General features: G+C 37.1%; 1 protein-coding gene across 4 annotated transcripts; it reads right to left on the bottom strand.

Moving 5' to 3' along the window:
- Nucleotides 1-23,932: 23,932 nt before the first annotated feature.
- LOC134848170 (uncharacterized) lies at nt 23,933-62,309 on the bottom strand. 4 transcript variants are annotated; one of them, XM_063865534.1, is made up of 8 exons: nt 62,222-62,309; nt 50,939-51,397; nt 50,545-50,711; nt 43,294-43,506; nt 42,472-42,671; nt 27,872-28,050; nt 24,702-24,873; nt 23,933-24,475 (listed from the first exon to the last, which is right to left on the bottom strand). In XM_063865534.1, exons 4-6 carry the CDS (start codon nt 43,454-43,456, stop codon nt 28,039-28,041), a joined length of 375 nt encoding a protein of 124 aa, XP_063721604.1. In that variant the 5' UTR covers nt 43,457-43,506; nt 50,545-50,711; nt 50,939-51,397; nt 62,222-62,309; the 3' UTR covers nt 23,933-24,475; nt 24,702-24,873; nt 27,872-28,038. The 4 variants fall into 4 exon arrangements, 3 of the variants coding, with proteins under 3 accessions (XP_063721604.1, XP_063721602.1, XP_063721603.1); XM_063865532.1 differs by lacking the exon at nt 62,222-62,309 and adding an exon at nt 53,633-54,763; XM_063865533.1 differs by lacking the exon at nt 62,222-62,309 and adding an exon at nt 51,631-53,000.
- Nucleotides 62,310-72,089: the final 9,780 nt, after the last annotated feature.

The raw sequence follows: 72,089 nt of genomic DNA, 5'->3' as shown, positions 1-72,089 counted from the left end.
TAGCCAACTTCGTCAATACATTTGGTTTCGATTTCTTCTTTATTGTGGAAATATTGCTGACAGATAATTTTGAAGACGAAGAACTATTTCTTGCCAATTTCAGATTTTTCTGTTTGGCAAGACCCACACGTGACTTTTCTTTATATAGGAGTGTTCTAATTGGAGTCAAGTCTACGTTCCTAACCGCAAAATTATCGATCGTACGCATTCCTGGTATAATTGAAGGATACCTGTTTCTAATAAAAGGGAAAAAATATTACTGATTTTAGTTCATAACCCTCCGGACGATTGTCCTTATTACCAAACTTGGGAACGACTCACTCCTGTTATTTATGATATAGGGATAAGGTGCACTGTGTTGACATCTCATCAAACGATGCCTCACAGCAAAGTTTCATAGATTTGATTATAGAAAAAGACATGGAACAAATAGTTGACTTTAACACGCGTGCAATCGGTACCCTAGACAATGTTTTCATTAGTAAATATATTGAAAAACAATCTTATTAAAAACAACTGGTAAACTTAATACTATGTCAATTCATTTAGGAGTTATTTAAAAATTTAGCATCGGAATCATATGTCAATTCATGTAAGAGTTATTTGTCTATAAAGCATCGGTATACATCAAGTTTTACAAGACCAAATAGAAGAATTGCAAAATTCAGCTGCTGTAGTGGAGATTAAAATCGGTTAAACGAGCTTGTAATAGATAAGCGTTTCCAAGGTATTTGTTGGAGCATTTCCAATATTCTCTTAGACCAAAGGTATGCATGGGTATTCGAAGTAGTTTATTTGTAAATCAGTACTGCGTAGAGCAAGTGGCAAGTGGTGCGTGCGAAGCTCTGTTACGTTGAAAACGTTTTGAACTAATACTTAACTAGTCTTTCATCTGAGTTTTTGTGTTTATAATTACAATAGTTTTAAATTACTAAGAGTAAACGACTAAAAACAAGACCAAACAAGGATATCCGGTTGCTGTGCAAATAGCTCAATGTTGCGTTGCGACAACAATTCTAGAAATTTTTTTTCAAGTCAGTGTCTGAATTTAAACGTCGTGTGATTGTGCAACTATACGAACGCGTAGAAATTTAGCGAATTAAGCTTAAACTGCTTCAACTGTCTTCTAAGAAGAAACAAATAAAAATATAGAAAAATGTTAGAATTTTTTAAAATATTTTGCACTAAAAATTTAAAATCTTTTTTTTTGCCCGTGTTTTTTTTCAAACGATGCTTTCAAAACTAGTTATGGAAAACACAAAAAGTTGAAAAACTAAAACACCCGAATACAAAGTTCTTCCCCATTGTCAATGGTCGGAACATTGACAAAATTGCCATATCTGAGTTGAAAATATTCTGTTTGCTTTCAGCCTTGCCTCCATTTGAAACTAAATTTTGGTGCGCACAATGCAAGAAGCCCTACAAATTGGAAAGGAATTTAAAAAATCATGTAATTGCTAAACACCCAGAGTTCTCAAGACTCGAGCGTAGCGATTTAAATCTCTCTACGCAGCAAGCTTCTCCCAGCGACATAAATACTTCAGGGAGATCTGACCCGTCAGAAGACAGTGAGCATGAGCATGTCGAATTAATTACCATTTTTGGCCAGAAATCCATTTTTGGCCGACCGACCCTATAATTTTTCTAAAGGCGCCTTGGGCGCCAATATATACTAACTTTGAAGGGGAGCGCGCGCCTAAAAAAACCCGATTTTTTTGTCAAAATTTTTCAAAAAGTGCCCAAAAACGGCTTTTTGACGGTTTTTTCAAAAATTTGCCTCCGGCGCAGAAAATTTGGCCAAAATAGGGGCAAAACAGTGCTTTGGGAGAGCTCGAAAAATCAATTTAAGCCGTAAAAACTTAGTTTACTCAAGTAAAGGTAGTTTTTGGAAATTTTTATCGCAAATTTAGAAATCAAAAATTTGAATTAAAAAAAAAAAATTTTTTTTTCGTTTTTCCTATTAATTTTTTTTCAAAAACTGTTTTCCTATTGACCTACTTTACTATGATTCTCAATTCTGCATAAATTCTACTTTTTCGTTCAGATCTTTATATCACAACATGCAATAAAATGACACCAATTTGAAAAAATATATATTTTTTATAAGACTGGTCGGACCATTCTGTGCTACTTGCACAGTAACCGGCTGGTTTCATCTATCTGAAATGGATCAAAGTTCCACTGTCTAATAAAAAGTGACTTTACGGATTGTTCCGACCTGTTTTTAACGGCGTTCGTGTATTTTGGGTATTTTGAGACCTAAGTTTGGGGACGTTCTTATTTTCTAGAGTGGTAGGGGGTATTTTGGTACTGAGCTTTAAGCTGTAACGGGTTTTAGTCTCATGTTGCAAGTGAACCGAATTGGCTCCGACCGTTTTGAGGTAGAAAAACAAGAGATAGTGTCCCTGACTCTTGAGCCAATGGTTATAGGGCCAATTTTTTTAAGCCTCATGTGACCGAAGTAGGCGACTGTTACACGCAAGACAGATTTGGCTCCCAATGGTTAAGTTCGCCCACTCGTTTTAGTCTTTCAGTTTGCGCGTTAACTGCAATATCAGAGCACATTTTCTCGATAGTTGAAAATTTTGAAAATTTGTGTTAGCAAAAATTACGAAACGTTTGAAACACGAAATATTTTGGATCGAAATGTCTTGCATGAATTCTTCATAATTTTCTTTTTTTTTCCGCAATGTTTTCATCACAAAGAATGCTGAGTTTCTACCTGTTTTCTGGAAATTGATCAATACCAATACCGGGAACCTGGTATTGATCAATAACAGTACCAATACCAATACCTTATTGTGTCAATACCAATACCAATTTTTCACGGTTTCGAATTTCCTGGATAATTTGGCAGAAAAAAATGGTAATTTCTTTTTGTTGTATTGGTTCAGTTTCTTTTGTTTCCTTTTTTTTATTGCAGAAGCAGCGCAGAGACCACATAGAAAGGTGCGTTTTAAGAAACCTGTTTGTATTTTCTTTGGTAACTAAACTTTCTTTTTTAAACTTTACTCCGTGAAACGTGAAACAGCAGACGAAACATACTTGTTTTTTTTCTCGAAACAAATCATTTCTTTTAACAATGATTAGTTTAGACGAGACATGCCTGATTTTTTCGCAACAACTGAAAAGTATGAATTTAAAACTGATAAGCTGGTGGCCAGCGAATAAGCAGAGTGGTCAAAGATTAGAAAGGGTCTAAAGTCAGAAAAACAGACAATAATTGGTTTATACGGGGTAATTAGTAAAAGATTGACAACTGCCAAAAACTAACCAGTAAATGTAGAAATTTAACATCAATTGAGAAATTGATTATTCGAAATATCTTGATCAAATTACTCAAATCAAGTATAATAACTTCTATGTTTCTTTGGTAATATTGACATTTCTTCAAACTTTTTTTTACCAAATAGCTTATAAATGTTAAAATTTTCAATTTTTCTGCATCATGTTTGAGATTTCTTACCGAATAGCCAGAGCAGGCAGCTTTTTAAAACAGAGAATATCCCTGGCAATACAGATTGCGAACGCCGCTTGCGTACTCGGAACAATAAATGACAAAATAACTTTCGACGAAATTTTTTATTTGTAACACTTGTATATTATATTTTCTCGTGTCGCGTTGCGTTTTCTTATTAGAGAAACGTAACCCGTATCGACTTTAATTGAAAAGGACTTAAACACTTGTCATCTTCTTTTATCATTATCACTTTCATAACTAGAAAATTCCAAGGATTTTGACTGGAATACGTGATGCAAGCTTCTCCCAGCGACATAAATACTTCAGGGAGATCTGACCCGTCAGAAGACAGTGAGCATGAGCATGTCGAATTAATTACCATTTTTGGCCAGAAATCCATTTTTGGCCGACCGACCCTATAATTTTTCTAAAGGCGCCTTGGGCGCCAATATATACTAACTTTGAAGGGGAGCGCGCGCCTAAAAAAACCCGATTTTTTTGTCAAAATTTTTCAAAAAGTGCTCAAAAACGGCTTTTTGACGGTTTTTTCAAAAATTTGCCGCCGGCGCAGAAAATTTGGCCAAAATAGGGGCAAAACAGTGCTTTGGGAGAGCTCGAAAAATCAATTTAAGCCGTAAAAACTTAGTTTACTCAAGTAAAGGTAGTTTTTGGAAATTTTTATCGCAAATTTAGAAATAAAAAATTTGAATTTTAAAAAAAAAATTTTTTTTCGTTTTTCCTATTAATTTTTTTTCAAAAACTGTTTTCCTATTGACCTAATTTACTATGATTCTCAATTCTGCATAAATTCTACTTTTTCGTTCAGATCTTTATATCACAACATGCAATAAAATGACACCAATTTGAAAAAAATATATATTTTTTATAAGACTGGTCGGACCATTCTGTGCTACTTGCACAGTAACCGGCTGGTTTCATCTATCTGAAATGGATCAAAGTTCCACTGTCTAATAAAAAGTGACTTTACGGATTGTTCCGACCTGTTTTTAACGGCGTTCGTGTATTTTGGGTATTTTGAGACCTAAGTTTGGGGACGTTCTTATTTTCTAGAGTGGTAGGGGGTATTTTGGTACTGAGCTTTAAGCTGTAACGGATTTTAGTCTCATGTTGCAAGTGAACCGAATTGGCTCCGACCGTTTTGAGGTAGAAAAACAAGAGATAGTGTCCCTGACTCTTGAGCCAATGGTTATAGGGCCAATTTTTTTAAGCCTCATATGTGACCGAAGTAGGCGACTGTTACACGCAAGATAGATTTGGCTCCCAATGGTTGAGTTCGCCCACTCGTTTTAGTCTTTCAGTTTGCGCGTTAACTGCAATATCAGAGCACATTTTCTCGATAGTTGAAAATTTTGAAAATTTGTGTTAGCAAAAATTACGAAACGTTTGAAACACGAAATATTTTGGATCGAAATGTCTTGCATGAATTCTTCATAATTTTCTTTTTTTTTCCGCAATGTTTTCATCACAAAGAATGCTGAGTTTCTACCTGTTTTCTGGAAATTGATCAATACCAATACCGGGAACCTGGTATTGATCAATAACAGTACCAATACCAATACCTTATTGTGTCAATACCAATACCAATTTTTCACGGTTTCGAATTTCCTGGATAATTTGGCAGAAAAAAATGGTAATTTCTTTTTGTTGTATTGGTTCAGTTTCTTTTGTTTCCTTTTTTTATTGCAGAAGCAGCGCAGAGACCACATAGAAAGGTGCGTTTTAAGAAACCTGTTTGTATTTTTTTTGGTAACTAAACTTTCTTTTTTAAACTTTACTTCGTGAAACGTGAAACAGCAGACGAAACATACTTGTTTTTTTTTCTCGAAACAAATCATTTCTTTTAACAATGATTAGTTTAGACGAGACATGCCTGATTTTTTCGCAACAACTGAAAAGTATGAATTTAAAACTGATAAGCTGGTGGCCAGCGAATGAGCAGAGTGGTCAAAGATTAGAAAAGGGTCTAAAGTCAGAAAAACAGACAATAATTGGTTTATACGGGGTAATTAGTAAAAGATTATGACAACTGCCAAAAACTAACCAGTAAATGTAGAAATTTAACATCAATTGAGAAATTGATTATTCGAAATATCTTGATCAAATTACTCAAATCAAGTATAATAACTTCTATGTTTCTTTGGTAATATTGACATTTCTTCAAACTTTTTTTACCAAATAGCTTATAAATGTTAAAATTTTCAATTTTTCTGCATCATGGTTTAGATTTCTTACCGAATAGCCAGAGCAGGCAGCTTTTTAAAACAGAGAATATCCCTGGCAATACAGATTGCGAACGCCGCTTGCGTACTCGGAACAATAAATGACAAAATAACTTTCGACGAAATTTTTTATTTGTAACACTTGTATATTATATTTTCTCGTGTCGGGTTGCGTTTTCTTATTAGAGAAACGTAACCGGTATCGACTTTAATTGAAAAGGACTTAAACACTTGTCATCTTCTTTTATCATTATCACTTTCATAACTAGAAAATTCCAAGGATTTTGACTGGAATACGTGATGCAAGCTTCTCCCAGCGATATAAATACTTCAGGGAGATCTGACCCGTCAGAAGACAGTGAGCATGAGCATGTCGAATTAATTACCATTTTTGGCCAGAAATCCATTTTTGGCCGACCGACCCTATAATTTTTCTAAAGGCGCCTTGGGCGCCAATATATACTAACTTTGAAGGGGAGCGCGCGCCTAAAAAAACCCGATTTTTTTTGTCAAAATTTTTCAAAAAGTGCCCAAAAACGGCTTTTTGACGGTTTTTTCAAAAATTTGCCTCCGGCGCAGAAAATTTGGCCAAAATAGGGGCAAAACAGTGCTTTGGGAGAGCTCGAAAAATCAATTTAAGCCGTAAAAACTTAGTTTACTCAAGTAAAGGTAGTTTTTGGAAATTTTTATCGCAAATTTAGAATCAAAAATTTGAATTTAAAAAAAAAAAAAAATTATTTCGTTTTTCCTATTAATTTTTTTTCAAAAACTGTTTTCCTATTGACCTACTTTACTATGATTCTCAATTCTTCATAAATTCTACTTTTTCGTTCAGATCTTTATATCACAACATGCAATAAAATGACACCAATTTGAAAAAAAATATATTTTTTATAAGACTGGTCGGACCGTTCTGTGCTACTTGCACAGTAACCGGCTGGTTTCATCTATCTGAAATGGATCAAAGTTCCACTGTCTAATAAAAAGTGACTTTACGGATTGTTCCGACCTGTTTTTAACGGCGTTCGTGTATTTTGGGTATTTTGAGACCTAAGTTTGGGGACGTTCTTATTTTCTAGAGTGGTAGGGGGTATTTTGGTACTGAGCTTTAAGCTGTAACGGGTTTTAGTCTCATGTTGCAAGTGAACCGAATTGGCTCCGACCGTTTTGAGTTCGAAAAACAAGAGATAGTGTCCCTGAATCTTGAGCCAATGGTTATAGGGCCTATTTTTTTAAGCCTCATATGTGACCGAAGTAGGCGACTGTTACACGCAAGATAGATTTGGCTCCCAATGGTTGAGTTCGCCCACTCGTTTCAGTCTTTCAATTTGCGCGTTAACTGCAATATCAGAGCACATTTTCTCGATATTTGAAAATTTTGAAAATTTGTGTTAGCAAAAATTACGAAACGTTTGAAACACGAAATATGTTTCTACCTGTTTTCTGGAAATTGATCAATACCAATACCGGGAACCTGGTATTGATCAATAACAGTACCAATACCAATACCTTATTGTGTCAATACCAATACCAATTTTTCACGGTTTCGAATTTCCTGGATAATATGGCAGAAAAAAATGGTAATTTCTTTTTGTTGTATTGGTTCAGTTTCTTTTGTTTCCTTTTTTTTATTGCAGAAGCAGCGCAGAGACCACATAGAAAGGTGCGTTTTAAGAAACCTGTTTGTATTTTCTTTGGTAACTAAACTTTCTTTTTTAAACTTTACTTCGTGAAACGTGAAACAGCAGACGAAACATACTTGTTTTTTTTTCTCGAAACAAATCATTTCTTTTAACAATGATTAACAATAGCAGTTCAGACTAGAAATGGAAGATGAATGCAACTCCAAGGTGACCAATAAAAGGCGCTACTGTAAATGATAGGCGGTTTTTGTTTAAGAATTTAAAAAAAAACAGGATCAAATCTGAAATCAAAGTTTTTGATTAAATTGCAAATTTTTTTATGTTGTTGTAATTGATAAATTTGTGTTAGTTTTGATCAATCGCTCAAGCTAAAAATGAAAACTGGTGTTCTTGTTTTCCAGCTATTGATGAACGTCAAAGAAGTGATAAAGCTTCATATCAGAAAAATTTTAGAAATTAAATAATTGGAATTTTTCATGTCAAACTTCTAAAACTCAAAAAAACCAAACAGGTCAATTTTTTCTTTTTTGATTTTTTCTTGTTTTTATTAAATTCATTCGGCGTATGTGATCACTGATTCAGGTATCTGTTGGGTCCTTTGCAGTGTTTCAGCTTTTACTTTAAGATGGTTTCCACTGCAGGGTTGTGAGGAGCATTGGCTCAGTGGATATGCAGTCCTTTCAAAAACCACCAAATATCTTTTGAAACGTGGCCGCCCAGACTCGAAAACGGCGGCTAAGCCTTGTTTACGATCCCGCTGAGTCTAAAAAAATTGGTTTCATCCATTTCTGAGCACGCCTTCATAGTGAACGACACTTATCCAACGATGAATTTAAACGAATTTCGATTTTCTCAAAAATTACATTTCAAAAAGCGTCGTATCAAGGCACTGCGGGTTTCATCAGCTGTAATACCATTATAGCAACAGTATGAGATAAAGTTGCAGTTCACGAAATCAATTTTTGACAATTTTTGGACAAAAAAAACACGAAATTTTGCAAACTTTTTCTGGTTTCGGTTTTGAACAGAAATAACATGTTAAGTGTTGCATATACAGGCAAACAATCATTAGCTAAGTTGATCAACTACTAATGGTCGAACCCAGAGGATAATTTTTGATACCAGTATTTGTTTTCAACAAAGTTTTGAAACTCTTAATTTTTTTTTCAAAAACAAAAAAAATTTTAAAGTTGTTTCTTTTTGTTTAGTTTTATTCTTTCAAAGATTTCTGAAAAAAAAAATTACAGAGCAAACATTAAATTAGAAAAATCAAAAACAAAACAGAAACAAAGATTCAGCCACAATATTTAAAACTAATCAAACTAAATAATAAACCCCCAAACTGGTGCAATCTCGGTGGAAACAAAGTTTTTTTTGAGTTTTCAGAGATCTCTAAATTGCAGTTTGCGTTTTTTCGGCGAATAGCAAGCATTGATAGGCGGTGTCTCAGTTACTAAGGTTGGTGCAGTGGGACTTTGACTGGTGGAAGAAGCAGAAGTTTGCTGCTGCTGTTTTTGAGTGATTGGAAAAATATCCGGTTTAATGGGGGTTTTGGGCGTCTGCTGGTCCTCATTTGTTTTTTGTTGGATCTGGTGATTCAATCGACTCAATATTCCAGTAAGTTTCTCGCTCTGCTAAACCTCTAATGGATCCTTCCTGATTTTCGTAGAAGGGGATCGATTGGCAATCGTAGTTAAACAGTATTTTTCTCGGTGAACGATCAAGGCAAGTAGGGTCTTGAATAGCTGTGCGCTTCAGAGCAGGATACGATTCAGTCACACAACAACTCTCGTAGACCTGTTTTCTGCTTTGTATGAGGATACCAATTTGATCCAGCAAATAATTCGGTAACATCATATGGTTTTTAGTGACCCATTCATCGAATTCTCTGCTTCCTGGATCAAGATCGTTCAAAGGACTTGCTTTTCGATGACGCATTTTCCGTTCCTGTTGAACCACTACGATAGAATCTCTGGTATAAGTTTGGTATAATATAGCTCTTTCAAGAGAATCAATTGAAATGATTTGCAGTGGAGTTGCCATCGTTGAAAATTTTGTTTTGTTTGATTTTGAGAGATTGAATAAAAATAGTGAGTAGATTTAGTTTGACGTACCACTTTTAGTTTTTTATTGCTGGTGGTCTAAGATTTAGCCAATTACCATAAATCTGGGTTTATAAAAATTTTAATGTTTTCAGGGTTTTTGCAATTAAAGTCGAAATGTGAACGCTTTGAAAATCTATACTTCAAAGAAACAGCATGGGGCCTTTTTATGATACCCTAAGCCCAAAATGACAGAAGTTTACACTTCAAAGAGATAACATGCATGCCACCAGGGTAAAAACGTTGAGATTTTTGAGCTAAAACGGGAATTTGCCAGACAGATTTGACATGTATAACCATTTTTGGTATTAATTTATTGTTGTACTAAGCTAGTTTTCATATTTGAGAACCCGCTGTACACATTCAACCAATTAAGTGGTACCATCTGTTATTTTGTAACAGAACTGCTATGGAAATAGACGCTGGATACTACTCGCGAATGATGACTGCTCGCCCGATGCCAGAAAGTTAGCAGACGGGTGCTGCCTACCAGTGTTGCGCCGGGAGTCGCTATTCGATTCAATTAGCCGAAGCGAGTTGCTTTCACGCAAGGAGTATTGCATTTATAGTGAGAAAAAAAGCCAATCAGATCAATTTTTTCTTTTTTGATTTTTTCATGTTTTTATTAAATCCATTCGGCGTATGTGATCACTGATTCAGGTATCTGTTGGGTCCTTTGCAGTGTTTCAGCTTTTACTTTAAGATGGTTTCCACTGCAGGGTTGTGAGGAGCATTGGCTCAGTGGATATGCAGTCCTTTCAAAAACCACCAAATATCTTTTGAAACGTGGCCGCCGAGACTCGGATCCCGCTGAGTCTAAAAAAATTGGTTTCATCCATTTCTGAGCACGCCTTCATAGTGAACGACACTTAGCCAACGATGAATTTTAACGAATTTCGATTTTCTCAAAAATTACATTTCAAAAAGCGTTGTATCAAGGCACTGCGGGTTTCATCAGCTGTAATACCATTATAGCAACAGTATGGGATAAAGTTGCAGTTCACGAAATCAATTTTCGACAATTTTTGGACAAAAAAAAACACGAAATTTTGTAAACTTTTTCTGGTTTCGGTTTTGAACAGAAATAACATGTTAAGTGTTGCATATACAGGCAAACATTCATTAGCTAAGTTGATCACCTACTAATGGTCGAAACCAGAGGATAATTTTTGATACCAGTATTTGTTTTCAACAAAGTTTTGAAACTCTTAATTTTTTTTTCAAAAACAAAAAAAATTTTAAAGTTGTTTCTTTTTGTTTAGTTTTATTCTTTCAAAGATTTCTGAAAAAAAAAATTACAGAGCAAACATTAAATTAGAAAAATCAAAAACAAAACAGAAACAAAGATTCAGCCACAATATTTAAAACTAATCAAACTAAATAATAAACCCCCAAACTGGTGCAATCTCGGTGGAAACAAAGTTTTTTTTGAGTTTTCAGAGATCTCTAAATTGCAGTTTGCGTTTTTTCGGCGAATAGCAAGCATTGATAGGCGGTGTCTCAGTTACTAAGGTTGGTGCAGTGGGACTTTGACTGGTGGAAGAAGCAGAAGTTTGCTGCTGCTGTTTTTGAGTGATTGGAAAAATATCCGGTTTAATGGGGGTTTTGGGCGTCTGCTGGTCCTCATTTGTTTTTTGTTGGATCTGGTGATTCAATCGACTCAATATTCCAGTAAGTTTCTCGCTCTGCTAAACCTCTAATGGATCCTTCCTGATTTTCGTAGAAGGGGATCGATTGGCAATCGTAGTTAAACAGTATTTTTCTCGGTGAACGATCAAGGCAAGTAGGGTCTTGAATAGCTGTGCGCTTCAGAGCAGGATACGATTCAGTCACACAACAACTCTCGTAGACCTGTTTTCTGCTTTGTATGAGGATACCAATTTGATCCAGCAAATAATTCGGTAACATCATATGGTTTTTAGTGACCCATTCATCGAATTCTCTGCTTCCTGGATCAAGATCGTTCAAAGGACTTGCTTTTCGATGACGCATTTTCCGTTCCTGTTGAACCACTACGATAGAATCTCTGGTATAAGTTTGGTATAATATAGCTCTTTCAAGAGAATTAATTGAAATGATTTGCAGTGGAGTTGCCATAGTTGAAAATTTTGTTTTGTTTGATTTTGAGAGATTGAATAAAAATAGTGAGTAGATTTAGTTTGACGTACCACTTTTAGTTTTTTATTGCTGGTGGTCTAAGATTTAGCCAATTACCATAAATCTGGGTTTATAAAAATTTTAATGTTTTCAGGGTTTTTGCAATTAAAGTCGAAATGTGAACGCTTTGAAAATCTATACTTCAAAGAAACAGCATGGGGCCTTTTTATGATACCCTAAGCCCAAAATGACAGAAGTTTACACTTCAAAGAGATAACATGCATGCCACCAGGGTAAAAACGTTGAGATTTTTGAGCTAAAACGGGAATTTGCCAGACAGATTTGACATGTATAACCATTTTTGGTATTAATTTATTGTTGTACTAAGCTAGTTTTCATATTTGAGAACCCGCTGTACACATTCAACCAATTAAGTGGTACCATCTGTTATTTTGTAACAGGACTGCTATGGAAATAGACGCTGGATACTACTCGCGAATGATGACTGCTCGCCCGATGCCAGAAAGTTAGCAGACGGGTGCTGCCTACCAGTGTTGCGCCGGGAGTGGCTATTCGATTCAATTAGCCGAAGCGAGTTGCTTTCACGCAAGGAGTATTGCATTTATAGTGAGAAAAAAAGCCAATCAGATCAATTTTTTCTTTTTTGATTTTTTCATGTTTTTATTAAATCCATTCGGCGTATGTGATCACTGATTCAGGTATCTGTTGGGTCCTTTGCAGTGTTTCAGCTTTTACTTTAAGATGGTTTCCACTGCAGGGTTGTGAGGAGCATTGGCTCAGTGGATATGCAGTCCTTTCAAAAACCACCAAATATCTTTTGAAACGTGGCCGCCGAGACTCGGATCCCGCTGAGTCTAAAAAAATTGGTTTCATCCATTTCTGAGCACGCCTTCATAGTGAACGACACTTAGCCAACGATGAATTTTAACGAATTTCGATTTTCTCAAAAATTACATTTCAAAAAGCGTTGTATCAAGGCACTGCGGGTTTCATCAGCTGTAATACCATTATAGCAACAGTATGGGATAAAGTTGCAGTTCACGAAATCAATTTTCGACAATTTTTGGACAAAAAAAAACACGAAATTTTGTAAACTTTTTCTGGTTTCGGTTTTGAACAGAAATAACATGTTAAGTGTTGCATATACAGGCAAACATTCATTAGCTAAGTTGATCACCTACTAATGGTCGAAACCAGAGGATAACTTTTGATACCAGTATTTGTTTTCAACAAAGTTTTGAAACTCTTAATTTTTTTTTCAAAAACAAAAAAAAATTTTAAAGTTATTTCTTTTTGCTTAGTTTTATTCTTTCAAAGATTTCTGAAAAAAAAGTTAAACATTAAATTAGAAAAATCAAAAACAAAACATAAACAAATATTCAGCCACAATATTTAAAACTAATCGAACTAAATAATAAACCCCCAAACTGGTGCAATCTCGGTGGAAACAAAGTTTTTTTTTTGAGTTTTCAGAGATCTCTAAATTGCAGTTTGCGTTTTTTCGGCGAATAGCAAGCATTGATAGGCGGTGTCTCAGTTACTAAGGTTGGTGCAGTGGGACTTTGACTGCTGGAAGAAGAAGCAGAAGTTTGCTGCTGCTGTTGTTGAGTGATTGGAAAAATATACGGTTTAATGGGGGTTTTGGGCGTCTGCTGGTCCTCATCTTTTTTTCTGTTGGATCTGCTGATTCAATCGACTCAATGTTCCAGTAAGTTTCTCGCTCTGCTAAACCTCTAATGGATCCTTCCTGATTTTCGTAGAAGGGGATCGTTTGGCAATCGTAGTTTAACAGTATTTTTCTCGGTGAACGATCAAGGCAAGTAGGGTCTTGAATAGCTGTGCGCTTCAGAGCAGGACACGATTCAGTCACACAACAACTCTCGAAGACCTGTTTTCTGCTTTGTATGAGGATACCAATTTGATCCAGCAAATAATTCGGTAACATCATATGGTTTTTAGTGACCCATTCATCGAATTCTCTGCTTCCTGGATCAAGATCGTTCAAAGGACTTGCTTTTCGAAGACGCATTTTCCGTTCCTGTTGAACCACTACGATAGAATCTCTGGTATAGGTTTGGTATAATATAGCTGTTTCAAGAGAATTAATTGAAATGATTTGCAGTGGAGTTGACATCGTTGAAAATTTTGTTTTGTTTGCTTTTGAGAGATTGAATAAAAATAGTGAGTAGATTTAGTTTGACGTACCACTTTTAGTTTTTTATTGCTGGTGGTCTAAGATTTAGCCAATTACCATAAATCTGGGTTTATAAAAATTTTAATGTTTTCAGGGTTTTTGCAATTAAAGTCGAAATGTGAACGCTTTGAAAATCTATACTTCAAAGAAACAGCATGGGGCCTTTTTATGATACCCTAAGCCCAAAATGACAGAAGTTTACACTTCAAAGAGATAACATGCATGCCACCAGGTTAAAAACGTTGAGATTTTTGAGCTAAAACGGGAATTTGCCAGACAGATTTGACATGTATAACCATTTTTGGTATTAATTTATTGTTGTACTAAGCTAGTTTTCATATTTGAGAACCCGCTGTACACATTCAACCAATTAAGTGGTACCATCTGTTATTTTGTAACAGGACTGCTATGGAAATAGACGCTGGATACTACTCGCGAATGATGACTGCTCGCCCGATGCCAGAAAGTTAGCAGACGGGTGCTGCCTACCAGTGTTGCGCCGGGAGTGGCTATTCGATTCAATTAGCCGAAGCGAGTTGCTTTCACGCAAGGAGTATTGCATTTATAGTGAGAAAAAAAGCCAATCAGATCAATTTTTTCTTTTTTGATTTTTTCATGTTTTTATTAAATCCATTCGGCGTATGTGATCACTGATTCAGGTATCTGTTGGGTCCTTTGCAGTGTTTCAGCTTTTACTTTAAGATGGTTTCCACTGCAGGGTTGTGAGGAGCATTGGCTCAGTGGATATGCAGTCCTTTCAAAAACCACCAAATATCTTTTGAAACGTGGCCGCCCAGACTCGAAAACGGCGGCTAAGCCTTGTTTACGATCCCGCTGAGTCTAAAAAAATTGGTTTCATCCATTTCTGAGCACGCCTTCATAGTGAACGACACTTATCCAACGATGAATTTAAACGAATTTCGATTTTCTCAAAAATTACATTTCAAAAAGCGTCGTATCAAGGCACTGCGGGTTTCATCAGCTGTAATACCATTATAGCAACAGTATGAGATAAAGTTGCAGTTCACGAAATCAATTTTTGACAATTTTTGGACAAAAAAAAACACGAAATTTTGCAAACTTTTTCTGGTTTCGGTTTTGAACAGAAATAACATGTTAAGTGTTGCATATACAGGCAAACAAGCATTAGCTAAGTTGATCAACTACTAATGGTCGAACCCAGAGGATAATTTTTGATACCAGTATTTGTTTTCAACAAAGTTTTGAAACTCTTAATTTTTTTTTCAAAAACAAAAAAAATTTTAAAGTTGTTTCTTTTTGTTTAGTTTTATTCTTTCAAAGATTTCTGAAAAAAAAAATTACAGAGCAAACATTAAATTAGAAAAATCAAAAACAAAACAGAAACAAAGATTCAGCCACAATATTTAAAACTAATCAAACTAAATAATAAACCCCCAAACTGGTGCAATCTCGGTGGAAACAAAGTTTTTTTTGAGTTTTCAGAGATCTCTAAATTGCAGTTTGCGTTTTTTCGGCGAATAGCAAGCATTGATAGGCGGTGTCTCAGTTACTAAGGTTGGTGCAGTGGGACTTTGACTGGTGGAAGAAGCAGAAGTTTGCTGCTGCTGTTTTTGAGTGATTGGAAAAATATCCGGTTTAATGGGGGTTTTGGGCGTCTGCTGGTCCTCATTTGTTTTTTGTTGGATCTGGTGATTCAATCGACTCAATGTTCCAGTAAGTTTCTCGCTCTGCTAAACCTCTAATGGATCCTTCCTGATTTTCGTAGAAGGGGATCGATTGGCAATCGTAGTTAAACAGTATTTTTCTCGGTGAACGATCAAGGCAAGTAGGGTCTTGAATAGCTGTGCGCTTCAGAGCAGGATACGATTCAGTCACACAACAACTCTCGTAGACCTGTTTTCTGCTTTGTATGAGGATACCAATTTGATCCAGCAAATAATTCGGTAACATCATATGGTTTTTAGTGACCCATTCATCGAATTCTCTGCTTCCTGGATCAAGATCGTTCAAAGGACTTGCTTTTCGATGACGCATTTTCCGTTCCTGTTCAACCACTACGATAGAATCTCTGGTATAAGTTTGGTATAATATAGCTCTTTCAAGAGAATTAATTGAAATGATTTGCAGTGGAGTTGCCATAGTTGAAAATTTTGTTTTGTTTGATTTTGAGAGATTGAATAAAAATAGTGAGTAGATTTAGTTTGACGTACCACTTTTAGTTTTTTATTGCTGGTGGTCTAAGATTTAGCCAATTACCATAAATCTGGGTTTATAAAAATTTTAATGTTTTCAGGGTTTTTGCAATTAAAGTCGAAATGTGAACGCTTTGAAAATCTATACTTCAAAGAAACAGCATGGGGCCTTTTTATGATACCCTAAGCCCAAAATGACAGAAGTTTACACTTCAAAGAGATAACATGCATGCCACCAGGGTAAAAACGTTGAGATTTTTGAGCTAAAACGGGAATTTGCCAGACAGATTTGACATGTATAACCATTTTTGGTATTAATTTATTGTTGTACTAAGCTAGTTTTCATATTTGAGAACCCGCTGTACACATTCAACCAATTAAGTGGTACCATCTGTTATTTTGTAACAGGACTGCTATGGAAATAGACGCTGGATACTACTCGCGAATGATGACTGCTCGCCCGATGCCAGAAAGTTAGCAGACGGGTGCTGCCTACCAGTGTTGCGCCGGGAGTGGCTATTCGATTCAATTAGCCGAAGCGAGTTGCTTTCACGCAAGGAGTATTGCATTTATAGTGAGAAAAAAAGCCAATCAGATCAATTTTTTCTTTTTTGATTTTTTCATGTTTTTATTAAATCCATTCGGCGTATGTGATCACTGATTCAGGTATCTGTTGGGTCCTTTGCAGTGTTTCAGCTTTTACTTTAAGATGGTTTCCACTGCAGGGTTGTGAGGAGCATTGGCTCAGTGGATATGCAGTCCTTTCAAAAACCACCAAATATCTTTTGAAACGTGGCCGCCGAGACTCGGATCCCGCTGAGTCTAAAAAAATTGGTTTCATCCATTTCTGAGCACGCCTTCATAGTGAACGACACTTAGCCAACGATGAATTTTAACGAATTTCGATTTTCTCAAAAATTACATTTCAAGAAGCGTTGTATCAAGGCACTGCGGGTTCCATCAGCTGTAATACCATTATAGCAACAGTATGGGATAAAGTTGCAGTTCACGAAATCAATTTTCGACAATTTTTGGACAAAAAAAAACACGAAATTTTGTAAACTTTTTCTGGTTTCGGTTTTGAACAGAAATAACATGTTAAGTGTTGCATATACAGGCAAACATTCATTAGCTAAGTTGATCACCTACTAATGGTCGAAACCAGAGGATAATTTTTGATACCAGTATTTGTTTTCAACAAAGTTTTGAAACTCTTAATTTTTTTTTCAAAAACAAAAAAAATTTTAAAGTTGTTTCTTTTTGTTTAGTTTTATTCTTTCAAAGATTTCTGAAAAAAAAAATTACAGAGCAAACATTAAATTAGAAAAATCAAAAACAAAACATAAACAAATTTTCAGCCACAATATTTAAAACTAATCGAACTAAATAATAAACCCCCAAACTGGTGCAATCTCGGTGGAAACAAAGTTTTTTTTTTGAGTTTTCAGAGATCTCTAAATTGCAGTTTGCGTTTTTTCGGCGAATAGCAAGCATTGATAGGCGGTGTCTCAGTTACTAAGGTTGGTGCAGTGGGACTTTGACTGCTGGAAGAAGCAGAAGTTTGCTGCTGCTGTTGTTGAGTGATTGGAAAAATATACGGTTTAATGGGGGTTTTGGGCGTCTGCTGGTCCTCATCTTTTTTTCTGTTGGATCTGCTGATTCAATCGACTCAATGTTCCAGTAAGTTTCTCGCTCTGCTAAACCTCTAATGGATCCTTCCTGATTTTCGTAGAAGGGGATCGTTTGGCAATCGTAGTTTAACAGTATTTTTCTCGGTGAACGATCAAGGCAAGTAGGGTCTTGAATAGCTGTGCGCTTCAGAGCAGGACACGATTCAGTCACACAACAACTCTCGAAGACCTGTTTTCTGCTTTGTATGAGGATACCAATTTGATCCAGCAAATAATTCGGTAACATCATATGGTTTTTAGTGACCCATTCATCGAATTCTCTGCTTCCTGGATCAAGATCGTTCAAAGGACTTGCTTTTCGAAGACGCATTTTCCGTTCCTGTTGAACCACTACGATAGAATCTCTGGTATAGGTTTGGTATAATATAGCTGTTTCAAGAGAATTAATTGAAATGATTTGCAGTGGAGTTGACATCGTTGAAAATTTTGTTTTGTTTGATTTTGAGAGATTGAATAAAAATAGTGAGTAGATTTAGTTTGACGTACCACTTTTAGTTTTTTATTGCTGGTGGTCTAAGATTTAGCCAATTACCATAAATCTGGGTTTATAAAAATTTTAATGTTTTCAGGGTTTTTGCAATTAAAGTCGAAATGTGAACGCTTTGAAAATCTATACTTCAAAGAAACAGCATGGGGCCTTTTTATGATACCCTAAGCCCAAAATGACAGAAGTTTTACACTTCAAAGAGATAACATGCATGCCACCAGGGTAAAAACGTTGAGATTTTTGAGCTAAAACGGGAATTTGCCAGACAGATTTGACATGTATAACCATTTTTGGTATTAATTTATTGTTGTACTAAGCTAGTTTTCATATTTGAGAACCCGCTGTACACATTCAACCAATTAAGTGGTACCATCTGTTATTTTGTAACAGGACTGCTATGGAAATAGACGCCGGATACTACTCGCGAATGATGACCTCTCGCCCGATGCCAGAAAGTTAGCAGACGGGTGCTGCCTTCCATTGTTGCGCCGGGAGTGGCTATTCGATTCAATTAGCCGAAGCGAGTTGCTTTCACGCAAGGAGTATTGCATTTATAGTGAAAAAAAGCCAATCAGATCAATTTTTTCTTTTTTGATTTTTTCTTGTTTTTATTAAATTCATTCGGCGTATGTGATCACTGATTCAGGTATCTGTTGGGTCCTTTGCAGTGTTTCAGCTTTTACTTTAAGATGGTTTCCACTGCAGGGTTGTGAGGAGCATTGGCTCAGTGGATATGCAGTCCTTTCAAAAACCACCAAATATCTTTTGAAACGTGGCCGCCCAGACTCGAAAACGGCGGCTAAGCCTTGTTTACGATCCCGCTGAGTCTAAAAAAAATTGGTTTCATCCATTTCTGAGCACGCCTTCATAGTGAACGACACTTATCCAACGATGAATTTAAACGAATTTCGATTTTCTCAAAAATTACATTTCAAAAAGCGTCGTATCAAGGCACTGCGGGTTTCATCAGCTGTAATATCATTATAGCAACAGTATGGGATAAAGTTGCAGTTCACAAAATCAATTTTCGACAATTTTTGGACAAAAAAAACACGAAATTTTGCAAACTTTTTCTGGTTTCGGTTTTGAACAGAAATAACATGTTAAGTGTTGCATATACAGGCAAACATTCATTAGCTACGTTGATCACCTACTAATGGTCGAAACCAGAGGATAATTTTTGATACCAGTATTTGTTTTCAACAAAGTTTTGAAACTTAATTTTTTTTTCAAACAAAAAAAAATTTTAAAGTTGTTTCTTTTTGTTTAGTTTTATTCTTTCAAAGATTTCTGAAAAAAAAAGTTACAGAGCAAACATTAAATTAGAAAAATCAAAAACAAAACATAAACAAAGATTCAGCCACAATATTTAAAACTAATCAAACTAAATAATAAACCCCCAAACTGGTGCAATCTCGGTGGAAACAAAGTTTTTTTTGAGTTTTCAGAGATCTCTAAATTGCAGTTTGCGTTTTTTCGGCGAATAGCAAGCATTGATAGGCGGTGTCTCAGTTACTAAGGTTGGTGCAGTGGGACTTTGACTGCTGGAAGAAGAAGCAGAAGTTTGCTGCTGCTGTTGTTGAGTGATTGGAAAAATATCCGGTTTAATGGGGGTTTTGGGCGTCTGCTGGTCCTCATCTTTTTTTCTGTTGAATCTGGTGATTCAATCGACTCAATGTTCCAGTAAGTTTCTCGCTCTGCTAAACCTCTAATGGATCCTTCCTGATTTTCGTAGAAGGGGATCGATTGGCAATCGTAGTTAAACAGTATTTTTCTCGGTGAACGATCAAGGCAAGTAGGGTCTTGAATAGCTGTGCGCTTCAGAGCAGGATACGATTCAGTCACACAACAACTCTCGTAGACCTGTTTTCTGCTTTGTATGAGGATACCAATTTGATCCAGCAAATAATTCGGTAACATCATATGGTTTTTAGTGACCCATTCATCGAATTCTCTGCTTCCTGGATCAAGATCGTTCAAAGGACTTGCTTTTCGATGACGCATTTTCCGTTCCTGTTGAACCAGACCTTTTTTTATTCTTCACATTGGTACCTAAATTTGGGCTTAAAAATGTCCGACTCCAATGTTCCTCCACAACTTCAGTGCTCCAAACAGTATTGGCGTTAAATTTTAGAGCCATATGAATATTAATTTCCAGTGTTTAGTAGTTATATGATGGATGAAGGGTGTATACATTAATTAAGTTTCGTGTCATTCTCATTGCGGTTTGCAATTTTATTAGATTTTTTTGATTAATGTTCTCTGTATTGGTTTCAGTACGACGACGGAGATTTGTTCACCCCTGCGAACTTGCCCTCCTAATTTCAAAATACACCTGGTTCCTTATAATTCTCGCATTGAGAAACGAACCCAAATAGTTCGACCCTATCAGGTATAAACAGCTAACTCGCCGGTACCAGGTTCCACACAGTAATGACAGTTAGGTGACAGCTCTTGCATCCTACTTAACTAAATAGACAATTGCATATTCAGTTGGACAAAGAGCACCATATTTCCTCAACACCAACCCAGGATTTGACATGGTTTTGAATTATGCGTTGAATCCTCTGATAAATTACTTCAAATTGGAAGCTTACCATCCAATACGGAAACTGTACTTCATAACAAATTCACTCTTTGATCACCAAAAACTATGATCCCGCGAAGTGTTTAAAAGCAAAAATGCAAACCCCCCAGATGGATGAATATACCGAACAGATACAACGGAGTCACATTAATGAGACCCATCAGATCCGGGAACTTAAAAAAAAAACATACACAAAGTCATCGAAACATAGAATAGACAGAAATATAGAGTTTATTGTGTTCACAAAGCGTGACGCCGCCGCCACAATATAATCAGTCTGTTTACATCCCTTTGCAAAATAAATTGAAGACTTAAAGTATTTGAGATAACTCGTATAACGGTTAAAGTATTGGTAAATAAGACTCTTCTCATGAAAAACGAATAGTAACGACTCTACTAGTAAAATACGAACGTACGAACGACTCTACTCGTAAAAAACTAATGTAAGAATGACTATCAAGAGAGATAACGAAGTTGAAAAGTAACTTCCTATTTGCTATAACAAATTGGGAAATTTCGCAATGAAGTATAAATAGAAGCTGAAAACTACTGAGACTCATTCCAACATATTTTCTTAAACCACTCCAACCCTTCTCTTGGAAACAACCAACCATTTTCAACCAAAAACATCCCAAAACCAACCCTTAAAACATTCATCGAGTCTAAAGGCAACTTGTAGTAAAATCGTACTAAATTCTTTTCTAATAAAATATTTTCTAGCAAATTTTAGATTTACTTTCTAAGATAGAAAGTAGACAGGACCCTATATTACTACCCAACGTTTTGTCCGAATTACACAAGTATTGCTAACGTAATGAAACCTGTTGTACTGTTTTTGACCTCAGCTCAAAAAGACAGAATTGTCGACAATTGCAGCATTCTCTAAGAAATTAAAAAAAACATCAACTGACTCCATCTGCGATAATCGTGTTTCTTCTCAGACGTTATTGAAGAGTCTCGAAACTTTTAAATTAGCGCACAACCATACTGAGCGATTTGTAATTACCGCGCAAAGCATCGATCGAAAGCTGTGAAGGTTGTCCGACTGCATTGAAATTACTGCTGGATTGTGAGACCTCCCAAAGATTCAAGTGTGGATGACCTAAACGATCACTTAAAACTACCCAAAAAAAAATTTGGGGAACTGAAGTAAAATGATGGCAGGAAATGCAGAGGCTGCAGATTATCGTTTAATCCAGCATAATCTTATTCAATTGCTAATTCTTATGAGCTGGTGCGCAAACAAGTACGATAGCTGAACTATGGGCATCATCATCATATGACAATGCTAAAATTACACGGTCCAAACGACAAGACCTTTTTGTTCTGTCCATTCAATCTACAAAATCTCGACATCAAGTTAGTAGAGTTAGAAAACAGGCTCAAAACAGCAACAAAAACGTCCACAGTCAGAACCATTGCGCTAGTTGCTTCCAAGAAAAAGCTAAAACAATTAACTTTCATTGGACGGAAACCATTGCAGATCCAAAGCAAATAAGAGCGATTGATGTCCAAAAAGAGCATTCGAGGTCAGTTGTCGCAACTCATTTTGCGGTAGAGCCGAGCAAGACACGGAACAGCGCCCACAACGAAAAAACTCGAAAATTCTCTGAGTAACAAACTTAGCACCATTGACTGCAGAATCCCTGCGATACTATCCGATGAAGACCCCATGGATGCAACTGGTGAAGCCATCGAAATAATCGACCCAGATGACGACGAAAAAGATGAGAGCTTCGTTATTGGAGACGATAATGACTACCATTTAGAATCTATCGAAATAATCAACAAAGATGACGACGAAAGAGAGGAGAGCTCAGTTAATGACAACCATTTGGAATTAGGCTGTGTCATCCCATCTATTGCTTTTTTAAGCTTTGTCACTGTATATGACCCCAGAAACAAAGTTAAAAATCTAAACAAAAGCAATTGATGGGATCATACATACTACCTCCATGACTCATCGAAATTAATCTTACTTTCTACCCACTAAGTGAAAAAACTAAGTCAGCCCAATGGTAAGAAGACATGGGGAGGCGAAGAGGTAATTTTACCAGATTTTGGTATGGAGGGTATTGACATACCTCGTTTAAAGAGAGTATTGACATGACAAGGGTATTGACATACCTCATGAGACCCGAAGAATTAATGACAAAAGAAAAGGCGCTGGGCACGATTTGTTAAAGTCGAATGGACAATTTAAACTTCTGGAACCTGATCTAAACTACATTTTATTATTTATAAATTAGATATTTTACCACTGTAAAATATTTAATATTAACCAATCACAATCCATCCAACTAACAACCCACTTATTTGTAAGTGCTGAAATTACTTGTAATTTCAGCACCAGAGAGATTTGAATTTAACTTAGAGATTAGTTACCTCTCCTCGAGAACTTCAGCAGCCGCAATAATACCAGTATACTCTAGATCTATTTGAGCCTAGCAGAGACTAGTTAAACACCCTGAGACTAGTAGATATAAGAGTAAGATTAGGATCGGTATTAGACTAAGAAGTTGCACGAATCTATCCGGCCGAAAATAAGATAGCGTGACGAGCACACGGTGTACCCTATCCGAAATTACTCTATCAGTTATACGCCTCATACCTAACTCACTTCCGTTTTTGTCATGATTTTATGACATGTATAGAAACAGCGATGAAAAGAGCCGTAATTTTGATTAGTTAACCGAGGAAATTTAAATTGAACAGACCTTATCAGTTGGTCGCCAATATCTTGAATAAAAGCTTGCAGCTAACTTATCTAATTTCGTGAAATAAACACAAAACCTTGTTACTGCTACAAAACGTATGATCAACGAATGACAATCCTTGATTAAACAAAAATTCTTGATTCCGATACAACGGTTAGCGCCGTATCATAAATCAATGATTATTGAAAAAAAATGATTCCGATAAGGTAGTTAGCGCAAAAACTTAGTCTTTATGAGTGTTATACTATGCAAAAGACCCAAAAACGAGGTGCTAAAGGCAGAAGAACATTCTTTGAAACAAGTTGAAAAAAGAAAGCCGTGCAACGATTTCAACGACAAGGTTTTGCTTTAATAGCCAACAAATATAATGAGAGTGGTCCCGATCTTTTATCGAAATTTTGACTTGAAGTCTGTTGCTCCTGAAACCCCAGCCTAATTTTATTCAGAAAAAATTTCACCCTCTATAAGTGTCATCACTACGTTGATTGACATTTAATTACCACAATGGACATGCTGCAATTTCAGTTCACTCTATTAGACAAAGAGCAAACTGCGTGAACTTAATGAAGGTTGATAAGTTCTATACATTTGTTCTAAACTATCTCGCTCAGATTTAAAATGATTACTGCGCTACATATTAAATCTATAGCACTGAAAATATCCCTATGAATGCAAAAGCTCAACTTCTAATCGACCCCTGCCTCGTAGCTCACACCAAAAGAAAATCTGGCACTTGCAGTCCAGAAGAAATTGTGACGTCATTTGGTCAGACTGAAAATGCTGGAAAAACTGGATCTGTGAAGTTGACCTTAAATGTGTGAATGTGCTGGTGAAACTCTGTTATGAAGAACGCCACAAAGTTCTCATTTAGATCCAAAGGTGTTCCGACTGTGACCGATTTCAGAGGAGGCGAAGATGATGGAAGCTCGATATTGAGTTGTTTTTTCTTCTTGTTGTGGTAGCAGAAGAGTCGTCCCTCTTCGTTTGCGAGGAACCCAATCGCCCAGGACTTGTCTGAGTCCCCGATTAGACTATCGCGAGGAGTGTTCAGGTAAGCCACACCTGAACAAAACATCAACCATGACTGATACTTTTCATATATGCAGTAACTGTTTTAAACTAAAAATAATCTGAACACAGTTTGAAGTCTAATTCCGAAGTGAACTGAAACACAGTGAATCAAGTTTCGCTAGCTCAGAAGATGAATTAAACGAGTTTAAATTTAACTTGCGCAGAGCTCTACGATGATTAAGGAGAATAGAGCGCCAAATTGAAAGAACAAACTGACCTATTCTGTCTGTTGATTTGACCTTCACCTTCACTTCCCAGTAGTGCTTGCCCTTGTTCACGCTCTTGTCTCCCAAAACAGAGAAGGAGGCCCCCAGGAAGCAGTCCTCCCCTAACTGTCCCAGTCTACTCTTAGCACCCCCTCTGTCTTACTGCGCTGTGTTGCCAGTAATCTGAAATTTAAAAAAAGAATTCTAACTGCTTCCTCTCTAAAAAAAAACACTACAATTCTTTTTCCGTGGAGTATAAAACAGCAATCAAATTCGCACTTTAGTTCACCTCATTTTCTTTTTGATCTGATTTTAAAACACAGCGGCAAAGCGTAGCTTCACATTACTTGCGATGCTACAAAATAGCATTACACGCTAGCAGACAGGAAAGAAAAGGAGAGCCACTAAGTCCAAATAAAACGGCCTTAATAGCTCTCGAAAAAACCACATCTAAAAAAACTTCGAAATGTTGTCTGGAATGATACTCTATTTGCCGAAAACATGTCCAAAAACACATTCGACGGCGTTTGATGAAAATTCCGAAACAATTACCGAGCAAAAATGAAACTATTGTCATGAAAAACTGAACTACAAATTCTACTAGCGTTTAACGAAACTCGGTGCTTCGAAACTTTTCAACAAATCATGAAAAACCGCATATATTGGAAACAACATCTGCAAACTTTTAGTGTACTCTGACTGCACCCAATTACAGAGTTGGTAATTTCAGATTTTGCGAAAAAACATTAACTTAAGTTTCCTGAAAATTTTGAAAAAATCAAAAAAAACGTCATATCTCGAGAACTACAAAGAATTGAGCAGTCATACTTGGAGGCAAGATTCGCAGTCTTTGAGAGTACTCTGACAGGACCTAACTACAGGGTTGGGAATTTTAGACTTTGCGAGAAAAAAAAAATGATAAATTTTCTGAAAGTTTTTTGAAAAAATCACAAAAAACGTCATATCTGGAAACATACAGGGATTTGAACAGTCATATTTGGAGGCAAGATTATTAACTCCATAGAGTGTTCTGACAGCACCCAATTACAACGTTGGGTTTTTTCAAATTTTGAGAAATATTTGATTAAAACTTTCTGAACATTTGTTAAAAAAATTACAAAAAACATCATATCTCGAAAACTACAAGGATTTGAGCAATCAAATTTGGAGGCAAGGCTCGCAATCCTTGATAGTACTCTGACAGTACCCAACTACAGGGTTGGGAAACTCAAATTTTAAAAAATAATAATTCAAGTTTTCTGAAAATATTTGAAAAAAATCAAAAATGTCATATCTCCAAAACTACAAAGATTTGAGCAGTCATATTTGGAGGCAAAATTTGTAACTCTATAGAGTATTCTGACAGCACCCAACTATAAGGTTGGGAATTTCAAACTTTGAGAAATATTTAATTAAAATTTTCTGAACACTTTTTTAAAAAAATTACAAAAAACATCGTATCTCGAAAACTACAAAGAATTGAGCAGTCATATTGCAAGACAAAATTCGCAATCTTTGAGAGTAATCCGACAGGACCCAATTACAGGGTTGGGAATTTCAGATTTGGAAAAAAAACTAATATAAGTTTTCTGGAATTTTTTTTGACAAAATCACAAAAAACGTCATATCTCGAAAACTACAAGGATTTGAACAGTCATATTTGGAAGCAAGATTTGTAATTCCTTAGAATACTCTGACAGTACCCAACTATAGGGTTGGGAACTTCAAGTTTTGTAAATTATTTGTTATTTAAAATGTTCTAAAATTTCTGAAAAAAATCTCAAAAATCTTCTTATCTCGTTAAGTAAAATGATTCGGGCATTCAAAATTGGAGGCCAAATTCGCAACCCCTAATTCGATATTGGGCTGCTTAATTTAAACTCCGTAAAGTAACCACTAAAATCAAATTGGAAAATCGAAAAAAAAAATTCTTAACCATTGCAATATACGATATAGCTGAAACATGCAAAAATAATACGTTGAAAAAGCTTAAACATCGCGAGATAGAGAAGCCCGCATTTAAATATACAATAGAATAGATTCTGAGACTTTTAGCGTCTTGTGCGATCCGGAAGAAAGCATATAAACAATGTTTCCTTCGAAAGACCCAAATTAGACCCACGGACGCTTAATTAATCGCAATCACTAGACTCAGATAAAACAGAACAGATGCTATGAAAGTTCCAATGCTACAGATTGTGATTCTAGCAAAAGTGCCACCAAGTAATGAAAACTTATATTTGCGAGTTAGTTTAGAAAAAAAGAAGGTTCGTGCTAGCTCGAAGGTGTAAGCAGCCGTTTCATTTTATACCAGTGTGGGGAACTAGGATATAAATTCAGAATTTTTTCCGCAGAGTTTTATGAGGTTAATTGAAAACTGCAGGTCGTTGATGTTGACAATTTGACACTACATAACAACTTCCTTGACCTTGACAAAGCTGAGGTTGACTGATTGCATTGAAACACTGAAAAGGCGAAAAGTCACGGCCACTGTATATGACAGCAATGTTTAATGCGGGCAAAATTATTACACATCTCACAATAAATTGACCAAATAATTTGAAGGATCGATCGGTAATGTCGGCGAGTTGCTTTAGGTTCCGATATAGTAAGAATTTGGGATGTCCTGACAGCTAGAGCAACGTCAGGCAATAAATTTGTCACTAATCCAAAGTTGAAACAGGCAAAACGCTGTTTTTTTTCTCCACAATAACATATATCCTCTAACAACGGTGACAGTGCTTCAATAGAAGGACTGCCCCCAATAGTTTTCTTATATCCGAAATATCGCCTTTTTAATGAAAATATCAAAAAATCAAAAATATATTTTATTTTTATCATTATTTTGTTTAAATAACCTGAATTGTTGATGTAAACCGGGTAGACTATAAGTGGGCGCTCAATGTACCTTTTGTCTATCCTCTCCGAGTTAATTATTTTGATGCTGTGTCTATTTTGATGTTTTATTATAACTTTGGAGAAATAAATTCTTTCTTTCCATCTTTCTAAAATGAAGAGGAACTTTGCGTGCAAATTTGAAATTCCAGGCGACCTCAAAACAAATTCTGTCAGAATGAGCTTTTGGACGCATTTCTTAAAATAGATATTTGATATTCGCAATTAATTCATTCTGTTCCACTTGTTTACAGCTCTCTCTACAGTAACTAGAATTCAAATTTACCTTCAAACTGACATGAGCAGTGTTGTTGTCCAGTGCAAACTGGATGGGCGGAGTGCCAGTGCGTAGTATGATTGAGTCGCTGTAGTCACTGTGGCCACTGCTGTTTACAGCCCTCACCCGCACTGTATAATCTGTGTCATACAGGAGGTCCCTCAAGTGACAATGAGTCATCTCCACACCTGACGACACATGAACAACTCACATACACAACTTCAATCATGTTATTTCAAAATGAGTCGCTGTCTGGAAAAAATCCAAAAAGTCCAACGCATACCCTGGGTCAACATTAACCTGCAAATCTCAATGTAATTTAATTGTGTTTTTCTGATATGTTGAGTGAAGTCAATTTTTATCATTCTTCTTCTAGTCGATCTTCACTTGCTTGAATAAGATGAATAGATTAAAAAAAGTTGATTTAGCTGATAATTTAATTGCTGATACTTTATTATTATTTCTTTTTTTAAACTACCAAGGATTTATCTGGTTTATCTGAAATTTTTTTCTGATTGCAATACACCATGCTCAATTGCTAGAGAATATATTTTTCTCGTTTTTGGCACATTTTGCTAGTTGAACATTCTGCGAATAAATCTTTTGAACTTTCAATCAACTCCTCCCAAATTTACATCAAAATCAAAGAACTTGACTTGATTTCTCATTGATTACATACAAAAAATTCAATTAACTTGATGAAAAAAATTGTTTCCGATTGGACTCGACTTTTATCCAAGAATCGCATAAAAAGAAATTGAAATCTGATTGGACACGACTTCAATCCAACTAAGGAAAATCAAGTCTGATTGGTCAAACCCACACATTCGAGTTGAAGGTACCCCTAACTCCCTACTAAAAATCATTTTATTTTCAACTTAACTACCGTCAACTACCTCCTCTCTCAGCTCTAAATACCTTAATTTCAACTTATCTTCCGTCAGCTACCCTTCTATCAGCTCTTTCTTGTTTTTACTCTTTAACTCAGTTTATAGCTCAAAATGATCTTCTCAGTGCAAAACAGCAACCTCATGTACTCTGTAGAATTTTCGCCTGATCTAGTACAAATTCAAATGCGAGAAACAGTATCTGGAGTTTTTCTGGCACGAATGGACATCCCAATCCTAGTCTGGCACATGGTGGAAGTGATGCAAAGGGATTTCAACCAACATCATATGATGCAAGTTCCCATCACAGAGAACCAACTTGCAACAATGCAAATGATGGAGGAAGTTTCTGATCATGTGGGAATGAACTATCCCGAGATTCCGGACTCAAGATTTGTAGCTCAACCAGTCGACGACTTCCTCTTTCCTTGGAAGGAGACAGGATCAGTCGAAAACCCAATCACAATAGATGAAGATGAGGGTTTCTCAAAAACAATGACACCTCAAAACACTCTTCCACAACAACCACTAGCAATGGAACCTCGTCCAGCTCTGCGTTCTATAGAGAACCTCCAGAACTCTTCTGCTGCACGACAGCTCTTTGATTAAATGTTTTTGTAAATAAATGTTGTTTGGTATTGACTTCGTTTTCTGTAATTAACTATTTTCTTCAATTTCATATTAATTATGTGAATAGATGAGAGGTTCAGGGTAAACCACTGAAAAACAACAGAACTTAATTTAGTGCTCCGAACTGGCACATATTTTAAGAAACTCGAATAATTTTTGCACACATATTCGGAAAAAACACTAGAAAAGCTGTACACAAGTAAAAAGTTACCTAATGGTTTTTGCATCTTGTACACACTTTTAGCCCTTTGTAGAAAAAATTGAAACACTTAACAGTTTTCACATTTTATTGAAAAAAGTAAAACACTTTTTGCATTTTGTCGAAAAAATTGAAACACTTTTCGCATTTAGTCGAAATAATTGAAACAATTTTCGCATTTAGTCGAAAAAATTGAAACACTTTTCGCATTTTATCGAAAAAAGTAAAACACTTTTCACAATTTGTCGAAAAAAGTCAAACATTTTTCGCATTTGTAGTGAAAAAGTGAAGCACTTTTCGCATCTTGTTAAAAAAGTAAAACCTTTTTCGCATTTGTAGGAAAAAATTGAAACACTTAACACTTTTCACATTTTATTGAAAAAAGTAAAACATTTTTCGCATTTTATCGAAAAAAGTAAAACACTTTTCGCATTTTGTCGAAAAAAGTCAAACATTTTTCGCATTTGTAGTGAAAAAGTGAAGCACTTTCCGCATCTTGTTAAAAAAGTAAAACCTTTTTCGCATTTGTAGGAAAAAAGTGAAACACTTTTCGCATCTTGTTAAAAAAAGTAAAACACTTTTCGCATCTTCTCAAAAAAGTTGAAACACTTTTCGCATTTTGTCAAAAAAATTGAAACACTTTTTACAACTTGTTAAAAAAATTGAAATGTTTTTTTGCAACTTCTTGAAAATCAAAAGAAATATTACATCTTTCTTACATGTTTGAAAAACTTTTTGCAAATGTTTCTGACAACAGTGATTTTTTTTCGGTAATTAATGGTAATTTCGTAAACATATGAGAGAAAATATATGGATTATCAGAAGTTTTTTATTGAAAAATTGACATGATCATTATTTACAAATCCATAACCATCAATAAAACAGTCAATTTTTTTTAACAAATCATTTTCATATTTTGAGTTTTGTACTTTACGAACTCTTTCTAGAAAAGCTGAACCAATTGTTTGTGTGGAAGCTAGTTTCTGGTTAGAACATAAATAGTGACCTTTGCATTTTTTGCGTAACAGTCTTTTCTTTGCAACACTTGGCATTTTTTCTGCTCCTTTCCATTTCAAATTGTGAGGAACAGCACGATCAAGTTGATTGAAAACTTCGCCAGTTGATGAAATAACATTCGAATAAAATCTGTATTTGTACAGAGTGTAAAGACAATCGATAATTTGGTATGTGAAATGAAAATTACCCAATCGTTGTAAAATTTGATCGAAAGATGAACCAATCAGAAGTATGTGGAACTTACAATTTTCCAAAGAACAGTAAGAAATGTGGGTAGAGACAGAAAAATTATTGGCTACTATATATTTTTCGTAAAAATCACTGGAAACGGAAATAAATAGCGATTTTTGACAATACTCTGAATAAAAGCTGGGAAGAGCTTGACACATTGCTGCAGCCATCTGGAACAATGAATTTTGCTGAGAATTGTGGATTTATATAGGAACACTAACACCTACACAATTCCATATTTGGAAATTTCTCTCAAAAATTCCAATTATAGTTCTATTTCCTTTTATGGTTCAGTGAATGACTCATATTGTTTACTTCCAATTTCATTTAATCTCAAAATCATTTCTCTCATTTCTCTTCATCTGATCAGTCTGTTCTTCAAAAATATACAAGAAAAGACACTATTACATTGAATTCTCAAAAAATCAAACAAGAATTGGGAGATTTGCTTGGTCCCAAAAATCCTACAAAGGGAAAACTTATTTTGAACCCTGCTTTCAACTATTCAAGAAAAATGAGTTGGGACAACTCGAAAAAAGACAGCAAGTCTATCTTGGTGAAAAAGAAGAAGCAATCTCAGCAATTAGAAATACTGTTATTCACGATGCTCAAAACCTTGGACTCGTTCCTATATTGGAACTCACTTCTGACAAAGAGTCAACTATGGATCAGGAGCTTGCCAACTGCAACAAAGTGTATGACATAGCAACATACAATAGAAGACAAGTTTGTGTCACGATCAAGAAGTACAATATTAACAAACCTCCCTATATTCAGATTCGACTGTTCACCGCAAAAGAGAATGAAGCAATGAAACAAGTTGCCTATGTCAACTATACTTTGAACGAATTCAAAAAACTGTCCCAAATTTAGGGAGACTTTATGTTTGTTGAGAACTGTAATGTACAATAATTTGTGTTATTTATGTTTTTTGTCTTGTAATTTAACTATTTATCCTCAAAATCATTTTTCATTTAGTTTTGATGTTGAACAGTATGAGTTGGAATATTGGTTTTTCAAGAAATTGGGACTTTTTCATATTCTTCTAGAAGAGAAGTCCCAAAAAGTTCACTAACAATTATGAAATCACAAAATTTACCAAACTTGCAGAATTTGGACGTAGACTCACAAATATCTCACTTTGGGTGGACTCTGCATAATGGTAGAAAAAAAAATTCACATAGGATACCGATCTGATACCAAAAAAATAGATCTTGTAGAATATCGTAGAAATGGAAATCAATGGAAAAATAATCAATCTTTACAACTATAAAGTGAAGAATATGATAAATTACTTGATATGCTTCCTTCATTACTAGGTTATCTAGAGACCTTCAAAAAATCTTGTATCATTATTGACGAACGCACTGTAGAAAATGAACGTACAGAAAATGAATGAAATTCTAAGAACTTTTGAGATTATTAGGCAAGATTTCTCATCAAATACAAAAAGAAAAAATTTATTTCTTTGTGCCTGTATTGTTTTGGACCCGGACATGAATTTAAAAGAAATGGACTAAAAATTTCCTTTTGGAGGACTAATTGAATACGGAAATTCCTGAATGGATTACTTTTTTGCTAACTCCAAAATTTTTAGACTACATGCAATTCTACATGACTGTGCTGGATCTGCGAAATCTACTAGACAAAAATGTCCTGGGTATTGTTATGTTGCACCTAGTCTCCCCAGTTCATGCTTTCTTGGTCACGTGACTGGATTATTTAAATGTTAAAATATTTGCTTCATCAGTATATGCATTGTTTGATTGTTAATCATTTTAAACAAAAAACTCCAGAGAAAACAGTTAACAGAATGAGTCTAGTTGTTTTGGATATTGAATGTATCGAAAGCAATATAGCGAAAGAATTAGGAGTTTATAAGGATGGACAAACAGAAGGATATTCCTTCCTTCCTCCCAAAAAATTCAAATCAACATCCCAATCTTTTTGGCGTACACAGCATCTTCATGGAATCAATATTGAAAAAATATTGAAAAATCTAGAAGCCACAGAAACGGAATTTTTTGCAAAAGGTTATGAAAAATAAAAGATTCTGTCAGAATTTTTGGAAACAAAGATTATTAATTTGGATGACTACGCTTGCCCTAAAGTTCAGTTTTTGATATTCAAAGATGAAGAGTATGATTGGAGGTGTAGCAACTACCCATTTCGTCATGCAAAAACTCTTCACTGTGCAGAAAGAAAAGCAATTGCATACGGAACATGGACTCGATGATTTTTTAACAAACTGTAAATTATATTATTCTTAATGTACTACCATTTTCAAACTTTAATTAAATTTCATTGTCAACTTTTTCTTTTTAGAGTTAAGATGGTCGATCAATGTGACAAGCCCGTAAATTTAGGAAATTTTGTTTTTGATGAAGAAAATCATGAACGAAAATCATGGAAATTGTTTGGACGTACATGTAATAGATCTCTTTTAGTTTTTTTGTGCCAATTTTTTGATGCTAGTATGTGCAATCGTTCGAATTATGTTATCCACAACATGTGAGGAAACAACAGTTTGGGTAGCTATCTTATCAAGTACAGTCGGTTATATTCTACCTTCTCCAAAGCTATGAATAAAATAAAATCTACCAAAGAACGAATTTTTATTTCCCTAGTTGGACCAAGTGGATTTGGAAAATCTCCTCTTATTTTTGATTGGTTGAAAATTGGTACTTTTCAACCAGCATTCGACAAAATTTTTCATTTTTATCAACATTATCAACCTCTTTATAGTCAAATGCAAAGAAAAAACCTCAAATTTATCCAAGGAGTAGATTTTGACTTGATTGAAAATCTTCCCAATAACGATCAAGAAACACAAAAATTCAAGGCAAGGCAAAATCGAGTTGGAACATTTGAAAATATGGTCATGTCATACTTTCAAGCAACCAGACCTGAATGTAAAATTGAGAGTTACTACACTACAGGAAAATAGAAAAAAAATTGATTGCTTTAGTGTTGATGGTTATTGCAACCATTGTAAGACTGTCTTTGAAGCAATGGGTTGTTATTTCCATTTTTGTCCTTGTCGAGAGGCTAGACCGAGCCTAACTGATGATGATATCAAACGCGGAACCAAGAAAAGAGAAATGGAAGAGCTTCGAAAAATCTACATTGGAGAAAAAGGATACTCTATAGAAGAAATGTGGGAGTGTAGCTGGTGGGATCAATTTAAAAACAATGTAGACGTGAAAAATCACGTTAGAACTCACTTTCCCTTCAAAAGACCTCTTTCTGCCAACTCATTAGTGCAAAACATTAGAAATGAAAAAATGTTCGGCTATGTGCAATGCGATCTGAGTGTTCCAGATGAGCTTAAAGCAAAATTTTCCAATTTCCCACCTATTTTCAAAAATATTGATGTTTCCAGAAACGATATTGGTGAATATATGAAGACATATGCGGAAGAAAACGATTTGTTAAAACAACCGCAAAGAATGCTGAATTCATCGTTTTGTACAATACACACCGCATAAAGTATTCAACAGTTTTGTTCAGTATGTTGTTGATGCGAGGCGAGCCGGCGATAAAAATCCATTATCTGCTGTAGTAGTTGAAACAATGAAACTTCTAGGAAACAGTTCCTACGGCTATCAAAAAATAGACAGATCAAAACATACAATGACAAAATATCTTGGAGACGAAAAAACCCACAAAGCTATCAATAACCAATTCTTCAAGTGACTTAATATCGTAGCTAAAGATTTGTATGAAGTGGAACTTGCTAAATCTACTATAGAGCATCGTGAACCAATTATAGTAGGATTCTTTATACTACAGTATGCCAAGTTGAGAATGTTGGAGCTGTATTATAACTTTTTCGATGAATTTTGCGATGTCAACAAATTCGAAGAACTCGAAATGGATACAGATTCCCTCTATTTGGCTTTGGCAGAAGAAGATTTAGACGATTGTATCCTTCCCAGCAAGCGAGCAGAATGGACAGAAAGGCAAAGCAGGGACTGTCGAGACGACTTCAGAGCAGATGCAAAAAAAAACAATTTTTTCCCCGTACTTGCTGTTCTAAACATATGAAATATGACAAGAGAGAACCAAGATTGCTCAAAGAGGAGTTCAGATGCACCGAAATGTTATGCCTATGTAGTAAAACCTATTGCTGTTACGATAGTAAAAGTCAAAAGTATAAGTTTAGCAGTAAAGGTCTGAGCAAACGTGCATTAGAAGACTTTGGAGATGGACCAATGGCAAAGTATCGACAAGAACTGCATGAGGCAGTTAATTTGAAGTCAACGAATAGAGGATTTAAAACGATTAACCATGCAGTCGCAACTTATGAACAAATTAAAAAAGGACTGAGCTATTTTTACCCTAAACGGGAAGTTGAATGTGATGGAATACATACTAAACCTCTAAATTTGTAAGAGATTATGTAGTAAAATTGTATACGATGCTGTGAACCTATACATTTTCTCTGTAATTAACCTTTTTTAAAAAAAAACTCCTTTTAAACGCTACGTTTGGGTTAACAGTATGTTGTTTTCTGATTAGGAAAACTTTTGCAATCTGGAAAATTGGCTAAATCGAGCTCCAAAAATCTCGGGTGCCAAAATTTTTTTGAAACTTATCATCTGAAACTTTACCATCTTACCATCTGAAACCTACCATCGTAATACATTAGGAATCCTACTCCCTAATGAGTTCTTAATTCCCTACAAAGGATTTCTTAGACAGGGAAATCTATACATGGGAAATTCGGTCGCCGAAAAAAACTTACCATCTGAAACTTACCATCTGAAACCTCGTATCTTAATACATTGGGAAACCTATTCCCTATCTTAAAACATTGGGAAATCTATAGCCTATGTTAATACATAGGGTGACGACCGGATAGTCTATAGCCTATGTTAATACATGGGGGTCGTCACCCCCCCCCCCCCCCCCCCCCTTCGAACTGCCCCGACATATACTACTCATATGTTCTTCCAAAAAATTAGGGAATGGCCGCTTCTACAGAAAATATTCTCGCAATCAATTCTTTAGATTGAACTTTCAAGAATCCAATATTGTTTTTCAGCTAAAAGTAGGCCGTGGCCGGTTCAGCAAAAAAATTAGCCCAAAATCGGGTTTCTCGACTGAATTTTTAACCACAGAATTGACAAGGTAGTTTTCGAGAAAAGCCAAAAAGCTTCAAAAAACCGGTCAGAAATCAATAATTTGACACTTCCGGAACATCATTATATCTTGCATAAAAAAGTAAACCATTTTTGCAGACATACACATCCCGTTATTTCGATTGAGACCAAAGTTTAAGCTTTGGGAAAGTAGATTTTAAGAAAAATTCTAAAAACAAATGGGTCAAATCCCCCCCAACAGATTTTTAGAAGGCTGAGGCTGTAGAGTGGAGCAAAGAAAAAACAGACCAGTGGATTATTCAATCACTCAATTGAATAGGCCCTGTATGACTTAATTAATAGTCTTTTTAAAAATTGGTGGAGTAGTTGCTGAGAAAATCCAAAAACTTTGCAAATGAATAAATTTTCCAAAGCGTCTCAAAATAAAACATTCAATTTTAATCAGTCCCATACATTTATTAAAAACTATAAGCAAAACATGTGAATTTTAAATTAGCAACCGTAACTTACGAAGCGGAAACAAAGTCGGCAATGTTTAGCAGACACCAGTTGAGCCAAAAAAAATCAATTCTATGAAAAACTTCAAAAAGCTTCCAGTCCCCCCAGAAACCACAATGAACAACACTTGGAACTACCATGATACTTACATACAGCACAAAAAAAATCTGTTATGTCGCACATAAGCCTACAAGACTTAGCAGAAATACGGAAGTCCGACAATTCATTTTTAAGCGGAAAAACATTTCCATTTTAAAAATACTGAAATAACAAGGTCCTGCCATACAGTGCAAAAGCATTCCCGATATCTCCAGACAAAATGGGAAGAAATCTTTTAGTTGTTTACGCTCACTAACAAAGCAAGTTCAATTTCTAGTAAGAAATGTGGTTTACGGGAAAAGTCAGGTTCCGGATTACAAGACATTTGCTTTCGCAGGTGTAATTATCGTTTGGAAGATTAAAAAAGCCAAAACATGGTTAGAAGAAAATAGTCAAACCAAAAAAAATATATAAAATTCTCAAATATTGTTCAAGTTTTGAAGAAAAAAATATATCATGTTAAAGCTCTGAATTTCACGAATTGTTTGAATGGCATTTTACTATTAAAGTTATCTCAAATTGGATCAGTACAATTGGAAATCTTCATTCCCGAAAAACACTGGATACTTCGCAAACATGCCGATACAGAGCTAGGCACAAAAAGCTCAAGCTACAATGCCAAAGAAAAGCTAATTTGTCAAAGAAAAAAAAACATTTCAGATCCTGGCAATTAAGCGTTGAAAATCTCAACTTTCGAGTAAATTGAAATTTTCCAAATCACAAACACGTTTCTTTGAAAGGAGGCTAAATAACAATCAAACACGGAATGCGTCCGTGTTTCAAAAGCGGAAAGAAGACCCAATTGCATAACTGCAATTATTACTCCAACTGCAACTTAAAGACTAGTTTTACAGTAACGATTTAAATTATCCGCACAAAACGAATAAAAATTGAATTTCAAAACCATTTTCTCAAATTGTGTTAATTTCGGAAAAAGATGAGGACCAAAGTTTCAACACAATTGATATGGTGTAATTTGTTTTGCTAAATTCGGGCCAAAAATTATCCCCCAGAAAGGTTTTTTTTGGTTTTTTAGTCAATCAAAAATTACTCCAAAGCAACTTGTTCAATTACTGACAACACTATATCACTACCTTTTACTCCCGCTGACAACCTTTCAGTTTTTTGCGCCCGTTCGTATAGAACGTATAGGTTTGGAGTAATTTTTGGTTGAACGTATGAACGTATACAGTGCTGATTTAAATTAACCGGACAAAACGCGTTAAACTTGAAATTTGAAACGCATTTTCTCAAATTGGGTTGAGTTTAGGTGAAAACTTATGCAGACAAAACTTGCTTAGAATTTTAGCAGAATTAAAATGGTGTAATTTGTTTTGCGAAATTCGGGTCCAAAATTTTACCCCAAAAATGGGTCATTTTAGCTTTTCTTAGTTAATCAAAAATTACGCCAAGAACACCCAGTTGATCACAGACATAAATATATCAAAATGAGCCTCTTACGTAGCCCAACAAACTTTAAGAAGGGTATAATCTCCAAAATATTGTATAAGTTAATTTATTTTTGTTTGATAGACAAAAAAGGTTATTTTAACTATATAAAATACCAACTTTTTATTTAAAAACAATTTTTAAACAATATGCAATTTTTTTTGAAGAAAATACCCTTCATAAAGTTTGTTGAGCTACACAAGCGGCTCTCTTTGATATAATTATGCCTGTGATCGACTGAGTATTTTTGGCGCAGTTTTTGATTAACTAAGAAAAGCCAAAATGACCCATTTTTGGGGTAAAAATTCGGACCCGAATTTCGCAAAACAAATTACACCATATTAATTGTGCTAAAGTTCTAAGCAAGTTTTGTCTGCATAAGTTTTCACCTTAACTCAACCCAATTTGAGAAAACTGCGTTTTAAATTTCAAGTTTTACGCGTTTTGTCCGGTTAATTTAAATCAGCACTGTAGGTTCGGAGTAATTTTTGATTGAACGTATGAACGTATAGTATAGGTTCGGAGTAATTTTTGATTGACTAAAAGAATCAACAACGATCAAATTTTGGGTAAATCTTTGAACCCGAATTTTGCAAAACAAATTGCATCATACTAAAGCTGTTTAAATTTTAAGCAAGAATGGATTTCATCTTTTTTTTGTTTAAAATCAACACAATTTGAGGAAAAAGCGTTTTAGGTTTCAAGTTTTATTAGTTTTGTCCGGATAATTTGAATCAGTTATGACCTATACAAACTTCACAATTTACCATTTAAGCAGTAGTTCACTTTTTATTTACCAAGCGCTGCGGAAAGGAACGCCTTTTATTCAGAACAAACGCCCCGTAAAACTGAAATAACGATCGGGATAACTAGAAGTTATCATAAAATCCAGCGTGAATATGTTATGAAGAAAACCATTGAAACGCACAATCCAGCAAATCTCTTAACCACGAATCATTCAGTAAGGAACATTTGACAAACCCACCCAGTCCAAGCGAAAAAATTAATTAGAAAACTGCAAAATCAAATTTTTCAAATTTTTGCATCAGATAAAATCAAGATCTGATTGATTCGATTAAGGCAAATAAATAAACTTAACAAAAAGTTCCATTTATTGATTTCTTTGACAGACATCAAAAAACATGCGAAACAAAAACGAAAAAACCAAAAAAAAATTTCTAATCGCTTATCAAAAAAATTTATTTCCAAGAAAACTTCCAAATCAATAAGCTGACAAGAAATTTTGAAACACAAACGCGAAGCGAAGCTTCTCTCCACTTGCGATATCACCCAAGCATAGGATTTCAAGTTAGCAGGAGAAAAGAAACGAAAGCTAATCAGTCCACGTAAAAAACTGAAAAAAAAAATGACGTCGAAACCAGTTATTAACAAATTTTTCATAATTTTGTCTCAAATGATGCTCAATCTGAGGAAAAAGTAAGAATTCAGAACTATTTATAGAGCGGAAACAAATCCAAAAACAGAATTAGGTAACCTCCCTCCCGTTGATCCAGAAAAAAATTGTTGCCATAGAACGTTTTTAGGTCTTCAATGAAATTCGAATTAAAACTGCATTATTACTGACACAAAAGCATTTAAACATATTTTTATTTTTAATCGACGCAAATTGAGGTTATTCAGTCGTTATAGCAATCCAAAACCATTTAGACTGAATGAAGGTTTTAAGTGAAAAAACAAAAAAAAAGGAAATTACAAAAAACCAGGGATATTATAGTTAAAAAACGCACCTTTGCGATGCGACACAATCATTAAAAAGCCTAAGTAGAAAAATTAAAAATGTGGAAAAAAAGTAGGCGAACCAAAGTTTTTGGATGTTTCGATGAAGGACATGTACGGCCAACCAAAGCTGAAGGTACATGTTTGATACTTTTTTGGACTTTCCCCTAAACGTTAGTTTTTCTCTAAGAAAAAAATTGGAGTGAAAACTTTTAAGATTTTGGATTTTTCCCTAAAACATAACCTTTCTCTTACCAAAAATTAAGGAATAACCGCTTATTTTGATTAAAATTTTCATCTCAGATTTGATAGGGTAGTTTTTAGGAAAATTCAAAGAATTTCTAATAACGGCCAAGTTCAAAAACTTGACTTTCCGAAACTTTTTTCTGCTAAAAGCATATCGTGATCATAAAAGTAGATGAAAGTCCCAAAATTAAGTTCCCCATTGAAAAAATAATCTGAAAATTGGCACGGTAATTTTCGAGTGTGAAAAAAAATTTCACTGGTTTGAAGGCCATAACTTTTTTGTAAAAGAAGCTGGGCGTAGCAAATTATGAAGGTACGCTTCCAACAACCTGTTGTCTCAATTAAGCCTATATTAGATTGGACCAGCTAGTTATCGAGAGAAGTCCAAAAAATGGTCAACATACCAGAGCGGAGTCATTTCCGAAAATCAAAGCTGTTTGTAGAAAAGAAATGGGCGCGAAGCTTGACTACAGGAGTAAATAAAGAAAACACCAGCAACCAAAAAAAACCCAAATTTAGCCGAGAGACAGTTAGAAAAGAGTCAATGAACGCAATTAAATCGAAAAAAAACTGACTAGTTTCTTGAAAAAAATCAACTTCGAATTTCAAAGAAAAAAATGGATGCCCTTAAAGTTCTTCGAATTTTTAGAACAATTAGTGATTGGCACTTTTTCGATAAAAATTAACCCAATTCGAGAAAACTGGATAAATAGGTAGTTTGTTCTTTCACTGGGAATTTTAAAAACTAAATTCCATTTTCGAAACTAGAAGTCGATCACGTTTTTGTGACCTTTTAACTTTCGATGTTCATAATGGAGTTTGCCTTCCTTATTACAAGGAAATTGAATGAAATGAAGAAGAAAGCAAAGTCAAACCTCGAAAAATGAATTTGAGCTGAAAAACACATTTAGAGACTTTTCCTGAAAAAAATCAAAGCTGAGAAAACAATCAGACAACCGAAAGGCCGACAGTTTCTTTGGAAACGGAATATATTCATTCTGCAAAAGACAGCTCCTCGCCGGTTTCGAACCTATAACCTCGGCGGTTCGTTACCTTTAGGCAAAATGGGTCCGAGCAGTCAAGAAATTGAACCAATTATAAATCAAGTGATATATTATTTTTTTCAAGTAAATTGTAAACCTAAAAAAAAACTATATTCCTATTTCGTAATTCGTAACGCTCTAAAAGGATGGGCTATGGGGACTAACACGACAAAAAATAAGATGACAAACTATAGACCAAAACTAAAAAATCATTTTGCCCTGAACTGGCACAAAATAAGGCATCTTAGCCAATAAAACATAAACCAAAACTATTTAGGCCAAGTAAAGCGTTTAAGCAAAAACAAACCAAGGAAAATATACAACGTCAGAGATATTAACTTGAATAACAGGAGCGAATCAAAAACCATTGCATCTACGATGAAAACTGCAGACACCACCAGAAAATGACCCAACTTCTCAAACACCAGCGTGAACATGACAAAAAGCAGCTCTAGAAAGTGCAATAAGAAAAATAGATATACGCCTCGAATAAGCAAAAATTCGGCTAGGTCTAGGATTCGATCTGCGACCTACAGCAATCTACGCACTAACCACTCAGCCACGCACACTTAACCACCGACAAACACTAGTTACGAATAAAGCAGCTACATATGCTAATAAATTGCCAATACAAATAGACACAATTTGGCATATAACAAACTAAATGCATTTGCATGTAACAAATCAGGAAGCATAAAGCCATATTATGTATAAATTAAGGATTTCAAAAAATTGAGAGATCTATTGAGTGAGAAAACTTTGAGTTGAAATCGAGTTTTATGATTGTTTTGTTGTTTGAAACTAGTAACTTTTTTCGGTTCAGTTGATGAATTAAAAACACATGAACTGTGTTAACTTATTACTAGTCGAATGTCAAAGCACAGGCTATCAAAAAGCTGCACAAGTGCCCTAAAGGTGGCACCAATACTTGTGACTTAGGTAAGAAAAAAAGAAGGTTCTTAATAGCATACTGAACTGGTGTAAATAAGCCGAGAAACCGACAATTCGATTTCTCCCGGAAAAAATTTTTCTATTTCATAAGCAATTTCAAAAACAAAGTCCGGCTGGGACACGAACCCCAGAAATTAGGGAACAAAGGCATCCCCGTTACCTCTGTGCTAGTGAGAAAGAGTCTCGAATTTGCGAAGATTCACTAACACAGCAATTTCACAAATTTGTAAGAAAAGGTGTTAACGGGGGAAAAAGTCTAGTTTCAGATTACAAGACACTTGCTCATGCAAGTGTAATAAACTAAAGGCAACCACACTAACTTTGCAAGTAATAAATGAGAATGTATCAAACCAAATTGCGTATGATTAAGCATTTCAAAAATCTCGATGTATATCGAGTAGAAAAATTTCTGAAATGGGATTTCAATTAACCTGTTTTACGAACAAACAAATATTTTCGGTTCAATTGATAAAATTAATAATAAAAACGAATTGACGGACTGCATAAGTAAAATTACCTTAGCACACCAATTGACACATCCCCCGAACTCAGAAGAAATGAAGAATCCGACCACAAAAGTGCCCAGGTATAGTCCCATTGCTGAGAACTCACTCACTAGGGCTAAGAAGATAGATGCCAACAGACAAGTAGCCATCACCATGCGACTTCTATGATGGGAAGTAACAACACATGATGGGAAGTAGCTGCTTTTGATTCCTTCAAGTACAAGTACAAACATTTTATTCAACTTTCTATAAAACAGTCAAAATAATTCAATGGTCTACATTTGCGGTTATAATGAAAAATCAATAAAAACTAGAAGGGTTAAGATTGTTGTTTATTTGTTTACTCGAAAAACAATACTTAATTCATTATATAGATTAATTTGCAAACCAAAAAGATCTTTTTCCCTTCAATTGCCAAATCTGGAGCCTTCAATAACTAATCTGAGCCTGAACCATTATCAAGATTTCTCCCTAAGAAAAAACAACAACTGAAAAATCACACGACCTTCACTGGGCTCATTGACACATGAGAATTTTCGCCGAAACCAGAAAACTACAGACAAAATGGACCAACATACAATCAATTCAGAATTACCTGCTACGACAGTGTCTTAAAATTTTTTACGCCCAGATTAACTATTGTTGGACTCACCGATGCGGATTTGCATGCATTTTTGTTCAGTTCTTTGTATAATGGTACAAAAATTCACGCTATAGTAACACGCTAAAAAAATTGGTGATCTAAGGCTACAGTTAAACTATAGCAAGGCTAAGAGTTTCTGCTTGATTTTAAAAAAAACTACTAATTTCTCTGAAGCAATGCATTTACGCACCAATAATGATGCTCAGTATTCTTCCTGACATGAATCCCCCAGTATAGGCAGTGTCTGTGATAACTGCTGCTGATGGATCCAACTTTAATGGTCCACAGAGTCCGAATGAGTAGCTCATGGACTGGAAGATGCGCTCGATGCCACACGTGTTGACGTAGTACATGAATATCAAGCAGATGACGAGCACTTGAGCCTTCACATTCACTTTTCCTCCTAAACAAGATGATGCTATGAAGAGATAACTCAAGTATAGACCAATATTTAGCAATAAGTTTTCGTATTTACAACAAATCTAAAAATTCAAAAAGAATCTCTCACAAGCTTCAAAAAATCCCAAGCCCGAGTTTACAAAGCCAACTTGTTTCAAACAAATCATCTTTTGGCATTGTCTACGACATTTGAACCTAATTTTGCCACATTTTCGACATGAATATGCCGCCAATCAACAATTCTCCCGCGAATTAGACGATATTTACCACGAAACGACTTGATTCTTACCGCCGAATGGAGAACTAAATTAGCCGACTAACTTACTAGACTTATTAGCCGACTAGAGAAAACTGGATCAATAGGTAAAGTTTTCATTCCGCTGGAAATCTAAAAGTTAAATTCCACTTTCGAAAGTAGAAATCGTTCACGTTTTTTCGCGCCATTTCCACGTTCGTATTTGGAGAGTGCTATTTATCAAGGTTATTGCAGCGACAAACGGTTGATTAATAAGGAGTGAATTAATGAGATTTGAGTGATAAATCCAGTAGCAATTCAGGTCAAATATATATGGTAAATCACCCGCACAAAGTTGCTCGAACCAATGACTAAAGGTCATGTTTCACCAGCTAATTTTAACAAAAATCGGGAAGTGATCTTTCAGTTTGAACCGAATAAGAAAGATCAATTCCAGTTCAGTTAGCAAAAATCACCAATACCCCGCCTTTCAAATTGGGTGGTTCCTAGTAGAATGTCTCGGAAAAATGCAGTTTTGCATCTTCCCAAGTTTTTCGTCAATGCGTCTGCAGGCATGTTTGCTGTTGGTAAAAAGGTTAATGTCACCTTCTGTCAACTCTCGAAGGAAGTGTAGTTTTATGGCAAAATGCTCCGTCTTTCCGTGGTTCATTGAGAGTTTACAGAGGGCAATACAAGCTTGGTTATCAACGAAAACTTCTAGAGGCCTATTACAAATTATGCCTAAGTCGCTAAGTATGCCCTGTAAATGAATTCCTTCCTTCACTGTTTCGACCACAGCATTGTGTTCTGCTTCGGCTGTTGAAGTTGATACACAACGCTGAAGTCTGCGAGACCAACTTATTACACCTGAGTTGTCACTGAGCTCAAAACAATATCCTGAGGTACTTCTCCTATTGTCTATATTTCCTGCCCAGTCCGCATCCGAATAGCTAACAAGATTCAAGGTCTTATCTCTCCTAAATACTAAAGTTAAACTTTTTGTTCCTAGCAGATATCTTAGACAATTTTTCCCGGCTTTCCAATGCTTTTCACCTGGGTTTTCCACAAAAGAACTTAGAAGATTTGCTGCAAAGCAAATGTCGGGTCTACTTGATAAAGCTAGGTAAATTAGACAACCAACAAGTCCTCGATAGTCATATTTTTTCATATTCTTGTTCTATGCTACCTTCTAAAGGACAATCTTCTTTTGTCAGTTTTTCGTTTTCACCAAGAGGAGTCGTTATCGGCTTTGCCTCGGTCATCTTTAATCTTGAGATCAATTTTTCAACATATTTCTCCTGGCTTATCCTAATTTCGGTTCCGGAGTAATCAATTTTCATTCCTAAGAACCGTTTAAGATCACTTATCTCGCTTATCTCAAACTTTACAGAAATATTGTTTTCAAACCAGCTACAGAAATTTTTGTCTGCTCCACAAACCACTATATCATCTACCCACAAGCAATTTAAACCTTCTATCTCTCCCTCAATCCTCCTAACAAACAAGCACTCATCAAAAACTGAATTTTCAAAACCTAATTCCTCAAGATAGTTTTTTAAAGTCCTATGCCAGTTTCTACCGGACTGCTTCAGTCCATAAAAACTTTTCTTCAGAAGACAAACTAAAGGTTTTCCTTCTTCATCAAACTTCTCGAACCCTTCAGGTTGCTTCATAAGAATTTCTTCATCTAGTTTGGCATTCAAGTATGCAGTTTTAATGTCTAACTGTCTCAACTGATACCTATTTTGAACTGCTAAGCTCAGGACTATTCTTATGGTCGACATCTTGGCTGTAGGCGAATACGTTTCGTGAAAATCCCTTCCCTCAACTTGGCTAAAACCTTTAGCAACAAACCTAGCCTTAAACCTGGAAATTTCACCATTAGGTCCGTACTTCAAAGCAAAATGCCATCTGCTGCCTATTGGCTTCTCTCCTCTATTTCTAACTAGTTCCCAAACTTTGTTTTTCTCTATTCATTGCTCTTTTTTCATTGCTTCTTGCCATCATGGTCTGCTAAAGCTTCCTTAGCATTTTTCGGTATTTTTTCGAGAACTTCTCCAAAAAATACTACATTACCTACTCTTTCTCCTCCGTCACTTTCTATCTTTTTCTCAAAGTAGAACTTAGATTCGTCAAAACTAACGTTTCTAGTCTTTTGCACTTTGAGTCTACCTTCACTCTCAATTCCTATCAGATAAGTCTTACTATTTTCCGATGTCCCCAGAAAAATTCCCCTTTTAGAGTCTTTGTCTAGTTTTTTGCGAAACTGTTTTTCAACAAAACTATACGCTATACACCCAAAAGTTTTAACAAAATTAAGGTTGGGTTTTTCTCCATACATAGACTCGTAGGCTGTTTTGCCTATAGCAGAATGAAAGCACATATTTTTGAGACTAGTAGCCATATTAAGAGCATAAGGCCAAAAAGTTTTCGATAAATTCGCATCAAAAATCATGCAGCGAGCCATTGGAGTAATTGTTCCCCACACCCTTTCTATCTTTCCGTTCTCGTGAGGGGTATAAGGAGCCGATGTTTCCAGTATAACTCTTTGTTTCCTACAAACTCGCTTAAAATCCTGACCAATGTATTCTCCTGCGCCATCTGAAACTAAAGTCTGAGGGACTCCTATGTCTGCTATGAATTTTTCCAACTTTTCTGTTGCCTCATCTCTCGTCTTCATGAAGAAAATTTTCAGATATCTTGAAAAACTGTCCACAAAACCTATAGCATATCTATGTCCATCCTCTGCTATCGGGTCGATAGGACCTAAAATATCTGTGTGAACAAAATCTAGTGTCCAGGTTGCCCTGGTATAAGAATCTTTGGGGACTGACTTCTTTTTTGCTTTATTTAACTCACAAGTTTCACAATTCTTAATTTTAAAATCACTTATCTTCATGCCTTCAACATGTTGCTCTAAATGACTTAAATCTTTGTAGTTATTATGACCCATCCTGCAATGCCACTGTTTCAAGGTGCTAACTACATAACACTCGTCTTGTCCTACAAAAGTGTCCCATAAAAAGAGACCACTGTCCTCTCTTAATGGGTAAACTGAACCAATTCCCTGGCGAATGAACGAGCTCGCACCAAAAACAACTTCTGCTCCTGCTTTCTTCATTTTTGATACACTCAGCAAATTTCTTGAGTTTTCAGGAACGTACAAAGTATCCTTCAGCTCAATCATCTTAAACTCGCCTTTCTCATCTTTCACTCTGAATCTAACTTCACATTTCCCTAAAATTTTTGATTCAGAGAAATTTGCATTGCTAACCGATCCTTTGAAGTTCTCATCTAAACTAACAAACATGTCTCGATCCTTAATCATATTACTGGTAGCTCCAGAATCTACAACTAAGTCCTCGCCCGGAGACACTCCACTCAAGAAACTTAAATGAGCCTCTGTTTCAGCTACTAGGTTCTGCTGTTCTCGTTTAGTCTTAATGAACTTTTTCTTTGCTTGACAATATTTTGCAATATGTCCAAACTCCTTGCACTGAATTTTTCGAGCTCTATCTTCACTATCTCGTCTGCTGCTTAAGTTTTCTCTGCACTGTTTCGACACATGTCCTCTTTTATGACACTTGAAACAAACTCTGTTCTCGCTATTAAAAGCATGCTCTTTTTCAATTACTTGTCTCTCGCTATCAAAATTCACTAAATCTCTTTTCAACTCATCTAAACTTTTCTCATCTCTACTTAACTTACCTATACTAGAAAAAGTTTCAAATTGTTTTGGAAGTCCTTTCAAAATAATTGAAATTAACATTTTTTCACTCACTCCTTCATTTACTTGTTCTAAGTTATACTGAATCTCCTCTGCTCTAGTCAAATAATCTATCACTGTTTCATTGCTATTCTTTTTCAAAGTTGTAAGTTCGGAGATTAGTTTTTGCAGTCTGGGTCTTTCAAAACTCTCAAACCTTTTCCGGAAAACATCCCAAGCTTTGCTACCATTGCCTTTATAAGGTCTTAAAGACAAAACTGATTTCTTATCTAGAGCCTGTACAAGTTCGTACCAGATATGCAACTGTTTTTCTTCAAAAATCTCTTTTCCTTTATCTATCGCAGCTTGTTTTTGATCACTGCTTGCATTCGGTCTTAAACTTGGCATAAAATTTCTATAATCAACTGTCTCATCTAAAATCTTGAATAACTTCAAGTGAAAAATTCTTGCCTCGAATTGCTCTTCAAAGTAGGAAAAATCTTCTTCTTTTCCCGAAAAAACTATCATATCAGTTTTCGACATTTCTTTCCTAATCCAACTTCTTCCTTTCGACTTAATTCTCACACAAAAGTTAAGCTCCAGTCCAAAATCTCCAAGTTAAGTATTGCCCTAGGTAAAGTTCAATGACCCCGTTTTCTCTTACATCAAAATCATATTCTATAAACATCAATACCGCCCGCTTATATAACTATGCAAGTATATTTGATTACCTAAATCTGATTTGGAACCTAACGGAGTGCGTACTGAATAACACATCAGCGACTTAGCAAAGCTAAGGTCCCTCCTCAGATTTCATACTAGGTAATATATATATTAGCAAAATAGAAATTCGTCTTTTTATTCTGGGGTATCAGTTTCTTTTTCTTTTAATTACAATGTATTCTTTGGATTGATTTTGTGTCGGATTCGAGCAACCGCGTACGAACGAATTCATCCTTCCGCAAAAATTGAGTATAAATTAGCAACTTTTACAAATAAAACATGTAATTTATCAGTTTGTTCCAGTTTTTTTTCACTATCATTAGTGTAGTGCTTCTTCCACTGCTGTGCTCACTCAGTGACCCTTCGTGTAGCTTTTGACCGTCTTCTCTTCTTCTCTGTTGTGTTTCCTTGCTTCTATCGTCAGAGTTGTCTATCTCTAGAAGTTGTGTTGCCCTGCTTCTGTCGTCAAAGTTGCCTGTCTTTACTAGCTGTGTTACCCTTCTTCTATCTTTGCACTTCTCTGTCTGATCAATCGTCTTTCTCCAAGTTGTTTTGGCCTGCTTCTATTCTCGCAGTTCTCTAACTGATCAGTTGTATACTTCGAGTTGTAGTTTTTCACTGTCACAACTCCACTGCAAATCTCAGCTTTTTTACTTAATCGTTTGAACCAACAGTCAATCTTGACTCCTGACTTTTCACTCGTGATTGGGCATCTGGGCCCATAACCTATCAAGGTTATTGCAGCGACAAACGGTTGATTAATAAGGAGTGAATTAATGAGATTTGAGTGATAAATCCAGTAGCAATGCAGGTCAAATAGATATGGTAAATCACCCGCACAAAGTTGCTCGAACCAATGACTAAAGGTCATGTTTCACCAGCTAATTTTAACAAAAATCGGGAGGTGATCTTTCAGTTTGAACCGAATAAGAAAGATCAATTCCAGTTCAGTTAGGTCTTTTTCAGCAGATGGCTTTCAATTGAACTCAAAAATTGCACCTATACCTAAGTGTATTCATAAACGCATCAATATGTTTGAATGCACATCTGTCGCTATGGAGACTTTTCCTGAAAAAAAAATCAGCAAGACCTATATAAGAGTCTTCATTACGTTCATTACTCTTAATAAGTAGTGTCACAAAATCTCCTTTTCTAATCGAAATGTTCAGTTTATGTCGAGAACGTCCAAACAAGGTAATATTTCTTCCCTTAAGTTCATTTTACTTTACAACTTAAACAGCTGTTGGAATTTAGATCTTTCCGGTTTTTTAAAACTGCTGTAGTCTGATGTAGTCGTTGCTGTAGTCTGATTGGTCGAAAACTTTAGTAGCTTTGTGAATTTAACATACTTATCAGTCCCCACTTTCACCAGCAGATTTAGGAAGGAGCATACGCACAACCAACCACCCACCCCTTGCTTCCTCCTCAGGGATTCGACCTCCTGTCGACCCAAGGGGTGCCCCTTTGTACTATTTTGAGACATCCATTTTTGGCTGACTGACCCTAAAATTTTTCCCAAGACGCCTCAGGCGCCAAAATATACTACTTTCAAGAGGGGATCCTGCGGTGCACAAAATTTTATCAAAATGGGGTCTTTAAAGTGATTTAGGAGAGCTCAGAAAATCCCTCCTCGAGAAAATCCTAGATCCGCCCATGCCCCCTTTATTAAAAGAGGATAACTGTTAAGTAGATCCGTGATATTAATAAGAAAAAAATCAGCGCCACCCCGTTCTGTAATTACTTGAACCGAACACAGACTACTGCATATTCTGCTTAATTTATATCGGCCTATTATTACGTTTAAAGTTTTGTCCAATAAAAATTTTATCTGGATTCTGATTGGCTGATACATTATTTGTCTGATTCCTGATCTGTCGGATTGCCTGGTTGTCTAGTTGTTGAAAACAACCGAAACAAGCTTAAGGAAGATAAAAAGGATGCAGAAAGACGTATTTCTGCATCCTGTTTAAACAATGAGGTGATACTTACAATAAATCAAAAAACATAGCATAGCAAGCCGACAGACAAAAAAAACTGTTCGGAAAAAAAACTGAAAAATTTTCAATGGTTTCGCTCGAATGAAGTAACTTTTGAGGAAAAAGATTCTAAAAAAAAACAAGAATTCAAGCAGTTTTTTGGCGCGCGCTCTCCCTTCAAAATTAGTATATATTGGCGCTAGAGGGTCAGTCAGCCAAAAAATGGATATCCCCAAATAGTACAAAGGGGACCCTTTCGGTCAGCATGGGGTCGAATATTTGAGGGGGGAGGGGGGAGGGGGGGGGGGGGTTAGTTCGGTCTATCGCATTAACTAATGTTATATCCAATTAAGTATATTTCAATCGAAAAATAACTAGTTGCTAACAAAACTCCTCACTTACCCGTAATCACTGTGTTCCTCACACCTCAATTAACCGGGTTTGACTCTGCTTAACGGCAACTTCTCAAGAGGTGGATAGTAGAGAGAGACATCGCATAGCAGTCGGGTTTCCTTCACCGCCTATGTTTTCATGCTTTTCACAAAAGAAGTTGACATCTTCATTCAGACCTGAAAACAAAGGAGTAACCAACATTTTTTGCGCCCGTTAGAATCAGGATAATATCTTATCTGAATAATCAGTTTAGACGTGTTGATAAAATTCAAATTCAGCAAGAAAAATTGATTTGGGAAAGAAAATTTTGTTTTAGAGAAAAATGGTAAATTACAAAATATAACACAAGCTTTGCTTGTGTAAAAAATACGACAAAACACATAATAAAATTAATAATGCTTACCAACGGCAATAGCCATTAGCAGTCTCAGAGATATTTTCTTCGTCTTCTGATAAAATTGAGTGAGACAGGATTCGAACTGTGCAATAATTACAAACTCCATTACTTATTATCTTAAATTAAACTCATTGATACACACTCGAAAAGTATTAAAAGTACGTTTCAAGTATAAAATAAGGCGCTACTTCCATCAAAAGTTAAAATTTAATTTCATTGCTTCTTTTTTCGCGTTCTCTTCTTTTTCTGCGCTATAAACATACTTCTACTTCAGCTGTGCGTATCTGGTTACTGTCCAAGCACTGGCGAAAATGACACATTGCAGTAAGCATGAGAAGCATGCAAAATACATGATATACATGGGTCCGAGTGCGGATTCAAACAGGTAGCCAGAGAGAATAGGGGTGAGGGCACTCCACAGCCGGCGAAAAAAAAGGAAGACATTTTGCCAGTGATGTCCATCTTCTAAACATGGCAAACAAACAAATGACAAAAAATCTTCTTTAAGAGAAAAAGACTAGCTTGGACAATGTTTCAAACTTAGTTTTAAAAATTGATACAAGACGTGTTATTCTCTAAATTAGTTTCGTCAGTTTAAATTCGAAAGTCTAATGAAAATATATATAGACATGAGGCTGCTTAGATCAATCCAATTAAAGTGTGGCGGCATACACCGACTCAAACCAATTCGGACATACCCATGCCTTCATTTTGTATTTACTTATGATAAGCACCAAATTGAAACAGAATATCTATTAAAGCTCCATTGCAGCTCTCGAACTAATTTCAGCAAGTCTGTAGCACAAAGATCAATTGCAAATATTTTATGAGGCGCAGATGGACAACGTGAATAGAACCATCACAACAATGACTGCAAAATCATAACTATTGTAGTTTGACGATAATATTCTTTCCTATTGGGGCGTAGCGATAAGCATATTTGCATGTGATATTAATTACTTTGATCAGATGTTCAATCAAACAATTTTAAAAATTGTTAGTTTTGCATAGAAGTGAATCTGCGCTTCGCAAACAAGCAAGAAAACAGAAAAAAGTAGCTGTGAAAATTTAAAAGGAAGCCTTTAAAAGGAAAAAAATTTCTATATGCCGGAATCGAAACTCTAACCAGCAGATTATGAATCTCACATCCTCGCATATTATCATTACCGTAGCCAATATTTTATAGGTCAATGTTTTTTCGAGTTCTTCAACTGCCTTTTTTAAAAAAAAAAGCATTTAACCTATGGATGCATTTCGAGTGAAACTTTCAGGGTTCACCTAAAAACCTCTGACAAACATGATGGATTCGTAAAACTCATACGAACTTTACTTCTGAAAAAATCTTGGTTTGTTTCACAGTTAATAATTTAGATAGTTTGGATCGTAATAATTGAGCAAGATGAGCCGGAGCACTTGAAACAAAAATTTAATTGATTCCAAAATGATTTATGCAAAATCGATTATTGCAAAAAATCATTTTGCCCTGAAGCGACACAAAATAAGGCATCTTAGCCAATAAAACATAAACCAAAACTATTTAGGCCAAGTAAAGCGTTTAAGCAAAAACAAACCAAGGAAAATATACAACGTCAGAGATATTAACTTGAATAACAGGAGCGAATCAAAAACCATTGCATCTACGATGAAAACTGCAGACACCACCAGAAAATGACCCAACTTCTCAAACACCAGCGTGAACATGACAAAAAGCAGCTCTAGGTGAAAGTGTAAGATGCAAGTTGATTGCTGTCCAAAGTCGAGTTCAAGCTTACCCGCAACTTGCGTAATAACGAGTACTAACAATTCACATCGCTTTTAAGTAGTGCTGCAACAAATGTTCAAATCAAGAGTTCGACGGTTTGACACGAACATTCGAACGTTCATTCGAATGTTGAAGTTCACAAAATTTCTTGAGCAGTAGGGTTGTGCGGGCTTACTTACTAGTAAGTAAGTTACTAGTAAAAGTACTAGTAACTTACTAGTAAGCAAAATAAGGCTTATTACTAGTAAGTTGAACCAAAATGAAAATTTTGAAAAAATGAGGCTCAATTATCAGTCGAAAGAGTAGATAAACATGTTTTCATATAATGCAACGCTGCTTAACTTGATAATATTGATCATAATGATTATTTAGCGGATTTTGAGTTTGTGTAAAATGAGTAGTCTTCAATTTTGGTAGTTTCAAGCAGATTCTGAGTTTTTGAAACTTACTAGTAAGTAAAAGTAACTTACTTGTAAAAAAGTGGTAACTTACTAGTAACTTACTAGTAAATGAATTTTAGTTACTAGTAACTGCACAACCCTATTGAGCAGTAATTTTTTTCCACTAAAAACTGGAACTTTCGCAAAAAAATAAATGAAATATTCGTTTTCGAGTCACGTAGTTAACAAATCCCAATTATCACATATGGTTAGCAGCAGCCATAATTCACTTCAATCATTTTGAACTGAATTAAATAAAAGCCGATGCGATTTTGATCCTTTTTCAACCAATTACAGAGAAGCATGCGTGAATTGCAATTATTCACACTCACGTGACAACTTTGTTCTACAAAGTTCTACAACTTTGTAGAATAATCGCGAATGAACGTTCGAACTATTGTTGCAACACTACTTTTAAGACTAGCCCAAAGCTATCGATCTGATAACTCTCCCCTATTTTTGCATCACTGAGAGGTCTGGAGAGCAAACAGTCGTTACCTACTAGTGAACCTTCCGAGGACAAATCCGATGAAGCCAAAAGTCCAGACGAAATTGATCTGACTCAACTCCAAGCCCACATTTCGAGCATGGTATAGTTGACTGGACCCAATAACCGTGTTCATCATTCCGTGCGAAATATGCAGACACCATACTACTGGCACGTAGAAACCTAAAATAAAAGGTTCAAAAATTTTCGCGCCACTTGCAATACAATACAAGAAAGCCCCGTATTTGTGAAAAAAATACAACAAACCGATCAACATGAATGAAGCTATTAATGAAAAAAATGAAAGAACAATTGAAAGAGCGATCAGCATCGGGAGAAGCCTTATCAAGCGGTAACAAAGCCGAAAATAGAAACTGATCAGAAACCCTTTGAGACGAAAATTCAAAAAGACTTGAAAACTTATTAAAAAAATTTCAATCCTCTCCCGTTAAAAACACACACACACACACACACACACACAATAACTTTTTTCGGTCATCAAACGACGCAATATGAGGCCGCTTATTTACCGTTTACAATTGCTCAAGTTTTGAAATTTTTATATTGTGGTGCATTTTTTTATCAAAAATAGCTGGTAAAATCTGGTTTCCAGAAACAAAAAACTGAAACAGTAATTCATATTTGCCAAAAAAGTAACGACTTATTTATTTAATTCATTGTCAAAATTTATTTCAATTATCATATAGAACAGTCATCACTACAGATTCTATTCTAGTTCATCCACTGGGTCAAAAAAGAACTAAATATTAACGTCATATCTATTCTAAACTTCTAAAAAATACTTAAATATGTAATAACTTTCATTCATTTCCTTCATATTTCTAAGAGCTTAACCAAGATAATTCAATCTCATAAGCGAAGTAGTTCTCAATCAAATAAAATACGAAGAGCTACGCTTGGGCGAATCTTCGAATTATACAATGTCTTTATGCTTTGTGGTAGATCCTGGTCTTATCTCAATGCCAGCTTGTGGTCTATGCGGTCCAAAGAAGAATCTAATTTCTTGTCAACACAGTAATGAGCCTAAGTAAATTTGCTCAGTGATAAAACTTGCACTGCGATAAAATAGTGATCTATTTCTCAAGAGCAATTTTCGATCAAAATAAAAAAGAAGACATCGACATCGGATCAAAACTAATTCTATAGAAGAAATTTTTGCTAAAAAGTAAATTTCAAACGTTTTCGCAACTATGTGCATCGTCAGGATTTTTACAATAAACTACTCTAAATGACGATAAAACATCAATTTACAAATGTTATTTACAATAAATCACATACAATTTGGTTCTAAACCATCATGATAAAAAATTAGCCAATCACAGTTGACCTCTAAATTACTATTAAGATTAAAATACTTTTAACCTCTAAAATTAATTAAACATTTTAAAATTAATTTGTCTGGAAGTTTCTGAGTCATAATTTCGATTTAGACATGTACGTTTTGAATAAAAAACCAAAAATATTTTGGGACTAAATTTTCAGTGTTAACTCCCTGCTCCTAAACTCATCGCGCGTGTTCAAGCCCGGTTTCTCTTTCCTGATATGTATTGCCTCTAGTGTTAGCAATTTTGTTTGGTTGTTTGACCTATCTATAATTTCCCAACTAAGATCTGCGCTATTAAATAGATAGTTGAAATGTTTACCGGGGTAGCAATGGTTGCCCCGCGATGAAATTGTCCGACAGAAGATATCACTTGCTCAAGACATCATCTTCAAAAAATCTCCTGATTGCGGATTCTCAAGCACGCCATCTTGATTTTCCAAATTTCAATATCTTGTCCCTACCTGGGGCCCGAATTGGTGCGGTCCAAAACTTCTTACCCGAGAAAGACAAATTCAACATCATCGCTCTGCTCATCGGCGGAAACGACGCCTTCAACGGAAAAGACCCCTCCAGTATACCTGCAGGCGACATTGCTGAAGAACTGTCGAAGCTAGCCGAGGAGCTGTGTGAACGAGCCAAAAAAGTTTTCGTCATCGGAATCCCTCATCGTAGTGAGAACCGAGCTCGATCTGCAAAAATAAACGAATTCCTAAGAAAGATAAAAGGAACTTGGAAGTTTAGAGGAGTGAGTGAAAAAATCCACAGCTCATATCATTTGAAAACTGACGAAGTGCACCTCAGTGAAGAAGGTCTGAAGGGCATTAAAAGTATTCTCAAGAATAAAATCTTATACGATAAACATTCGAACATCTGCAATACAGAAGGACATCTGGTATATTACGAGTGTCGTTTCAAGAACTGTCAGTGCCCCTATTAACGTAAGTAGAAATAGTGAACCGCAGGCCTCCCCTTTTCGGGAACCACCAGGCTTAACTGTTTTTCTATCCATAGTATAAGCAAAAATGGGCAAAAACTGCAAAACATGTAAAAGAGGCTTTGCCAGCAACGAGAAAACATACACTTGTGTCGCATGCAACGCTCAAATGCATTTGGAACCAACTTGTGTTGGGTTGTCTCTAGTGGCCATAAATGGAATAAAAGAACTAGGGCCGAATGTCATGTTGCTTTGTAATACTTGTGTGCAAAATAATGAACGAGACAACTTTATAAGATGCAAAACCCTGGCCAACATAGACGAGAAGCTCTCAAACATTGATGTAACTGAAAGCCTTAAAAGCATGGAAAGAAGACTTACCGATTTAGTAGATCAAAAAATTGGAAATGCAATGAAAACGACATGCGATAAAGTGGAAAAAACTTATAGTGCCGTTGTAGCTGCTGAAACCACCACCCGGATAAATCAAGCTCAAACCACTCAACATGCTGCCAGATCTAACTCTGATCACAACATAAATCAAAGTTTTAGGATACAAGGGGTCAAAGAGGACCCTGAGAAAACAAAAGGAGAAAACCTTGTCCCAACAAATGACGAAGTAAACGAAATACTAGACATAATTGGAGTGAAGCCGAAAATAATAGAACTAAAACGACTGGGAAAATTTGATCGTAATCGAATGAAGCCAAGAACACTGCTGGTAACTGTACCTAGCGAACATGAAGCACGACTAGTACTAGCAAAAAGCCGAGAAAAGCGAGAACAATTGGTCGAAAAAGAGGTCTACCTGCTACCAGCATTGACCAAAGAGAGTGCAATTAAAGAGAACGAAATCCTTAAGAAACGAAGACAACTACTAGATGAAGGCGTTCCTCGCGAAAAGCTGAAAATAAGGAATCTAGAATTGTTCAATGATGGTGTGAAAGTAACTATTGACACTGAAGTTCAGGAACCCCAGCATTGACTAGGATTCCTCAACATTCTGCAACTAAATACTAGAAGCCTAATCAACATAGAGAGAAGAACTAAGCTAGCAAATGCAATTGCAGTTGGAAATTTTAATGTCATATGCTTAAGCGAAACTTGGCTTAACGAGAATATTCAATCATCAGAGCTTTTTCTAAGTGAATATAACATCTATAGATCTGATAGAGCTATTGTGAGTGGTAAAAACTGTCACGGAGGCAGCCTAATAGCTGTCAAGAATAGTCTAATTACCGAGGACTTATCCACCAAACATGACATTCCTGATTCATGTGTGCTATGTAGTATAAAACTCCATCAAACTGAAATGATAATTGGCTCATTCTACAATCCGCCAAAAAACAGTAATTACAGATACAAAGTGCATGAATTTGAACAACTGATCAAAGCCATTCCTAAAAACAAACCGTTTCTCTTATGTGGGGATTTAAATTTCCCAGAAACAAACTGGAACACCCTCACCAGTACTGACGAGGAAGAAAACCAAATACTGCAAATTTTTGAAAATGGACTCTTTAGGCAGGCGATAGATTTCCCAACATGTGTGAAGAACATACTAGACGTAGCCTTCTATCGGAATTGCTATACAAGTGCCGAACAAGATTTTAACGTTTCCAAGATTTATGACTGCTCAGATCACAATGCCATAATGTTGTCTATTGAATGCACGGTATCAGAGCCGAAACCATACTTGGAAAATTTTAGAAGTTTTGGAAATGCCGATTTTGAAGGAATAAACAATTTTATAAACGAGAACCCATTTGAACCAGTATGCCACACAAACATTAACAAAATGCATGAGGAGTACACCCAATATTTGGATGAAATCATTAAGAGTTTTGTGCCTCTCAGAACAAGACATAGGCAATCACTTCCACCTTGGATAACAAGTAGCACTTCAAATTTGATCAAAAAGTTACAAACAAAACGGCAATCATGTATACTCAAACCGACCAACTACAGAAGACAACAAGTTAAACTGTTTGAAAATTTAGTAACTGAATCATCGGAAGTGGACAGGAAAAACTACCAAGAGGAATTGTTTAGAACACGGAACACTAATGTAATTTTTAAACACCTAAAGAACTTGAATAAACATACAAGTCTTCCTAAGTTACTCATAAAAGATGAAGTTGAAAGCACAAATCCAAACGAACAAGTCAACATGCTAAACGACTTCTTTCATTCAGTTTTTAATCCTAAAGAAAGTTTTAGTATTAGAGATAGTCAATTTGGAAATCCCTTGTTAACGAATTTTGATATATCGAAAAAGACAGTAAGTGAGATTTTATCAACTCTGGACGTAACAAAGTCACGCGGCCCAAATGGGTTGCCACCTAGCTTTTTTCAGAAAACGAACCGCAATATATGCAAACCGATGAACAAAATTTTGAGAAACGTAAAACGCCTACGAAAAATACCTGATTCATGGAAAACAGCTGCAGTTACTCCTGTTCACAAAAAAGGTGACCGAAAATTGGTGAACAACTATCGACCAGTATCGCTATTAAATATTGACAGCAAAGTCCTTGAAAAATGTATATACAAAGACCTGTACCCTTACTTTGCCTGGTATTTGACGAAACATCAACACGGTTTTACTAAAGGTAGATCAGTTTTGACAAACATGCTCTCCTTCCTGAAAGAAATATATGAAGCGCTTGACAATGACTCAAACGCAGAAATTGTAGCAGTCTACACTGACTTTGCAAAAGCCTTTGATAAAGTTCCGCATTTTGATCTACTCAAGAAAGTTGCACTTATAGGAATAGGAGGCTGCATGTTAGAGGTACTCTATGACTATTTGAAAAACAGGAAACAGTTTGTACGAGTAGACAATATCAGCTCAAAAGTTTTAGAAGTCACTAGTGGTGTTCCCCAAGGATCACTTTTAGGACCACTGCTCTTTTGCATTTTTATTAACGACCTACCTGAAGTACTCAAATTCTCTGAACCATATATTTTTGCGGATTATCTTAAACTACTTTCCATCAAAAAAACATCAATTGAAATTCAAGAAGATCTGGACAAAATTCAGCAGTGGGTAACTGAAAACAAAATGGAATTAGCACTAGATAAATGTGCAAAAGTAAGTTTTAGGGGCGGAGATGCCAACTCTATGCTTTTTGGTGTAGTGCTTGGAACATCGATGGTTGTGAAAGATCTGGGAATTTTTGTGTCGGGCGATTTAAGTTGGAAGGTACACATTGAAACAAGATTAAAGAAGGCAAACCAAGTACTGTACCTCCTGAGAAGAAACCTATCAGCAAAGATAAATACGTTTGTAAAGTTAGGCCTGTATAAGTCACTAATACTCCCAGTGTTATTATACGGACTCTCATGTACACATATATCGAGGGGGGATCAATTGCAGTTGGAGCGATTTCAAAAGAAAGCAATCCGGTGGATCACTGGAAATAAAACGGGAGTGTACATCAACGAACTACGCTTGCTAAACATTTTACCCCTGCCCATGTTCATCCAGCTAAATAACATCTTACTTCTTGCCAGTCTTGATTCTAATGAACGAAATGAAATAGTGTTAAACAGGCGAACCACACGGGCTAGAAATATAGAAATTTTTGAGATGCGAAAAGTGAGAACGGAAAAAGCGAGAAACGAATTTGTTTTCAGAACCAGTAGGATTGTAAATCGATTAGAACCATATATTCATTTTGATAAACGAATCGGCCTCAAGACGAGAATTTTAAACACGATGTGGAAATTTGTAAACGAGAGATTTTCAGAAATGACAACGTGCACGTGGCAATTATTCTGTGATTGTATCACGTGCAGAAACAAGTGGACATTGTTTTAGAGAAGACGCCGGGACCAAGACTCCCAACAGCAGTGCTGTGAATCCCCAACAACAACAACAACAACAACAACAATATTTCCCTCAAGTTGGCATTGCTGAAGGTGGAGGCCTACCGGTGAGTCTGCTTTCCTATGTTCCTCAATTCTAGTGGTCAAATGTCGAACAGTTTGTCCGACATAGGTGGAAGTGCATCCACTACATGACAGTTTATAAACCACTCTTGACTTGAGGTCATTAGAAAACGCTGACTTCAGTGATGGTAAACATGATTGTAGTTTTCTTGTGGTGAAAACCACTTGAACGTTCGTTAATTTTCGTAACCTGTTAGCAAAATATTGGCTCTGGTTACCTCTATATTGCACCATCAGCATTGGGGGCTTTTCATCCTTTGGTGATTGAACTGACAAACCCCTGTCACTATCCAGGGGCTTGCCTTTACCCTCGATGATCTTGCACAAGGCGTCTGAAGCCACCTTTGCGGACCAATTTTCAGGGTACTGATTTGTCAGCCATTGCGCCCTATTAGTTTCCATAGCCTTATCAAATTGCTCCCAGCTAGATGTACTCCTAAAAACCCTGTGTACAGTGCCTTGGATAACACTACGCTTATACTGAGTTGGGGCGCAGCTTCTATAGTTCAGTATAGTCCCTGTATCTGTTGGTTTTTGATACCAACTGCAAGTTACACGCCTATCCTGCGATATATTTATGTTCAAATCCAGGAACGGCAAATTCCCCTCCGAATTAGTTTTCTCTAGAGTGAACTGCAAATTTGGATGAAGAGAATTGGCGGCATCGAGAAGACAACTCGGCTCCCCTCTGACTGTTCTAACAATGTCATCCACATACCTGAGGAACAATTTCACCTGGGGAGTATCCTTCTCCTTGTTCTTAGCTCGGCAGCAGCTTTCACAGTACCAGACTATCTCGGTTATTGATGCGTATACGTCATCGGATATTTTTCCGCATTTTAGATGATACCAGTTTCGGCAACTCTCGCATTCAACCCCCTTTGATCTATATGTGACTTTCCTGCTGCAACATGGGCACAAGCCGTTTTTGTCATTAATTTGCTGTACCCCCGTTCCCACCGGTATTTGTTGTCGTAGAGCAAATTCGTATTCTTTCAGCCATAAGTTTGCCAGAATTACAGCGAGGGACGCTCCCATTGCTAAACCATCAACTTGTACATACCATGAATCATTACACTGGAAATATACTTTGCTGACCGCCATATTCAAAAGCCTTTTCATGGTTGCTCTTTGAATTTCAGGAGGAGACTCCTGGCTGTACAGCTTCTGTAAAGCAATTTCAATTGCCTCCTTCAGGGGAACGTTGGTGTACAAACTTTTCACATCAAGAGATATTATGGTTTCATCCGGATCTAGAGCAATGTTTTCTATTTTTTCTCTAGCCTCTTTAGTATTGGTTTCTATATTTGCTCCATCGATGTTGTCAAAAAACTTCGCAAGCATTTTGTTAAGATTCTCATACGAGCTGCCGGGAAGTGATAGTACAGGTCGTAGGGGTGTCTCATCCTTGTGTACCTTAGCTAAACCGTACAAACGGGCGGGTTGCCCCCCTGTTGATCGTATCTTAGAATATAACTGATCACTTATCTCGTCTCTTTTGTTCATGGCTAGTAACTCTTTGTTAAGTTCTTTCTCAATTTTCAGTATCACCTCATCAGTGGTTGCATCTTTTTTCACAAACTGAGCAGATTGCAACAAGGATTCCAGCTTTGATTCATATGTTTGTTTCCTCATTATGCAAAAACCAACCCCCTTATCAAAAGGCACAGCCAGCAACCCATTATCTTTGAGATATTTCCTCGTTTTTTCAACGGCTTTGTCTCTTGGGGTTTGCCGTACGTTTTTTGCATATGCCTTTGCCGCGGCTTCTATTTCACATAACGTTTCACCAGATGTTTTTTGATTTTTCAATTGTGAGAGGAAAATGTCGATATCCGCCAAAAAATGTGTTTCGTTAAATTTGTCTCTAATTGGATGCTTGGGGCCCATTGATAGCACTTCATATACCCATTCAGGCAGTTCAATATTATCAAGTACCCTAACTGATCGCTCATTTCTCCCCCCAAGAGGTTTATCTTGTCTCTCGGACAGTTTTTCTAACTTTTTTCTATGGTTTTCTGATGTTGTCTTTAAGCTTGCCTCAACTTGCCGCCTCACGAATCGGAAAATGGATGCCCACCACTGTTTGTCAATTTCTTTTTGCACCAGTGATCTTGCTTTCCTTAGCATCTCCTCGTACCTTTTCCTATCCTCATTTGCCCTAGAAGTTTCAGTCCTTAGTAGTTTCAATTGAAAATTATGCACAGCTTGGTCCGAAAAAACCCCGTTCTCGGGGACCCTAAACTTCAAAAAGTCCGGTATTAGATCGTTTTTCAGAGATACATTGCACAAACATCATTAAAATTAATTTTGTTCGTGCAATGAATAAACCACTCTAATTTACACTATGACAGTGCACGCAATTACCAACTGCTACGTGGATGCTGGTTTACTCGTCTTATGATCCCAAACATCATTTTTCATGGTCATGCCAAACACCAGCTGAACAAACTAAAACCACTATTATTCGCAAAGAGATATTAATTTCTTGTTTTTAGTTATCGCGAGAAACTTGAGCATGATGGGCTCAATTCGAATTTTCGACAAATTTTATTTCATTCCAAAATCATGTTTAAAAAAAACGCGCGTCCAAAATAGTTGATGTTTTTGCCTTCTGATTTCTCTATTTTGAAAGTGAAAAATCTCTCTTTTTTCCAAGTATATCCCCGGGTGAAGGCTTGTTTGCCCCCCATTGAAAAAAACCAAGTCATGAGTCAACAACAACTGACGGAATCTCAGCTACTTATTACTCATAAAGTGCTGATTGAAACGGAGACACAATTCAGAAATGCGCTAACAGCAAACAAATCGACGACAGAAACAAAACAAATCCAAATAATCAAAATCATCCCCCCCACCCCGTTCTCGAAAGAAATTGTAAAGTCGGCTGAAAATCTGGCGCATGTATATCGAAGTTGTGCTTCCGATATACTTAAACAATTCCCCACAACAATGCAACAGAAGATGACAATCTCAAAAACAATAACTGTGACGAAAGATGACCGTAAACTTCATACACTGACAGTTATTGTTCCCCCCGAAGCAGAGCAATTCATAACTAGCATCAAAAGCGAAGGAATCATTCTACTTAACAGGACGTTATTTCCGATGGGATGCTTTCCAAGGTCTCGTAGACCCAAGAACATTTACCCTAAACTAGCCAAAATCAAATTGTCGAATTTGCTTTATGTATGCAACGATATCGAAGCGAAATTAAATCTCCAATTGTCAGAAGACATAAATCATAGCCCCATATTCCAACGTGAGACCTGTATCATAACTAAACCGGGTCAGTATGTGTAACATTCGCCCGGAAGATACATATCGACGGATAACAAAACTAAGTCTTAAGACGACTGGCTAACGTCTAAACAGAGCTTTGCATGCTTTTCACCGTCTCTACCAAGCCAGCACTTTTCGGTGGTCTTTCTAACATCGGGTCGACAAAAACGTTACTGTTCTCCGGCTTCGACCAGAACGCTCAAATTAACTTAATTACATGCAAATAGTGAGCTCATGGCTGGGTCTCAGTATCCCCAGACCACGAGGTCACTCCTAAAAACAGGGTTACTACTTATTATATTACTATTGTTTTTGTTCAGTAGATAAAAATCATCATCTCCATCGAAGATGGATCAACCCTTTCCCCCAACTCCTAGCTTCTCATCCTTATCAAAATGAATCTAGATATTAATTAAATTCAAGTCAGGACATGACAGGAAGCTAAAAGTTTATGCAACAGGATAAAAGTTCTAGTTCCTTTACCCTTCCGGATTGACGAATCCGCTGAATCAAGCTCGTTAATCTTGATTTCCTCCTAATCCGGAAGGCTGTCTCTTACCCTTCACCGTTGTTCGCAACGGCCTTGCAACTATTGTAGCAGCACAATAATTGCAACTCGGAACGTCCTCTGCTATTCCTGCAATCTGCTGCTGTTTTTCAATCACGATTATCGTTGTTATCGTCAGCGCAACTAATGTTGTTGTGTTTTTCTCTCTCGTTTTTTGTTAAAATGGCCGTTTCAGCATTTCTCAGAAATGCGACGTCATCATTCGAATTTTTGAAAAATTAAAATACTAGAATATTCCAGCCCTCACCGTCTGGCCAAACGTTCCAATAACGCTCTTTGTTCTTAAAAACCACCAATCCGGAAGGCTTACTGCTAAAATTCCGAATTCTGCAGAGATTGCATTTTTCACATTCTGGTCGAATGTCACATACTCCCCGGACAGTCCGGTCAATGTCCTCATTGAATCGCGCAATGTTCATAAAATCGGCACAGTGTCATCGAACAGAATTTACAAAATGCACGAAATTACTTTTATCCACGTCACATCGACTCACTGCAGAATATAAATGGCATCATACTACATCATTATAGCCTTCAAATTCTCTCATTAATCTGCACATTGAGGATACAACCTAAGATAAAAACATATTTTCTGACTCCCAGTGTCAATGTCCCGATTAAAACTTTTTCTCTTAGATTTAAAAGGTGTTGGCTTGCAGGACAGTCCTGCCAACCAACAAGCTAAAATTATCCTACTATGCTTCTTCCCTTCGGAAATCTTGCTTGTTATTGTCCTGAATCTTAAAACTAAGAAACTCTGTGGTTAGAAAGAACAATGAAACAATCTCCCTCTTCGAGAGATTACTCAAGCCTTCCACGTCACCACAAAGTGATCAGTCTTCCTAAGTGATTAAAAACAATCATGCAGGCTGGAATATTTAAATATACTCTTCCCTCACGCCTTTCTAAATAAATAATAAGTGAGTGTCTCTAAAGCCACTTCTGCTAAAATCAAAATGCAAATTTACAAATGCAACAATTTCAAAACTCAACTAAATGTTTCAGTTTTCAATTACAACTTGGTTGCTTGGTTTCTCACTTGAGTTTTTCACACACATAAAACAATTCTGAGTTTTAATTTTTCTCTATCACTCCTTTGTTCTCTTCTTTTTTCGTCGTTTAGAAGTTCTAAAACTTCTAAATTCTTCTAATTTTCTTTCTTGTTGCCTCTTGTTTTCTCGACCATTCATCAATGTTCCATTTCTTCCTCCTGTGATACTGACTCCGCACTTTCGGTTTCCGTGTCTTGTAGCACATCGTTGGCTATCCTGACGCTGTTGGAAGCCGTCCTCCAACACTTCTGCTCTTCTACCCTCTGTTTACAGCAAGGTAGGGGATCCACGTTGGATTCTCTGTTTCTGCAGAAACTGTTGTGGAGACACAACGTCACGTTTCTCTCCAAATCTTCTTTCAGCATCTCTGCCTTCTCATTTCCACCACGCTCACTCGTCCTGGAAATTCTTTTCTTCACGGCGGTGGTCACTGCATTCCGATGAGTCACGAAAGCTCGCTTGAAAGCTCCTGCCCCAATGTCCAGCTGATATTCACTGTACACTCTGCCATGCTTCGACATATGCTTTTTCGCATACTCGTACAACCATGCAGTCATGTTGGCTCTGAACCATGGCATCAATCGTTTTCTCGCCCATATCTTCTTCACTTCCATCGCAATGTTTAGAACTTTGCACGTTGTCTCAAAAAGATCTAAATCTTTTAGACAATCTAATTTCCGCAATTGTTCTCTCGTCGGCGCCTCCTGTCTATTATTTTCTCTCACATGAGCTTCCAGCCATCGTATCGCCATCATAACTATTGTTACGGGCTGTGATGAATCTGGTAAACCCATGGAGAGCAGCTCTCCAGAGTCCCAGATCAACATCAGATTACTACGCTTGGGATACCACCAGGTCTGCAGCAAGCAGTGGCAAGGAAACTCGTCATGCGTCAACATGATGCTCCTCCAATTACGTTTTCCCGAAGCTTCAAGCAATGGTTCCACTTCCATCATCACTCGGTGGATTTCATCATTCTCATCTACTGCATTGTAATCTGTGACAGTTGATCCTCTCTGTTTCTGTTTTTCGAAGTCACTGAAGTTCCCGCTCACATATCCCATGAACTTCTTTCCTAGTATTGACTCCAACTCTTCTTTGGTTCTCTCTGGAATTGCTGAGAACATCTTACATAGTAACTCGTAAGACTTTTCAGACATTCTCACCAATCTCACACACTTCGGCACTGAGAAGGCTTGATCCACAATCGTTCTTGTACTCTTCACGTCCACAGCTACGAAATGTACAGGATATCTGCTCTTGCACATTGGAGCCAACGTCGAACCCACCAAATATCGTGCTCCTGATGGTCTACAATAAGTTTCGCTGTGTCTGATGTTCATTTCTGTCTCGATTGCTTCCCTCCATTTTCCTATATATTTCTGCTCAGTCTGCAGAACTCCTGCAAATACTTCTACGCTGATGGCTGTGACCATCTCATGTTTCTGTTCTAGATTCAATAGTGACTCTAAAGAACCAAACATGCTGTAGAATCCTAGTGCAGTCACTAGATTCACATCGGTTCCTCCATGGCAATCTGCTATCAGTTCCGTCTCCGTTCTTGCTTTCATCACCACATTTCCAAACAATACTGTCAATTGCTTGTGTTGTTCCTCCAGGGTTTTCACACAGTCTAGACCTCCACAAAAATGACCCTCCAGTCCACAGACTTCCGCCAGACAGCTACCAGGTTTGACCCAGTCTTCTGGTCCCCAGCCAGGCAACTCCACTTTATCTTCTCCGTTGCTCTTAGAGGCTGTTATCATCACATTATATATGATGTTGAGGTCACGCAGGTTACAGTCTGCATTCAGTTCCCTCTGTATGTCTTGTGTCGCCCGTAATATTGAGTCAGCGTTGGGACTAGGACACCATGATGGCCTCATCAATTCCCACACTGCCATCAAGCTCGTTCTCAGTAATTCATCTGAGAATCCCAACCCAAACTCCACTCTCTTGTCGGATTTTGGTACTGAAGGTGCAGTCACCTCTTCTTCCAAGACCAATCCCAATTTGGCCTGTGGATTGTTAACGCTCTTAATCGTTACACTTCTGGACGTCCAGAATCTTAGTAACACCGCCTGCTCATAATCAAAGAAGCAATCGCGTATGTCTTCACTCAGGAAAGGATTGTACGCTATCCCTATGATCCCGGATACGTAGCTATATGACTTCTTCTTGATCGGTCCACAATATTCACTGGATTTCGGCAATGCTCCCATAGATTCTTTAGTGAGTCTCAACTCCTTGTTTGAGAATCTCCTGATCTCGTCTATCTTTTTCATGGGTTCCAATTCCTCAGGTTCTTTCATGTTTACCCTCATCGGTTTACTTTGCTGCATATCCAGCATTGCTAGTAAGAACAAGGCTTTCGTTCGCTCATCGCCTTCCCTCAACATTTTAACACAAGTGTTTAATGCAGGTACTGAAATCTGCTCTATCAGGAATCGAATGAAACAGAGAGCGTCTCTCCGCTTCGCACACGCTACTGCTGCTCCCTCCTGGACTATCAGATCCCTCAGATTCGTCATAAGGAAAACCTTTTCTTCTTTTGATCTCTTTCTTTCTTCTGAATCATATTCTTCGCGAGTCAGTCCCATCATGCACCAGGCGAACCTGAGTTGTAACTCTGTCCTTACGTAAGGTACTGCCACGAGAGCATGTATTCTTGGCGTAGTCCTCATTTCTTCTTCGAAATACCTCAATACTACTGCTTTCCATGGAAGGCTCACTAACTGCTCGATTGTTTCCGCCTGTATGTCAGACGACGCCAAAGTTCCATATGCCTTCTGCTTGAGGGTGGTGCCTTGCAACATCATTTCCAGATAACCCTCCATGGCTTTTTCGTCTTCCAGGGCCATTACATACCCTCTAGCCGAGTTTCGGTATTCCAACATCTCCATGTATCCACCAGCGGGTTCATCTATCGACACTGTCTCCGACACGGTTAGTCGGTTGTATTCCACTGGTGTTAGTTGTCCTGCAACACTTCCCTTTCCATGATTCATGGGAGATGGCTTGAAGTCCCTCATTTTGCTCTCTCCACATTGGCTGAGTATTTCCATTTCTAAAGTTGCTCCAGTCAGAGTGCGGTCACTCCTTTTGGATTTATAACCGGTTGACTTTATCCCCGCCATGAGAATGGGTGGCACCATCGCTATATCGGTTAATATTCTATCTGTGCCGGACAATTGATAATCACCTTGCCCCAAATCCATGACTTCCTCGACTCGTTTTCTTTTCGCTGAGTTGACAGCTTTCATCGATATTTCTGAATCCACGTTCGTCTTTCCAATTCTCCTCGGCATCACTCTGCTGCCTAACTTCATTTTCATCGCATTGATTTTATCAATCACCATTTTCGATCGCATCGTTCCTCTCCTGGTTCTTGACAGGTACACCACCTCTCCTTCATCGTCCTGCGGTGTCATCTTGATGGGAGAATTCGCTTCACTCTCATCAGTGGCTGAGTCGATCAATAACTCACTCAGTCTCCCTTCACACTCATCAAGCTTGTCAAGTACTTCTCTCATCAAGGGTTGATTGAGACCTGTTTTGAGGATGGACTGGGTCCCATAGCTCTGAATCACGGTCCAGACTTCTTCCATAAACGCCACTCTGTCCAGCTTACATCCCGTCCTACTCTCGTGGTCTCGGTGATGTACTTCCCATTCCTCTTCGGGCAGCGTTCCCAAGAAAGGTACTCTGGCTGAGGCCTCTATTCTTCTCCTCCGAGGTGATTTCATGAGGATTCTCTGGTCGTTATTTCTTGAATTGCCAGGAGAGCTGCTCTCCGGCAAATTCCGTTTCATTTCCTCAAAGGCTGACGGAGGTTCCAGTGTCGAGATGCCTTCATCCGCTGGCTCAGTCGTTTCCAACGTGTCTGCATTATTCTCAAGATCACTGAAGATATTGAAATCCAGGCTGGATGTTCCTCCTGTCGATGCCCTGTCGTCTTCCCCACCAGCTTGATCTTGTTGCATGGGTTCTTCAGTCTGACGGCTTCCACCCTGTCCGTCATCTCCTTCTGACTTATCCTTGTTCGAGCTCGATGGTCCTTGTTCGTCATTGTCGGCTTCTTCCTGGAATCTCGGTATGAGCAATGTACCGGCCGATTTATCTTCCTCTTCTCCATGGACCACTTTGATTTCTTCGCAGCCGAAGGGTGCTAGGAAGGTTCTCGTCTGCAATATTCCTCCCACTTTCATCTCCTTTTTCACACTGGTCAGGATTAATGAGGCTTCAGGCAATTCTGTCCTGCCTCTCATTCTCATCGGAGCTAAGCCTAGTCCTTTCCATTCCTCATCAAATCTTCCAGGCTTGGGAGTAGCGGCGTTGCTTATTCGCCTTCTCGTCGCTTGATCCGTGTATGCAAATCGTGTGTACTGTAACACGGCAGCATTTCTCCCTACGAAGTATGGATCCATCGTTCCCACGAAATTCCCTATTCTCCTTTCATTGGTTTCGAATGCTCTCAACCTAGGAGTTTGTACCACGGAGACTGCTCCGAGCAACATCCTTCTTATTATAGGGAATTCAGGGATTGCCTCCGGTAGCCTCTTGTAATCACCCCAGTCCTTCGTTTCTTCTCTCACCTTGTGGTATGCTGCAGTGAGACGAGGCACTCTGGTTATTTCACCATTCGTTTTGTCATAGGGTCTCAGATTCCAAAGCTTTGGAAACACCTCGATGTGTCCTCTTTCTACTTCTCCCATGCGGTCACGGAAGTGATCGTCAAAATTGATGATCGTCATTTCTGTCTCTGATATCTTCGCAAACAACAGATCTTCGCTCATGAGTTCCCGCAATGTGTTCTGCTCACACCAGTTCAGTGTACTACCGTCCACTGCCGATATGAGGTTCAGGTGCAGCACCGACCTCCTATATGCTTCCACTTTAACGTCAGGGAACGCAAACGTGACTGCTGGTCCATAGATCACTGTCACGAACTCCGTGACTCCTCTGATCAGCGCCAAGGGATCGGTTCTCATAGCTAAGCTCAAATCCGTTAATAGCGGCATGCCTCCAACATGTCGTCTAACATCTTCCTCTCTTTCAATTGTCTCGTCTTCTCCGGTTCCAAAGCGATTTTGCTGCAAGAGATACTGGATAAGAGTGTGTCTCAGGTCTCTTATTTTGTTCCACGAGTCCGTGGATTTCTTCATATCCAGATTCCTCACTCTCTCTTTCATCTGCTCTGGACAACGTGCCAGTTTCATTAGTCCTCCCAAGTTTCCGTGGGTTATTACGATCAATGTCAGAAGTCCGTCTAGTCGCAGGTTCTGTATTCCATCCGTAAGCAGTATCGCCGGTCCTTTCACGAAACTCTCCGCTCCGAATGTCACGAACAAGGCTATTAATTCCACTATCGATACTCTCACTACTGCTTGGAGGAATTCTTTTATCAAATAGTGCGAGACTTTCGGGTAAACTTTCGCCAAGAAGGACGCGGTCCATCCGGCTCCCAACCCTTCTAGCATGCTGTCTGTCCTTTCAAATCCCTCCTGTCCTTTCACTTCCTGGGTCCAAAAGATTTCCAGAGTAATCTGACACATTCTGTTCACAAACTCAGCGGTCTTTTCTCCGGCATTTTCCGCCAGGTTCACCTCCTTCAACAAGTAGGCATGTATCTTCGTGATCATTACGGGGCCTTGCTGAAAAGCATCTGCACCCAATGCCGCTACTCTAGGATTCAGGTGTAGCCACTGGTTGGCTTCCGGCTTATTTCTCAGAACCATCGCCTCCAGATGAGCTATCGTCTCTAGTGAGTTTTTTCTTCTTGTGTCTTCACTCGCCACTTCCATTGCTCGGAACCATAAGTCGTTGGACATTGCCGTGATCACTCGATGGTCGTCGTCTATTCCCGGTTTCAGTTTGAGTTGCCGACTGAAGTTGGACAGTTCCAACCCCAGCACTTCGTCCAACACTAACATGTGTAGCGCGTGGTCCTTGAATCCTCTCATCGCGTTTGAGATATCTGACCATACTGCAGGCAGTTCAGCCTTAAGTGGCCTCAAGTTCTCCAATTCTATCATGCGATTCGGGGCCGATATGATCACATCATATTTTCCTTCCGAAAGTAAGGCTACCATTACATACACAAACTTCAGTCCATCCGGGAGATGTGCATATCCCGGAGACAACGCGAATACTACTCTCAACGCCACTTTATTGAATGACCCCTCCTTCGTCGCATCCACCACTTCACCCATCGACTCCAGGATGTCTTTTATTTCTGGCCATACTGCGTTTTCTGCTGTTGCAGGATCTCTGAGCCTGCTCAGAAAACCTCTACTGTGTAGATGGTCATTGATGCCAGCAAACACAATCGTAATTGGGTTCATTTCTGTCTGTCTTTGTACCCCTATAGCCAAAGACACTGATTGCAATAGGTCTAGGTCAACCGCGGCCAACATTATGACGTCCGGCCAAAACAAAGACTTGGAGGTGTACACGAACTCTGAATTCGCTACTACCATGATTTTGGCCTTCCTCATCTCTGCTTTGTCATAGGCGGCGAAGATGGTCTCATCTTTCTTTATCGCTGTCAATCCGCCATATCTCTGGGCATCACCATCTTGGTTCACTAGTTTTGGGTACACTCTCTCCTTCACATGACCAGGTGGTGTCGTCAGCTGCCTGAATATCTTCACGTGTTGTCCAATCGGTGCTCTCGCCGTCAGGAATCTTCCTGGTCTCTCTTCACGATTCCCCTCATCATGATTCAATCTCACATCTTGCAACGGTCTCGCATTCACTGGTCCCATCGTGTTGTTAGAGGGCAGTCCCTCCAAATCAGCAAATCTCAAGGCCGTCGTGGAGCTGAAATTTATGCTAGCGGCTATCAACCAGTCTACGCCGGTTATCGAGTACAATCTGCTGACGGATAGCGTCGCTCCATTCAACATCCTCCTTGCATCTTCGATGAAGCTTACTCTCTGGAGATCCAGCTTCATTAGTTCGTCTTTGTATATATGCCAAGGAGACGGTATGGACCTCGACCACAACAATGAGCCTCTGCTCGGTCTTTCCTCTCGACTGGTACTCGTCGTCTCCGATCTAGATGTGCCGGCTACTTCTTCGATTGGTTGGTTGACAGGTCCTATCCTTCTCGTAGGATGAATTGTTCTCCTCATCGGTGCTTCTCCCAACCGATCCTGCACGTCTGTTCTTCGACCTGGTTTGCTGGAGCTTTGTTGCCGGTAATTCGTGACGGCTGGGACCGTACCCAGGCGTGTTTCCAGGCTAGGAGGCACAAAGGTGGTAATTACCGCATCACTCACCGTTCCCCCTTCCTTCAGCACTCCTGTGTCAAAGAGTTCTGCTTCCAGCT

The sequence above is a fragment of the Symsagittifera roscoffensis genome, chromosome 6, assembly GCF_963678635.1.
Source record: "Symsagittifera roscoffensis chromosome 6, txSymRosc1.1, whole genome shotgun sequence".
In the NCBI taxonomy this organism is placed as follows: domain Eukaryota; kingdom Metazoa; phylum Xenacoelomorpha; order Acoela; family Convolutidae; genus Symsagittifera; species Symsagittifera roscoffensis.
The sequence above is the reverse complement of the archived record's forward strand: the minus strand, read 5'-3'. Positions and strand labels throughout refer to the sequence as shown.

Excerpts from the sequence above, each read along its gene's own strand:
- LOC134848170 (XM_063865534.1), bottom strand. The coding sequence starts at position 43,456 with ATGTACTACGTCAACACGTGTGGCATCGAGCGCATCTTCCAGTCCATG. Across the intron at positions 42,672-43,293 it reads AATACTGAGCATCATTATTG|GAATCAAAAGCAGCTACTTC; the intron begins GTGCGTAAATGC and ends TTGTACTTGAAG.